The sequence below is a fragment of the Leucopleurus acutus genome, assembly GCF_964270905.1.
Source record: "Leucopleurus acutus genome assembly, chromosome: 5".
NCBI lineage: Eukaryota > Metazoa > Chordata > Mammalia > Artiodactyla > Delphinidae > Leucopleurus > Leucopleurus acutus.
In genome coordinates, this window is record NC_139147.1 from 117,951,920 (window position 1) to 118,024,008 (window position 72,089).

At 36.8% G+C, this 72,089-nt stretch overlaps 1 protein-coding gene across 1 annotated transcript; it reads left to right on the plus strand.

Annotated features, from left to right (window-relative positions):
* The first annotated feature begins 15,605 nt into the window (after window positions 1–15,605).
* On the plus strand, window positions 15,606–46,465 carry LOC309962063 (phospholipid scramblase 2). Its single transcript, XM_082839617.1, has 9 exons — window positions 15,606–16,080; window positions 22,226–22,251; window positions 24,742–24,822; window positions 29,451–29,653; window positions 31,639–31,681; window positions 34,419–34,639; window positions 36,164–36,325; window positions 42,981–43,142; window positions 45,484–46,465. Exons 2-9 carry the CDS (start codon window positions 22,239–22,241, stop codon window positions 45,517–45,519), a joined length of 921 nt encoding a protein of 306 aa, XP_082695743.1. The 5' UTR covers window positions 15,606–16,080; window positions 22,226–22,238; the 3' UTR covers window positions 45,520–46,465.
* The last annotated feature ends 25,624 nt before the right edge of the window (window positions 46,466–72,089 follow it).

Here is a 72,089-nt window from a genome sequence, read left to right on the forward strand (position 1 = left end):
TTTGAGAATGAGAAGCGCTGATGATTCCATCTAGTTGCTGGGACCATAGCAGTGATTAAGGCTGACTGATCTGCCCTCATCCTTTCTTTTCCTTTCCTGTGTGACGTGCCCCATGTGGCTAAGGAAAAGGTAAAGCAGTTGTGCTGAGATGGCGGACATTTATCTCATGTAGAAATTATTTTCCCTGAGTGGCACCGTGAAAGAGGACTTCTTATATTTTGTTTCAGAATGAGCCTTTCAAAGGAACACATCCTGAAACTCAATTAAGTCAAGAAATTTATAGATTGGAATCATGGTTACATACCTCAGTAAAACAAGGGGAAAGTTCAACTGCTAAGTCTCATAAATGAATATATTTGATGTCATTTAAACCAAGAAGCAACATATAATGTTTAAGAATACTGACCCTGGAGGTAGAGTGCCTGGCTTCAATTCTACCAGCTGTGGTCACATTCCTTAACTCTCTACAAACATCCACCATCTGTAAAACTGGGGAAAAGTTAACCTTAAATACAGAGAATCAAATAAGTGTGTGTATATGTATGCGTGTGTGTGTATATATATATATTTTAAATTTATTCCCAATATAGTGTTCAAATCAAGGCCTGGTATATATTAAGTGCTCAACTGCTATTTTATTTATAAAAATATGCAGATTTGTTCATTTATGGCATTTTTAATCTCTTAAGCCTTGTAAGGGCTCTGACCGTTCTGGATCCAATCACCTACTATATCTGGAGACTTATAAGAGTAAAGCATTAGTAGAAAAATATGAAGTGGCATATTATTTCTATTGTGTCTGTTATTAACATTCCAAGTACATCCTGAGGTAATTAAAGTTTAGTCTTAAAAGAGAATCTATGAATTCATATAGTTTGATATCTAGTTGATACCTAAGATTGAATATCATAATTTACAATTTAATTTTTACTAAAATGATATAATTGCATGGCATTTTTTTCCATTTGGGGGCTTATAGAAAGGACATCTTCATATATGAATTTTAAATAATATTTCCATCAAGGAGCTCCTCAGAAATACTGCCTAGGAAACCTGAAGTTTACTGGGAAACAAATTTGAAATATTTTAAAATTAATCCAATAGGTTCCCTGTATCCCTTCTCTCTTTGTATGCAATTTGCATACCAAAAATGATTATCAAATTGCCTACAAATGTCAAATATTTAACATAGCTGTAATTAATCCTGATTAAATACCTCACATGATGTACAGTTCATAATGTTCATACATATATGAACATAAATATATACATGATATACAGTATAACACACAAAAAAATAGGAGAATTAAAAATATATCCAACAATTCTAGATCTGGGTAAGATGGAATAAGCACACTACTCCCTGACTCTCCCACTTAACATAGCTACAAACCTGGACTGCACATAGACCTGCTATTTAAGGACTCCAAAAATTTAATAGTAAAATGCAGATTAAGTGAGCTTTTCTTTATGTGGGTTTTATCTACTGATACTTACTATATTAGAAATTTAAACTAAGAAACTGTTAAAACACAAGCTCATCTTCCATTAGCTAACAGAGTGGTGATGTCATCACCACATAACACAAGCCTCTGGAAATTTTCACTGTGCATTCATATGAGAAAGAGTGAAAAGTACAAATAACATCTTAGTGATATAGGAAATACTTTTGACCACACTTTGAGAACTCTGTCTTGTGTGCAATGAATAAAGAATAAATATTGTTTTGATGCATACATGAAGTGTTCACCAAATTGTGAAACAAAGATTCACAAATATTTTAAACACTAATTTCATACTGAAAAATTTTTTAAAAAGAATACTCTATCAAAAAGCTAAAAAAATGTTTAGAAAAAAGACATCATTTCTAAATAATACAGACACATGTCATTTGATGTCTTTTCCCCAGCTCTGGTTCCCAGCAGTAACTTCTAAGGCTTTCCATTCACAGAGGATCATGGTAGAGTAAAGAAAGACACCAGGTTCATGCTCCACCACTACCCTTTTACAATTAGGATTACATTGCCATTGAGAAAGAACTCACTTGAATAAGTTAGATGTTTATATATAAAGATTGTTTATATCAAGCTTTCCTAATTTGGGGACCAAATTCAACACTAGCAAGGCCATATCTGGGATAGTAGAGATGACCTGAATCAGTATTCAAATATCTGTGAACGGTCAAAATTTTTCCAGACTTCCAGAGAGGAAACCTGTCTGTTAAATTTCTTATTATCCAAGCATTACTCTGAAAAAGATAAATGGCTCAGCATTCATTAACGAACATGTGTAAGAAATTATCAGATACTATACCTATTAAAAATTATGGACTTAAGATGACCTATCTAGAGTAATATTCTTGAACCTGTAGGAAAAAAATATTATATAGATTACCTTTCATTTTACAAGGTAGCATTAATTTCTAATATTTAAAAGAATTTCCAGTAAAAATAATTTTCCTTACTTGGCTTTAAAAATCTCAGGGGCTGGGAATTTTCAGAACTCAAATAACTTATTTGATTTTTTCAAAAATATTTTAACCTCAGTAGAAAAATATATATAAATTATGTTTTAGAAGTTTAGAAATATAAACAAATATAACACACATAATAGAACATAAAACAGGTTTGAGCAATGTTAAAATATAAATGTTTAATCTGTGACTTTAAAAGGTCTTAATATATTTTAGACCTGGCTATGGACTCTGGCACCAAGGGAAAGGATAGTCTCTTTAATAAATGATGCTAGGAAAACTGGATACCCACATGCAAAAGGATGAAATGGGACCCTTATACTGTACACAAAAATCAATACAAAATGGATCAAAGAGTTGAACAAAAGACCTGTAACCATAAAACTACTAGGAGAAAACATAAGGGAAAGCTTCTTGAGGTTGGTCTTGGCAATAATTTCTTGGATATGTCACCAAAAGCACAGGAAACAGCAGGAAAAATTAAAAAGTGGGACTGTATCACACTGAAAGACTTTTGCAAAGCAAAGAAACAACAGATGAAATGGCAACCTACAGAATGGGAGAAAATATTTGCAAAACATATATCTGATAAAGAAAGGGTTAGTATCCAAAATATATTTTTAAATTACACAACTCAGTTAAAAAACAATCCAATTTAAAAAATGGACAGAGGAAATGAGTTAATATTTCTACAAAGAAAACATACAACAAACAAGCATATGAAAAGATGCTCAACATCACTACTCATCAGGGAAATGCAAATGAAAACCACAATGAGCTATCACCTCACACCTGTTAGAATGGCTAATATGAAAAAACCAGAAGAGAACAAGGTTGGCAGGTTGTAAAGAAAAGGAAACCCTTGTACACTGTCAGTTGGAATGTAAATTAATGCAACCACTATGAAAAACAGTATGAAAACTCCTCAGAAAATTAAAAAAAGAAGTGACGTATGATCCAGCAATTCCACTTCTGGGTATATACCCAAAGGAATGAAATCAGGATCTAAAAAGGTATCTGCACTCCCATGTTCATTGCAGCACTATTCCCAACAGCCAAAAATGGAAGCAGCCTAAATGTCCCTTGATGAACAAACGGATACAGTGGAATATTATTCACCTTTAAGAAGGAGGAATTCCTGCCATTTGCAACAATATGGATGAACCTAGAGAACATTATGGTAAGTGAAATAAGTCAGGTACAGGTGGATAAATACTATGTGATACCACTTATATGAGAAATCTAAATAGTCAAACTGATAAAAGCACAGAGTAGAATGATGGTTGCCAGGTGCTGGGGAGAGGGGAAATGGGGAGGTGTTAGTCAAGGAGCACAAGTTTCAGTTATGAAAGATGACTAAGCCCTAGAGATCTACTGTAAAATATAGTGCTTATAGTAAACAGTACTGTAGTGTATATTAAAAATTCACTGAGAGTAGTACTTATATTAGGTGTTCTTATCAAAAAAATAATAACGATGATAAATAAAGAGGGCAAGAGTGAGATATTGGAGGTGATGGATATGTTTCTGATTGTGGTGGTCTTTTCACAAATGTATACTCATGTCCAAACTTATCCAGTTGTATACATTAAATGGACAGCTTTATGAATGTCGATCATACCTCAATAAAGTGGTTTAAAAAACATATTTTAACTGCCCAATTTTTTTCTACTTGAGCGGATAATATTGGTTCACTGTCATATGGGAGGACTAAATGATATGAACTCACTAATCTGATACTAATTTCAGAGGACAGGAAAAAACAACACTGGTAATATGACCATGGTCCTGTTCTGACAGGTGAGTAGTAGAAAGAGGGAAGAAAGAAATTAAAGCCCAACTACAAATTACATTTCTTATCTTCGCTATCTTTGTTATCCTCAGTAAAGCAAGTCATGTCATTTTTAGCATCTTTTCTCCAATCTGTTATTAACAATTTCCACAAAGCCAAATGCAGACACCCCCAAGATAATCTAGCTTGCTGCAAACACTTTGAAATTGAACAGGGACCAATCTAGCTTGAGGCTGTCGTGGTCAGAAAATTGTTTCCTGGAGAAATTGAATAGTCAAAGGAAAATAAAAAACCTCTAGATTTTTGGGATATCTGAAAGAAGAAAATTCAGTTTCAACCCATTAACCCTACAGTTAGGCACACCAATCAACAAGGTCTGCTGCTGAAATCTTTTACTGAATATTTTACTGCCTCTGGCATATATATAAGTAGGCTATCTAAGGATCACCAGACACCTAAGGCAGGTATCAGACAAGAGAGACAAAAACAAACAAAAGAAAAGCAAAACTTGGGAAAAAAAAGACACATTGCTGAAAAAAATAGGAAAAAAAAATCCAAACCCATAATTAATATCCTCTGAGACATAAAAATCAATTTATAAAACAAGAATACAAAACTACAAGAAAGAGTATTTGGGGTGGTGGGCAGGAGTTGAAAACATAATAGCAAAAGTTTTAAATTAAGTTTGGGTATGAAAGATAAATTGAGAAAAATCCCTCAGAAATTTTAACAAACAAAAAGTACCAAGAAGGAAAATAGGGAAGAAAAGGTATGAGAGGGTAGAGGGGAAGGAAAAGGGAGAGAATTGAAAGAGAAAGGTGAATTGAACACCCTATTAGGAAGGGAATTCTGGTTTACTTTGGATGTTGTCAAAAGTTCAGAAATAACAGAAGTGAAACCAATTAATCACCAAAGTAGTAAAAGTTTTCTGTGCACACACCAGAAAGACAGTTTGAGAATTGGGAACACTCAAATTAAATATTGAATGAGCCTCTGGGTAAATTATTAAAAGTAATGACTATTTTTTCTTCACAGTGATTGGTTATAACCTTAGAATTTTCTTAAATAATAGAGAATTGGTTAGTGGCTACCTCATATCCATTTTGGGAACCAGTTTAAGTTGTGCTTATGATTTCCAGACACATAAGCAAGAAACGACCCAAGTCAATATCATGAACAAGCTAAATTAAGCTTTGTTTGTATGACTAAACTGATTTTTGTCGCTCAGGGAATTTTCAAGGCTGCTTGTCAATTTGTGTTTGATTTTAACACCAATTTTAACACCAAATGAGAAGTTAGGGCTTCCCTGGTGGCGCAGTGGTTGAGAATCTGCCTGCTAATGCAGGGAACACGGGTTCGAGCCCTGGTCTGGGAGGATCCCACATGCCGCGGAGCAACTAGGCCCGTGAGCCACAACTACTGAGCCTGCGCGTCTGGAGCCTGTGCTCCGCAACAAGAGGGGCTGTGATAGTAAGAGGCCCGCACACCGCGATGAAGAGTGGCCCCCGCTTGCCACAACTAGAGAAAGCCCTCGCACAGAAACGAAGACCCAACACAGCAAAAATTAATTAATTAATTAATAAACTCCTACCCCCAACATCTTCTTAAAAAATAATAATAATAAATAAATTAAATAAAATAAAATGAGAAGTTATATGTGCAATCAGTGTTGGACTCACTGAAACACCAGGCTTCTCTGGTCCAGAGGAAACTAACCTAGGAGGTCGTTTTTTATTTTCCAAGAATGGAGGAAGGATAGAGGGAAGGGGATAATTGAAGCACGTCTACTGAATCTCTATGTTCAGTTTCACAGCTCCTGAGTACTCTTCTGTTAAAAAAAAATGGTCCATCTCTGCTATGAAGAATTACAGACAATTTGTGAGACAGTCCTGTAAGTATTATTTGCAAAGCATGGCTCAGCACTAATTATAAATGGAGATAACACTCTTATTTTGAGAGATCTCTCTGTATCCCAAAGTAACTGAACCAACTCTGTGGTTATTCCAGGCCTCCAAACTTCTCTAAAGAATGCATTCTGAATTTTCACAAACTCTAATCCAAAACAGGTCTCTTCATAACACACCATACTGAGACCTATTCATATCATTTGTAGCTAGAGCAGACCTGTATTTTTTAATTTTCTATGATCCCAAGGATAATACCAAATAAACAAGCATCTTTCTTCCAAATCTCAAAGCTTAAAGTATTTTTTTACAGGCACAACAGATGATAACGTTTAATTTGATTGATCTCTGAGAATCTGGCCTGTCAGTGAGGGAGTTAGCCTTGCAGAACTCCTGAGATAGTGCTGAGGTGGGGATCAAGACCAGTCCACATGATACATCAGCGGCAGCTACTTGATTTGGACTCCCTTATGACACCCAGCCACGGCAGAGGAATAAGTGGTGCTTCCTCAGCCAAGATGAGTGAGAAAAGGAATAGGGCTGACTGCCAAGGCTATGACACATCTCACTGCCACCGGCATTAGATTTTATTCAGGAATGACAATCAAACGTGTAACTGGGATGGCACGAGACCAACGTAATAGAATAGTAGCTGGGATAGATTGTAAGGATTTCTCCCCCAGTTTTCCATTCCCTGGTTAGTTGATCAAACACTTATCTAGGTACTGCTGTGAAAGTTATTAAGTTTGCTAATCAGCTGACCTTAAGATAGGGATAGTCTCTTGGATTATCCAGGTGGGCCCAATGCCATCACACGAGCATAAAAAGCAAAACAGGAAGATAGAAGACGCAGTATGAAAGATGCAGCAGAGATGGAGGTCAGACAGATTTCAAGCATGAGGAAGGTTCAACACACAATTGCTAGTTCTGTGATGTATGGACCCTTGTGGAGCTAAGGGTAGGCCCTAAGCTGACAGCCAACAAGGAAATGAGGACCACGCTCTATAACCACAATGAAAGGGATTCTGCCAACAACCCGAATGAGTTTGGAAGTGGGTTCGCTCCAGAGCTTCCAGTTAAGAGCCCTTGATTCAGCCTTTGAGACCCAGATCAGAGAACCCGGTGAAGCCAACACAGACTTCTGACCTACAGAACTGTGAAATGACAAAATTGTGTTATTTTAAGCTATTAAATTTGTGGTAATTTGTTACAGCAGCAATAAAAATCTAATATAAATGCCCAACCTATCAGTAGAGCTTGCACACAGGCTACACACAGTAACTGCTAACTACCACCCCTGGCTATGCCATGTAATGTTTTACCTGAAACTAGTGTTGCTGCCTATCTAACTACTGAAGTACAAAATGTTTGTTGCTGCATATTTTCTCCTACATTCTATTTACAGTCAAATAATGCATAAATTAAATACCTGAATATTCATTATCCACGTACACTAGTCCCATTTGTACAGGTATTTAGTGGCAAGGGCAATAGTACTGATACCTGTAATAGTAATGATTTCATACCTAGGATTACCTGTAATAGTAATGATTTCATACCTAGGATTCTAATCCATTTAAAACATTCTAGAGGCTCACAGGTTTCATGTAGGAGACTGCTCACAGCATTTTATATAACAATAAAGAATAAATAAAATACATCATGGCACAATTATTACATGAAATATTATGTAACCCTTGAATAGATTTTTGAAGGAAATGATCTCCAGTTGCTAAATGAAAGCAGGATACTAAATTGTATCAACTATCTGAGTCTAATTTTATTAAAATTACAAATACACTTGCACACACAATGAAGACAGGAAAGAAATACATTGTTATGGTGGTCATTAATGTGTGGTAGGTTATTAGTAATTTTTACATATTTTATCAAATTTTTATATATTATTACTTTGCAATTTGATTTTTTTTAAAAAACACTGAATATTAATCTGTAGAATTAGTTTGCTACTTATACATATGGCACTAATTCTATATACTACTTTGCCAAATTGACCTTTTAGCACATTGGTTCCCTCATCTTCAAAAATAAATTGACCCAAAGAACCTAACATCTCTTTGAACACAAAAATTCTAAGAATATCTAAATATAGAAGTGTCACGAAAACCCTAGGTTTATAATGTATAGCCCTAGAATCATCACTTGGTCTTCGGCACTTTGCTATTTTTCTCCTTCATGTCATCGTTGCCATAGGTCCTTTATGAGCCCTTTTTGAACTCTGAACATGAATCATCTCTTAAACCACAATAAATGATCTTCTTATCATCCTGTCACTACATGAGTTTTGAAGACAATTAAGAAAGTACAAACAAGAGCACAAACTATTGGGAAGTTGCTATCTTAATTTTTCTTTATATTTTTTAAGTAATATTCTTACATAAATGACAACTACATAGAAGTATTTGTGATTTTCCTTTTCAAAATATTTATGCTCTTATCATTGCCTTATATTAACATTATGCATACCAAAATGAGGTTTGCATATGTTTGTTTGTAAGAGTTTTTAATTGAATTCATTATTTTAAAAATTATCAAATCTATTTTGTATCATTAAAATTATATTTCAGCCATCTAGTTTAAAACTTAATAAACTCTATGCATATCTGTTTTCATTTTTTTTAAATCCTGTCTTTCATATATTTCATTCTATATGTAGGAGTATAAATAAAATTTCAGGTGGAAGCAAATTTGGTACAATTCTTTTGGAAAGCATTTTAGCACGATACACAAAGAGAATTAAAATGATTAAGCAATCTGACCTCAAAATCCACCTGGAAATTTATCCTTATGAAATGATTCAAAAGAAATAAAAGATCAATGATGGATATTTACTTCCATTTAAAAAACTTTCATTCAGTTATGAGCTTAAAAAATCTATTAGCATTCATCCTGAATTGTTTGAATTTCTCATCTACACAACCCAGATTAAACCTAATTTCTTAATGTACTAATTTGCATTAACCCTCTAAGCCTAAAGAATGCATTAGAAATTTGGTACTCAGTGAAGGAATGGTTTGGAATCTATTTACCAGACTAATAAGTGCAAATAACATTCCTTGAAATATCACTATATTTAAGTTATTACAAATGGCTATGAAACTTTTTTCTTCACTATTATCTCTTCACAAATGAATATAAAACCATATAAATAAATGCAATTCCTGTTCTGGTATGAATTTAAATGATATTACTTTGCAAACGAATTCAGTTCACCATCTGAGTTTGCAAATATGTGCTGTCAATACCAAGCAGTTTCTTTCTTGTACCACAGAACAAAACAAACAAAAACAAACAAAATAAAACATAACAACATCATTATTGGAAAGATCAAGACTAAAGTTTTCTTTTTTAAAAAATGTAGATAAAATGTTGAATTACTAAACTGGTGAAAGAAGAGCTAATATTTAACAGAACCATGATTAGTTGTTGCCGTATGTTGTGGTTTGTTTTCAATGTTGATTCCACTGGTAATGTGATTGTAGGTGATACAAACAAGCAAAGACGTGATCAGAGGAGAAAGCAAGAAAAGGGCAAACATGATAAAGTGTAATTAAGTAACTGAAATTTTTATCTGTTGACCTTATATAATATACTATCTATACTGAACTCAGATTGACATATGACATTCTTAATATAATGACTTATTGAGGAGATGAAAGCATTATTGACCTGCTATGGGGTTTTGTTTGTAATGAGTTACTTTGTTTTGTTTAAATTAGGCATTCATAAAGGAGTATGACACTCAAACTCACTCTCTGACTCAGTAACCAGATATTTGTACTTCATAAGCAGGAACGCTTATAATCTGAATATGAATTCCTCAGTTAACAGGGTTTCAAATTGTTCTTAGAGTTTTATTAAAGTGTCTCTTCTCTTGTTTTTGCTTGTGATACATCCAAGAAAGTTAATGTTTTCAGTTAACAAAGGGTTAGTCCAATGAACTTGATCCCCTTTAGGGTTTTTCATTACATCTTCATGGTTAGTAATCTTACAATTACTTATAATTACTTTTAAGTAAGCTTAATTAGCAGTCATTTTATTTACTTTAAAAAAAAATCCTAAAGTCGTCTATATTTCATTGCCTTCCTTTTTATTCCGTAAACCATTGAAATATGGTTTCCATTCCCACAATTCCAATAAAATTGTCCTTGCTAAGACTGGTAATGGCCTTTATACTTGTTAGACCATCTGGAAACTGTTAAATCTTTAACTGACAAGCCAGGACAAATGTATATTAAAATATCTCTTGTGCTCAGATTTCTTGGATTTTTTTTTAACCTAATAATTATCTCTTTAGATGGTTATTTGATATTGGCTAAATAAGTAGAAAATTTAGGCCCCAGATCTGACTATTTTGTTTTGCTGGTTTGGATTTGGGGTAAGTGAAAATTGTTTGACTTGTGCAAAGTGAAGAATCAAAACAGAAAAGCTCATCAGATGGTGATTGATAAAGCTATAGCTACAACTTCAAACCTCAGGAAAAGATTCAGCCCTGCACCTCCTTGCAGGACAACCTGGTGCAGCAGCCTGGCCACTCCCACCCTGTTCACTGAAACACAGCTCTCTATCTCTGTCTCTGTCTAAAAAAAATGGGAATTAGTACATTACAGGGACCTGAAACTGTAGAGCGAAATCTTACTTTCTTTCCACTCTGCTCGTATCTACCTACTAGGGTTCCGATTGTGGATAAGATGGTGGGATATATTTTCTGTTTAGTGACTTCCCTTCCCTTCTAGAACTGGGGAAGTGGAGGGCGCAATAAATTAGGCATTGCGTTTAACCAGAAGGTCTCTTTTCCTTGTCATCAGGTGCAAAAACAGGACATGATCTTATGACCTAAGTGCAAGACTCAGCCACCGCAACGACAGCTTCTCTTATTTCTTGCAGTTGTGACACCGTTAAAAGTTTCCCATTAAAATTTAAATTAAAAATTTTTTAAATTTAATAATGACACCATTAAATTTTCCTCATTAAAAGTCTCTTCCTCTGGGCTTCCCTGGTGGCGCAGTGGTTGAGTCTGCCTGCCGATGCAGGGGACACGGGTTCGTGCCCCGGTCCGGGAAGATCCCACATGCCGCGGCACGGCTGGGCTCGTGAGCCATGGCCACTGCGCCTGCGCGTCCGGAGCCTGTGCTCCGCAACGGGAGAGACCACAACAGTGAGAGGCCCGCGTACCGCCAAAAAAAAAAAAAAAAAAGCCTCTTCCTCCTTAGTTTCAGGAACATTACACTTCTGCTTTACATGGCGCTCTTTGTCCTTCCTCCCTTTCAGTTTCTTTAAGGGAAGGATACAGTACCCACACTCATTAAATACCAGTGTCTCTCATTTCCATCCTTGACCCATTCCTCACGCTGCAAATTCAGTGGTGTGGGTGTTTCTATAACATCAATTACTGTGCATATTTCAAGTTCTCTCAACAGGTAGGGAGGAATATCTTAACTATCTACCTTAACTACCTACCCATTGTCTCTACTTTGATGTCCCACAGCCATCTCACACTTAACAACTCTAGCTAAACTCTACTCCTATTCTAATTCTCTGATGTCTATACGTATGCACTAGCATCTATCCAATTGTTCAAAATGGAGACATTCCCCATTCCCCCAAAGGGAACGGGAAATAATCCCCTTCCCTTTCTCTCCTCAAAATCTGTAGTCACCAAGCAGCACCTGTCCTTTTATTTTTTTCCTCATCCTTGGAATTCATCTCCTCCTTTCTCACTTCACTAAACACCATCTCACTATTTTTTTCAGGATAGTATCTTTGTCACTAAGATGATCTCCTTTCTTCTCCTACTCTACAAATCATTCTTCTCCCTGTCACAATTCAGTGTTTCTAAAACAAGAGCCTAATAGTGTCTTTTTCATACTTAAAATTATATCATACTTCAATCCAGTCTCCAAGATCAAACCCAATCTCTTCCGCACAGTGTAGGACCTTTTACATATGCTTCCTGCCCAACCTTTCCAGAATTAATTAGTTTGGCTGATGATAGCTCCTATAACAAATTTTAATGGCTTTTATTAATACAACTTTCTTTTTCTTTCCCATAACTATCAAGGTGAGAGTTTCTAGTCTCTGGGCAGCTTTCGTTCACACAGTGTTTCAGGGCCACGAAAGCCTCTGTTTTGTAGTTCTGTCATCCCTTAGGGTCTCAGCATCTTCTGCAACAAGCCAATGGGAAGGAAACAGTATGGTGAAGGCTCACCTAGAGCTTAAGATTCTTAGTTTGGAAGTAATACCTTGGTTTCTTCTCACACTCTGTTGGCTGAAATTCAGTCATATGGCCAAATAGTAGCTGGCCACTTGTCAGCAGCAGTTCTATACCAAGGAAGAAGGAACACAAATTTTGGCGAACAGTTCATTTTCTCTGCGTCAACATCAAAAGTCTCCTTCCGTTCCCTATCTTGCTCCCTGTTGCATGGCAGCCATACTTAACCCTTGTACTCCTGAAATACACTATGGCACCCCTTGGCATATGTTGCTGCCTTCTGCTCATGGCTATCTTCTATTCACCTTTAAAAATGCAGCTGAGAAATCTTTTTGTGTAGAAAGCCATTACAGAACTCTTATTTCTGGATTAATATCCTCCCTATGTGTTCTATATTTTTTTGTTGCAATAGGTGCTTGGAAAATCTTGATAGACTCAGTTATGTACATTTTAAGTTCAAAAATGTTCATCTCTCTTCTCAGTGGGACCTAAAAAATATGAGTGTTGAAAATGAAACCTGACTCATTTGGAGCGATTCTTATTACAAATTTATGAAAATATTTTTGGTAAAGTAAAAGGATTTATGATTTTATAAATAGCTGTTATCATACAACTGGTAATATACAATTTGTTAAACAGGAGCTTTTTGTGTGTTTTTAATCTTAAGTGAAAAACCTGTAGAAGATGGTATAAAAATCTTTTGCTTAATAACACTCACTTCCTTATTTTTCTGAAGAGACACCAGACATCATCTCTCAGCTTCCTTTGCAGTTAGGTGTGGCCATACATTTGAGTTCTGACCAAGGAAATGTGGACAGAAATGATGTGTCTCAATTTCAGATCTGGCCCATAAAAACCTCTCATATGCAACCAACTTCTTTCCCCTGCAGACTTAGTGTCAAAGCCCAGAAAAATCTCGAAAGCCATATGTTAAAGATGTCAGTGTTTCCATGAGCCTGGGTCCTTGAGTGATGCTGTAAAGCAGAGCCCCCAGCCTACCAAAAGGGAACACTTCCATTTGGCTGTTATGTCGTGAATAAAAAAACAAACAACTTTTATTATGTTATGTCATTGAAGTTTTGAGGTTGATAATGCCACCAGCATTATCCCAAATTATACAGCCCAGTGTTGATGACTAAAGAATTCATGTTTGGTGATCTCCTGGAAAATTAAAAATCTTTGCTAACATTAATATTTCAAAATAGATAAATTTGCCTGACCAATGGTGAGCCTGAGGCACTCAGATGTCAGGACCTTCTGCTGCTTCCCTATTGTACCAATTTCACTGTGGGGCTGCGGGACTCTCTTGGAGCTATCGGCTACAGCAGTTGGCCTAAACAAGAAAACAAAAAGCAAAAAAGAGGATTTTGGAAAGAATATATTAAGATTCTCGGTGGTACAATGTTAAGATTATTTTAAAAATAACTTTAAACAGCTTAAACAAAAAGAAAGAATCATGAAGAGCTATAACCATGGTGTAAAATTATAAAGACATAAACCCCACCATGCAGAAAAGGACAGCAGTACAGAATCCTGTTTATTTTTAGTATGCAATCAGATGAAAAACAAAAATAAATACTCTTGGTGAGTCCATAACCACAGCCAGCTTACACATAACAAGTCATCTGGAACTATGTTAAGTCAGGGTCAGTGCTGTGGCTCAAAGGGGTCATTATGCTCTTGAGATCGTTCCACAATTCCTATATGTATGTGTGTGTGCATGTGTGTGTATGTAAGTGTATATACATGTATGTGTGTAGGTATGTACATTTGTATGTGTGTATATACAGAAATATATATATACACATACATATATAAAATTAGGCAGGAATGCTTTTCTCAAAGTCCTCAAGAAGATTTTTCCTCAGCCAAATCTGAGAAATATGCCCACGTGTGCACCAATCACAGGCAAAGGAGACAGGCCGGTGTCAATACAATTGTCTACCAATGAAAATTCATACTTCGGGTTAGGACACTTGTTCCATGAACACATTGCTCCCCAATACGTAACCAAAATAGGATTCCCTTACCAAGTGGTTCTCAAAGTGAAGTCCATGGACCAACATTATCAGCACCACACATGAACTTATCAGAAAAGCACATTCTCAGGCTCCATCCCAAACCTACTGATTCAGAAAAACTGAAGATAGGGCTTCACAAATTGAGTTTTAACAAGAATTTCTGGTGCTTCTGATGCACATTAAAATTTGAGACCCACTACTCTACCATATAAAAGCAGATACTGAGTTTGGGGTAGGCAACTAATTGTTTATGCTATGCCTAGACATTTTCTAATTAAAGATATTTTCTAATTAAAAGTACTTTTCTTTAGAGATCATAACAAAATGAAAGCAAATACAGTTAAAACAAAACGAACAAAAAACCAAACATATAAAAAGCACAAGAAGAACAAGAAAATGTTAATGTACAGAGGGGAATAAAATCTTAACATGTTTGAGAAAATGGAAAGAGGCAGATGTGGTAACTATTTTATAACAGGAAGTTACAACGTGTGTATAGACAGATGTAAGAATAAAGAGATCCAACTTACTACCACAGAATCCCAGAGAGACTGAGGACTTAGTGACTTCAAGTAAAAGGGAGAATAAAGTTGAAAATTAAAGATCAAAATGAGAAATGCTTGAAAGTCTATATTCACAGGTCTATTCACCAACCCTCATTCACTATCGCCACGGAGAGAATGTGGCAATGGTATATACCACCCTAAGCAAGGTGTAAGAGCTTTCTTCTGTTTAAAAGATAACAGAAACTTCTAGAGATTCAAAAACAATATTCATGGAGGAGGAGAGGTTGAAAAAAAAACACTGAAAATGGAAGGTACTGGATCTCTACAGTTTTCCTATTCCTTCTGCAGCAGATATCAGCAGTCAGAAAGCTAAACGGCAAGGTACATATCACTTCTTTTCTCCATATCCAGCTTTGTTTGGAAGATCGTGTGTTACTTTGGTAAATAAAAATTTTACTAGAAAAACAACAACAATGAATCCTTCAGGTCAACAAATATTTTCTTACGGCGCCAGTTTGCCAGTAGAGGCGCTGGAAATAGTAAACATTCTAAACACATCTGGTTGATTGGACTCTCCAAAGGAGTTAACATCATTTAGCGGAAAGAGAGAGACAGAGAGCGAGCGAGAGAGAAACAGAAAAGACACCATAAAGAAAAACAAGTTTGACTCGCCCTCATTTGTACTCTGTACCGCTTCCTGCTCCCTGGCGAGGCCACGCCGGGGGCGGCCACTCCCCTGTTAATGACCAAGTTCCAGCTGGTTTCGACCTCCCAGTTCCTCGCGGCCCTGAACCTCAGAACCAACGTTTTTGGAGCCTCCCAGGGATCAGAAAGGGAGCTGACAATCTCTCCGCGCTGCACTGGGGCGGCGGTCCCGCCTCGGGGTCTCAAGCCTCCCGCAGCTACGCGGAAGCGCCAGTCCGGGGACGAGGGCGGGAAGCCCGTTTGGAACTCAGGATCTAGGTAAACGAAACCAGAGGCCACGGGTTTCGTCACCACGGTCTTTCGGATGTCTCTTTCCTGGTAACTTCAGGGAAGGTTGTGTAAGGAGCACTCTTGACTGCCAAGGGTCGGAAGCCGAGCATCGGCTCCGCGCCCGGGTTCCCCGAGCTCGTCTCACCGCAGGCAGCGCCGGAGCTGCGGCGGCCACAGGTTGGTGGGCGGCGTGCCCGGTCTCCTCCCGCGGGTGCCGGGCGCGGGGCTGGCGCGGGTTCCCAGGCCGGGCGGGGGGCACTGGGGGCTGCTTGGGAGCGAGGGGCGCGAGGGCCGGCGGGTTGCGTTTGCGCTGAGGTTGGGGGCGGGGGGCTCGGGCCCCAGCGGCCTCGGGAAGCGACCGCAGAAGCCGACCAGGGACTCAGCAGGGAGCCCGGCTGACCTAGTCCTATCCCGGCCCGTCCCAGGACCTTTCCAAGGCCAAGGTGTTTTCTGCCTGAAACCGCCTCGTAGGTTCGAATGCGCTTAGTCCATCTCTTAATAGCGCGGAAGTGCGCTGGATCATGGCCAGAACCTGGGCTCAGCGGTATCTGCGAGCATTTAGGGGTATTCAGGGGGACGATTAATAGATCCTGCTAGCTGTCGTTGAACAGTCATTATTAATGAGGAGTGTGGCTGCAGCCAAAACTATACTAGGCACCCTGGGACACCAGACGAATTGGGAAGACAGGCGGTTTATCACATAGAGGCTAAAGCCAGTAGCTCAGGAGCCCACCTGCCTGACTTGAACCTGCCTCTACTACTTAATATCTGTGGACTCCCAGGCAGTTTCTTCCTACATGTTCCTTCCTTGGCTCATCTCTGAAACTGGGTAACGATCAAAAGTTACAAGAGTTAGAGTGTGACGTATAACTTTGGCACTGCAGAGTGTACTCAGTAAACATTAGATTTATTACTTTAAATATTTGAGCAAGTCCCTGATCCTCCAAGCTCACTGTCTGGTTCCCATGTGGTTTTATTTAGACAGCTATTCCAGCAAATGCTGGAATGGCCATTTCCCAGTTCCGGGAACAGGCAGTCAGTGTTTCTCCTAGTTGAGCAGTTTGAGATACATGGTTAGTGCAAGTGTCACTTGCTTAGTGTGAAGTATCAGGAGATTCAGGGTCCCCTTGTTCTTCCTGGAGCTTTCTTCACAATGGAACTTTCTCTTAATACCACCCTGGCAAGTATGACAATTGTAGGGCTTTGAACACTGAACAAACACAAGGAAATGAAAAATAAATGAAAAGGGAAGTGAGTGGGTTTCTGCAGTTGGATAGAAGTGTCACATGAAACAGCTGAGTCACAGATTAGCCAGCCTTCACATCTGTAAGGTAACTGTCCTTTCTGACTGAAGGGAGTGAAATAATACTGTACACAACTATTGAATCAGCAAGCACCAATTAAGCGTCTTGTCCTGACAGGCCATGCTCTGGCCTTTGAGAGCTTAGACAGGAAACCTGTAAGAAGTGTTCACTGTTCACCTCTCCATCCTCTGGTCCAGTGATCTCTCTCCTATGCTCTGTGACCCACAGATCTTTATTCCCTTGAATGAGCCAAGCTCCCTCCCTCCAGCCTCAGGACTGCTACCTATGCAGTTCCCCCTGCCTCTAATGCCTCACCCCATCCAAATACACACCTCCATAGCCTAGTCGATTTTAAACTGCCTTTGGCTCTCAGATGTGACTTTCTGACAACCCCACTACACTATCTAAATTAGTGCCTCCATAACTCTTTTTATAGAACCATTATTTTTATTCATAGTGCTAGTATTTGTAATAATATATTGTTAATTGTCTGCCATTTTGTTCTAGTGATTGTTATAGTGCCTTACGTGCTCTGTGCCTTCAAGCAATATTCCTTGGAAAGAGGCACAAACTTTATAGTGAGTGACTGTTTACAGACATATTTATTTGTGTATATGTGCATTTATATATGTGTACGTGAGTGTGTATACTCTACTGCATTTTCTTTAATAGTGCTAAATTTTAAAAAACCAAAGCATTGTAGTTAAGCAGTGCTAACTATTGTGCTTTACATTTTTCAAATGTTTCAAATACTAAGTACTTACAAAAAACTCTTGCCTGGCCTAGTAAAAAAAACAAATAGGCAGCAGTAAATCTGAAATTCCTGCTCTCTGCCTTACATAAGAAAAACACCATAAAGATAGTCTCTTAACAAATTTCACTGAAAATTGGCAATTTGGGATAATGTCTTTTTTTTTTTTTCCCCAGTGAATCAAGGACATGACTGCAAAGGAAATGAATCGTGAATCATTCATATGAGCTAGTTACTGAGCTGTATGACATTAAGTAACCATTAACCTCTCTGGCCTTAGTTTCCTCATTTTTAAGGAGGAAAGGAAACAACACAAATTTGTGAGGGAGCTCTCAGTTGTCAGGAAAGGCTCTTCAGGAGTAATAAAGCAACCAAACTAGGATAGCTGACATAAAGATTAGTTTATGTGTCTTTGGTCTCTTTGGTTTAGTTGCTAGGTTTGTACAACACTTGACCACCTCTCTCTCAGTTGGTCCCAGCTGATGAAATGTCTACATTGTTCTTCAAGGTTTACTATGAAATGCTATCCCAATGTGGTTCTGAGCATATTTGTTTTGATTTCTTGAATCTAAAATACAGAAGTGGTATTTTATAGGCAGAGTCTCTCTTATCAGGTTCCTTGCACTGATGATGGCCTCAGCCACCCCACTTCCGTCCCCTGTCTTGGACATACGTGTACTGGTATACTCAAATCCTCACCAACATCTTGGCCACCTGTTTGTGTGAACCCATCTGTTTTTGCTCTGCTTGTGTTTTACCAAAACCACAGTTCAACAGATGAAGTGCTTTTGACCTTAGGTGTTAACCTTTCTAAATGCATAAAATTTACCTACAAACATAAGCTGAACAACATGGAAATTGCTTGATTTGTGACTTACCTCAGCAAGGGTTGGGTTCTCCGCTAGCTCTGTATAATTCCTCCTCTCCCCCTAGTCTAGTATCTCATTTTCATTTATTCATAGGAAGTTAGGGATATAGAATTCTGGGATTGTGTTTAGAGCAGTAAAGTTTTGTTAAAATAATTAAGGACACATATCTCCATTTTGGGACTCTGAGAAAAATGTCAACTGGCTTGGTTTTTGGCAGTTAAGTAAAATTGGATAAGTAACCCAAATCTAGTTTATGCCTAGTTCATAGGCTTAGTAGTTTCAGGATCTTTCAGAATTAGGGATGTTTCCCCTTTGGGTTGCAGGTTATACTTTAATATTTTTGACGAAATAAGATAGAAATTTCAGGACCCCAAGAGATGGGTCAAAGGGTTTCCTGTAATATGAATTGTGGAACCACAACTGGACATCACGTGCACTATTTCCCCTTCTCCCGGGTGGTAGAGGTTTATGATTATCTAGTATCCCATAGCACCAACAGAATATGTCTTAATGGTGTCTGATAGAATAAATTTAACAGATACATGCTTATATGTATAGTATATGATGCCTTAATTTCCTCAGAAGCTCTCATTTAACAAGTTAGGATAAGTGTGTAGTAATCAGATTATAATTTGGAATTCTGTATTTGTCCTGAAGTAATTATGATTCCAGTGGTACAATGTATAATATGACTTCATTAGAGTTCTTTTTCTTTTAATACAGGATAAATATGATTTTCTTGCAAGTCTTGCTGTGATTTGTTTCTTACTAGGAGTAGTGGAAGACATTATTTAAAAGTTATAATATTAAATTAATTAACTAATAAATTAATTCATCCAGGACACACAGCCCGATCATTCCCAAAACTGAGTGATGTTATGTCTTGTAATAGAACCATTAAGTTTGAGAAAACCAGAACATCCTTAAAACAGCAAAGGAGAGCAGACAGGGATGAACATGGGGGATGTCTTTAGTCCACAAGTGCGTTATTCTGCCTGTGGCACACATACAGGTTCAACTGTCACTTCACATTTTGCACCAGAGCTTATGATGTAACATTTTTCATGCTTGAGATATTAGGAACTTGTGAAAATTCTAAAAACTACAGGAAAATGAGGACCCAGATTATACTGCAGTAGTTTTGCCAACAGGTACTCATCCTCACAAAACTATAGTTTAAGACTTAAGATATTGTGACCAAGTAGGAAGGAAAGAGTAAATATGAACAAATGAGCTCTGTTTGGGTCTGTTTCACTTCCTTTTCTTTGATTTCTGTGCAAGGAGAGAATTATCTCTGGCTTCATGAAAAGTAAATACTCATATTCATAGTTGGTCCTCATTCTGCAAGGACTCGGGTACTTATTGCTCCATTGCTTAAGAGCCTCCACCTGTTCCTAATGTGATGCATAGCACTCGTGTATGAATTCCCTCTCTTTCTAGCACATTCTTTATTTCTGACTGGCACTGAATTTCCCAGGCTCAAACAACTAAATGCTAAGAAGAAATATATTTTAAATTAAAACTAATTATTTTTCCTCTCAGATGTATAGACTTGCCCTTCAGAAACTATGGAATTTTTTTGCCAATTCAGTGATTTGTTCACAAAACTAAATTGTTTAATTCTAAAAATTAGACCTCAGGTATTATTTAGGATTTTTCCTTGAACTGAGCGCCCTTCTGACATTTTAGGCAAGGCAGGAATGACTGAAACAGTAGTCCCTGAAAATTGCTAAGTTGATTGAAGGGCCATATAACATTTTTTAAAAAAACTAATCATATTATGAAGTGGTCCTATGAGAAACAGTAGTTAAGTAAAATCTTGAGCTGTTTAGTCCAGTTTGTTAACTAAGGGATACTACGCATTTCTACTCCAGAAATGGAGTAGTTTTTAAATGTTTTATGTTTGTTAGGGTATTGAAGATAATGGGTATGAATTTTAATATACAGTCTTTGATCACAGAACTGCATGTTGACAAAAGTAATCATGGTCTATTGTATATAAGAATTTAGTCTCCTTTCTTAGTTGTCCTTCATATGATAGAACATAAAACACAATAATGGCCTTTGAAAACTTTTGGTATGCTTTTGTTACATGTGTTTATTAGCTTATTGTTCACCTTCTTGAATAACTGCAGAAAAACATAAATCTTAATCTTTTTGTTCTTTTGTCCTGAGGAGGTCCATAGCACATTAACTGGTTTCTGACCAGTTAATGCTAACAGGGTAGTATTGTTCTAAGAAAATCCAGGAAGTCAAATCTGTAACAAAAAACATATTTTTAAATTTATTCCAGGGCCAAGAAAACCCATTACTGAACTCCTTGAGTATATATAATTAAGAGGTGACTGTAATTGGAATATTCTTAAAAGTTTTACTATATTATTAAATTTTATGCTTATAACAGGCAATGATAAATCGATAACTTAGAAAAGGAGAAAAGGGATATGGTTTCCTCTTGGGAACATTGGATTTTAGTTAAGGATATGGAAGGATCAGTTGACTTTTATTTACCATTTAGGATAACACAGTAGAAGGAGCTAGTAAAGGGGCAGCAAAAACTGGAGAAGGCCTGGGAAGGGTAGAGCCAATTCATATTAGTGTGTGGGTCCCAGATAAAACAACTGAGTAGCAAGTTTTTGCCTAATGTGTTAATTGTAATTAACAGGCAGATAGGGGTTGGGATTTAAAGTGGAGAGATAGGAAAAGTAGTGACTGGATAATTGTGGGAAAGACTAGGATGGGATCAAGGCAGTAGAAGGCAGAAGTATTGAGTATAATGTTTTTTATCATTATTTTTCTGTAGAAATAAGCAAGACAAAGTTTCAGTTGGATTATCATGGTGTTACAGCTACTATAACCCCTGAGTATATGTTTTTAGGCTAAAATCATGTATTGATACACAAACAGGGGGTCAGGCCTTCTCAAATTTGTTGCTGAAGCTGGGCAGAACATGTCCTCAGGACCTGGAATTTCCAGAGGTATTTACAGCAGTGTGACCTGATAGCTAACCTTTTTCCTTCTCCTGCTGGACCACGCCTGCAGCCCAGCCCTACAGCTGGATGCTGGATTGCATGCTCCCTGTAGATTGTGTAGGTTGGAAACCTCCAGTTTTTAACTGGAGGGCCTTGGGTTCACAGTGTTTCTGTCTTTCTGCCTCATTGAACCCTCTCTTCCCAAGATTTTTAGAAATTGTTCACCATCCTGGACTGACCTACAACTTGTAAAATCCTACTCAGAAACATAGCAGCAGGGAATACAGTCAAGACTGAAGGGTTTAAATGACCAGATTCTGGAAGACTAGATGAATAGAGGAATATCTCATGTGTATATAGTTTCAGAGTATCTTGTTTCAACTGTCATATTTGAATTATATATTTATATCAGGTCTTCTTTTTCAGAACTGTTTAAATCATGGACAAACAAAGTAAGTAATTTAAGTGTTTACTTTCCACCTATAATGTTAAATCTCTTGTTAATGTGTTATTTGTCATAATGTTCTAGTCAGTTTCTGAAAAGATATAATTTGCTTTGTGTTGTTTATGTTCCAGAATCCTAAGTCTGGGCCAGTGTTTTGGCTATAGAGAAGATGTACACAAATATCCATGACCACTAATTTTTCCTTTAAAAATAAAAAAGCCTTAGATAAACCTAAGAAATTTTAGGCTTACTGGGAAATATGTTGTATAATTTATATTACATTTCATCTGAATCAAGTTTCCCTTTTCTTTGTGCATTTTATATACAAAAAGACTGTTCCCATCATATTGTTTAACAAACAATGACTTTAATATGCCAGGACATTGTAATAAAATGCTCAGATACATCCCCAATATATATCTCATAAAATACACATGTGAATAGGTTTAAATAAATACAACTTTATTTTATGGCTTTTTTTCCCAAGAAAATTCTAAATAAGATGAGTATTAACCAAACATGTAAAAAAAGACTTTGTCTTTTAAAAAATTCAAGTTTCTGAAGAAAAAAAAAATCCTATGGGAAAAATAGGGAAAACAAAATCCTGTTTTCTGAAGGATCTCTATTCTCTGTGTTTGTTTAGATAGCTAAAGAGATGTTTATCTCTACCACAATGCCAGCCTTGCTACATATACTAGATACTCTTTAGGACCAGAAACCTTGACTTTCCTTCACAAAGTTTCATGATTTTTCTTAATGCTTGCTATACTAATTTAATTGTATTAACAATACTTACTTTACTTTTTAAACGTAAATTTATATAGTATTAAGCTATTTTCTTTGCTACAAAAATAGGATGCTTCAAATCACTTAAAAAAAATCATTGGGTCATAGTGACAATTACCTTTTAACTCTTCAGCTTCCTATATACAAATGCATGTGTTTGTATGTATATGTGTGCATAAATTGAAATAGAATGTATGTATGTATATAAATATAGAGAGAAATAACAATAACTTGTTGACAGTATGAAAGTCCTGTGATTTTTGTAAGTTATTCTAAGTTGCATTTCACAAATGCAGAAATCCATCCATAATTCATATGCTCTCTGATCTACTTGAGCACTCGCCCATGCATTTATTTTCTCTTTGTATAAATTCCCCTGGAATTCCTGAAACCAGGATCATTGCTCTAGTACCAAAACCCCAGGGATTATGAGCTCCTAATTTCTTGAATATGTCAACTCCTTGATATGTGTGTATATTTACTCTTGTTTAAACAGTGGTACCTGTTAAGAGGTGCCAAAATGTGACATATCATTTAAGGATGGGTCTTTAAGTCTTTCAAGACCCATGATACATACAGGAAATGTGTCAGATTGAAAGTTTGGTCAACTTTTTCTTCTGCACCGTTGCCATGTCCCCATTATTCAAAAATAAACTATTTTCAATTTACAGTTAATAAGCCATAGGGAAGAGACGAGAATATGGTGTAAGTGTAGTGTCCACTAGACCATAAATTCCATGAAGGCAGAGCCAGTGTAGCCGGAGAGCCTAACTGAGGGTGACACAGGAGATGCTAGTACGAAATATTTATTTTCTGGCCAGGGTGCTTGCTAAAGGAATGATTAGGTAAACACAAATATGAAGAACTAGGAAACTGAACCATTTGTACATACATATTAAAGATTATTCAAACTACATTGATTAGCAGATAACAAAAGTTAGTATGTTTATTTATTGTAACTAAGTCAGTTATGATTTTTGTAGTTCAAAATCAGTCAAATACTGGGAATTTCCTATAGTTCAAACTTAATGGGGTAGTTTCAGAGTAAGCATAAAAAGGATATTTAAATACTGAATTGCATGTATTATTTTAAATATTTAAAACATAATTCTTATAGCAACAATTATAGATATCTTTAAAATCACCTATTATCCTTCTATTACCAAACCCACATCCAACTAGGTTCATTTATCTCCTTCTCACAGTCTATGTAGTTGTTTTTTTTTAACATTTTTATTGGAGTATAATTGCTTTACAATGTGTGTTAGTTTCTGCTTTATAACAAATTGAATCAGTTATACATATACATATGTCCCCATATCTCTTCCCTCTTATGTCTCCCTCCCTCCCACCCTCCCTATCCCTGAGAAAACCATAATTCAAAAAGAGTCTATGTAGTTTTGAAACAATCTACTTTTCCTAGTAACAACAAAATCAGTGTATGGGAGAGAACACTCATCAGGCATATTTGAAAACTAGAAATTCAGCCCCAGTAATTAGCTGCCTATTTTATCAGAAGGGAATTTGTTTGAAACAAGATTCTACTGCAGACTAACTCTGATAACAGGCATAGCTTTTGTTAAGTGAAGAATTCACTTTGTTTCAATACAACACAGGAGCATATAAATGAAATTATCTAAGAACAATGCATTTTTTTTTCTGATATGTATTTTTTTAAGAAGATATATGTTTACCTCTCCTTGAATTGCAGATGTGCAAATGAATGATCCTCACCCAGGAACACAGTTGCCAGGCGGGTATCCCCCTGAACATCCTCCGGCAGCTTTCCCAGGTAAAACACTGGCTTAAAGAATAAAAAAACAAAATTTATGAGTTATTGATATTCCCCAAAGGGTGTGTGTGTGTGTGTCTGTCTGTCTGTCTGTCTCTGTATTTTAGTAGTGTCTTTTACTAAAAGTTCAATAATGAAATTTGTAGCCTAGTTCTGGATATTTTTCTTTGACTATACGTTATCATAAATATCATTAAAATATTTTTTATTTATACAGAATAGTAAAAGTGTTGTGTTAATAAAAACAGTAATGAATTGACATTTAGCAAATAAGATATAAGGTTGCACATAAATTAAACCCCAAAATACACATATTAAGTAACAGATTTTATCGATTCTCCATTCGTTCTGAAAATTATGGTCATGCAGTCACATTTAGGAGATTTATCTCTGGGTGTTTTTGAGTCATTTATTATCTAGGGTTAATTATGTTAAGTGATTGTCATGCAAAAGAGATGACTGCTTAAGCCTGGAAGCTTCAAGCAATAGAAACATAGCTACCTGGGATAATTCTCATTTTTATTTTGTAACATACAAAAATGTGAAACCTTTGCTTTTATATACATGCCTTGCCTTTCTAAGAAAAGTAACTGAGTCATATCACTACAAACCAAGTAATATATTATTTCTTTTGAACCACTGCATAGAAGACTTCAGAGATTTTCATTTAGACAAATGCAGTTATCAACATTATCAGAACTTGGGCTTCCCTGGTGGCTCAGTGGTTAAGAATCCTCCTGCCAATGCAGGGGACATGGGTTCAGGCCCTGGTCCAGGAAGATCCCACATGCCACGGAGCAACTAAGCCCGTCACACCCACTGAGCCTGCACTCTAGAGCCCGCGAGCCACAACTGCTGAGCCCGTGTGCCACAACTACTGAAGCCCATGCGCCTAGAGCCCATGCTTCGTAACAAGAGAAGCCACCACAGTGAGAAACCCGCACACCGCAACGGAGAGTAGCCCCCGCTCTCCGCAACTAGAGAAAAGCCCGCGCGCAGCAGCAAAGACCTCAACGCAGCCAGAAATAAAATAAAATAAAATAAAAAACGTTACCAGAACTTTACCAAATGGCAGAGTTCAAGGTGCACCTACATTTGCAAGTAGGCCGGCTACCCACATCTTGAGAGACCATCCTGAGGACTTAGGATCAAAAGGAGTCTTGTTTGGCCAGAAGGGTGTATGCATTTTTTATTCTACTCTGAGCAAACAAATCTGTTTAGGAGCTGAATGGCTTGTTGAGTTGTCTAGCCAGAAACCTCAGTGGAGCCTGGATCTCATCCAGATGTTTGCATTTAAACGAATGCGAGGTAGAAAGACTCCCAAGGCTCTAAGATGATAGTTCTCAAAGGTGCTTATACTTAAGTATTACTTGTAAACTGCTGAAAACACTGGTACCAGGGCACTATCCCAGGAAAACTGAAACAGAAGCTCTGGTTGTGGGACCCCAGGATTGGTAATTTTTTAATTTCGCAGGTGATTCTAATGTGCAGCCAGGGCTGACAACTGCTGCTCTCAATTTTTAAATGGTGTTTGAAGAATTATTAGCAAGTCTATAGTATGCACCCAAGGCACTTGGAGGATATTTTAATCCACCCATGGCTAAATAATAGTAGGCGATACATAATTAAGTTATAATGAGACTTGAGAGTTTGTGAGAAAAATAGCTCAAATTTATTTCTCAAGTCGAAGGCCAGTATAGCACAGGTCTTTTAAGACAGTGACGCTAACAATAGTAACAGATTAAAACTGAGAGTTTATTGTGCCTAATGTGAATTAACTCATTTAATTCTGAGACAATATTATGGGGTAAATACTATTAATTATCACCATTATGCAAGTGGGAAAACTGGCATAGAGAGGCTGGATCAGGCTTCAAGTTCTGGCTTCTGTACTTAATAGTTGTGTTGTGGTTTTAAGCAAGTTGCTGTACCTCCAAGCCTCAGTTCTTATCTATAAAATGGGCATAATATTTTCTAATTCAGGCGTTTTGGAGATTAACTGAGAGTATGTGTAAAGCAACTAGCACAATGCTTTACAATTAATAAATGACAAATATTTGCTAACTATTATATTAATAATATATTAAATCAATTGGGCTTTAGGTAAATGAAATATTACCTAAATTTCAGGTAATTCTATATGCTTAATCCATTGATTTGGGAAATAATTATCCTCTAAGAATCTCGTGAAGGTTTAATAATGCTAATAATGTAACCAATTAATTCACATCTCCCCCTCACTGGCTTGCCTGTGGTTTCATCTTTGCACTGTAGTCAGTGATGTTTAAAAATAGTTATCTGTTAATATTACAGACAGTACCCAATGGGTACATCATTGGCTTCCTTTTGCTTTCAGGATAAAGACCAAAATGCTTAGTTTGGTCCACCAAACCCAAGGGGCTCCCCTGCCTTCTCCTTATCTGTCTCTTAAGACTGTCTCTCCTGTTCAGGTAGACTGGCCTTTTTGCAGATTTTTAAATGCACTGTGTTTGTTACTATCCCAGGGCTTCTTTCTGAAATATTCATTCCCTGCTGCCCACCTACTCAACTCCTTTGTATCCCTCAGATCTCAGCTGAGGGTGGTCCTCAGGGAGGCTGTCCCAACTCCCTCCCTCTGTCTCTCCCCATCTAAACGCCTTCCTTTGGCACATAAAACCCTGGTCCCTCCCTTCAAAGTGCTTGTCTCTGATTTTAGTTAATCACTTACTGACACTGGCGTTGTAGATCCCTAGAGTAAGGTGAGTGTAAAATTCTCTCTCCCATTAGGCAATGAGGGCAGGGGTTGCATTTGCATTTCCCATTTTAAATCCCAGTGCTTGGTACTCCTAAAAACTTTGCAAGATATCACACAGATCATGGAACTCAGTCTTCTGTTTAAAATCCCTAAAGCCTGTCAATCACACTTGGAATAAAATCCACACTCCTTATTAAGGGCTTCTCAAGATGAATTGATCCTGTTTCTTTACTGACAGCTGTTTCTGTTCTTCTTCTCCCTTATAACGTCCCTCTCTTTCTCAAACATGTCAGATTTATTCCTAAAGTCAGAGATTTTGTATTTGGTATTCCTGCCTCCTGGAATATTTCTTACCATATCTTCACACACACTTTTTCCCTTCTCAACTTTTAGGTGTCAACCATAAATTTTATCTGTCTAAAGTAATTGGTTGATACCTTGCCCTTTTCCCCATGTATTTTCTCCATCAGGTCAATCTGAAATCTTCTTTTAAAATTTATTTTCTGTCTCCTAGAAGTTGCCTCTAAGCTCCCTGAGAGCAGGTTGCCTTGTTGATAGCTGTATCCTCTGATTCTAGACCCAATCACATTATAGATCATCTGTACATATTTATTCATTTAAGAGGGAATAAGTTATAAAACTATACTTAAAAGACATTGCTATGAGGTTTAGTCTGTCTTCTGAGTCTTACTTTTTATTGGTGTATGTATTTTGTCGTCAGTATTCCACTTAAAAGTATTTACAATTTTCCTGCTCTAAGTGTTAAATTTTGCATAGCCTTAACTGTTAAAATATTGTGGGACACAGTTCTTTGCAACTACATCCTCCATTCCTATGGAATAGCTACTCTGCAGACTATGCATTTAAGTTATAAAGTTATGAACCTTCATATTTGTAATCACACATTCATGTGGAATAGAGTATATACTCATTTCTTCCTCTACTGTGCTTAATAAGTACTTGAGACAATTTTGCCTACTATAAGGTTTTACCTTCCTTGGTTCTCAAACTGTATTTTCCAGAGAGCTTAGGGTGCCAAACTGTGAAATTTACATTTGTAACCTAATATCATAACTTAACTTTTTTTTTTTTTTTCACGTGGAGGGTTTTAGGAATGGGATACACCATGGGTTAAAACTTCAGGCAAATTGTTAACCCAGAGGAGTATCTGGGCAGTACTGGAAGGAATGACATACCCTTACCGCTATACTAGGGTTTCTCAACAAAGATACTACAGTATTTCAGGATGGATAATTCTTTTTTTTTTTTCAAGGCACCGTTCTGGTCCTTGTAGGATATTTAACAGCATCCCTGGCTTCTACCCACCAGATGCCAGTATCCCCTTCCCTTCAATTATGACAGCCAGAAGGGTCTCCAGACCTTGCCAAATATGCCATGAGGGGACAAAACCACTATCAGTTCTATACAGATAAGAAATGTCACATGTTGGAATTCTAGAATTATCATTTTTTACAGGGTGGTTTGGTCCTAGAAATGCTGACTCAAAGCCTTTATTCTGGGCTTTCTACTCAATGCCATCCCTCTTTTCCTGGAAGCCATTCCGGAATTTTTATGTACCTGACTCTAGATCGTTGTTGACTTTCTTTCACTTTATTAGATTTCAAGCATATTTTCACCTGAGTTTTGAATGATAAGGGTAAGGCTGTGGGGCAACTCTAAACACAACCTAAAACCGTCAGAATAGGAGTGGACCTGAAACCACAGGTATTTCATTGAAAAGTCACTGAGAGAGAAAAACACAAACCTTAAGCTTCATAGAAACAGGATTTCTAAGTAGAAATTGTAGTTTGTAGATAGCTGGGGTGATCCTAAAAGAGTTGAAGTTTGCATTTTTCTCTGCAGTTACAAATAATTTCACATGTTCATATTTTAGGACCTCCAGGATATACTGGCTATCCTGGCACCCAGGCTGGCTATCCAGTCCCGCCAGCTGGCTATTCAGGTGCTGGCCCAGTCGGCTTTCCTGTCCCATACCAACCAGTGACTAGTCAGCCAGGCGCACCTGCAGGGGTACCATGGATGCCAGCACCATCACCTCCATTAAACTGTCCACCCGGATTGGAATATTTGACTCAGGTAATTCAATGCATAAAAGACTCATGAAAAACAAAACTGTGCTTCCAGTTTACTTAATGAGATTAACAACTGGCTAATTCACAAAAGTCTGAAATGGTAAAACAACATGTTTTGCTTACAGATTACTCTAATTCTTCTAGGTCAGGTTTACTTTTAAAGCAAAATGAAAATGTCTTAGGAAATTGTATTTTCTATGATCTTGAATATAATCTGCAATAATAGCTAATAGCAAACCTTTATTAAGCTTCCAGGCTTTGTTCCTAAGTATAATTCATGTATTTACTCATTTAAATTCTTTTCTAAAAATTCTGTGATATACAAGTGCTCTAATTATCACCATTTTACAGAAGAAGAAACTGAGGTCCAGAGAAGTTACATAATTTGCTTAACATCAAAATGCAGAGGAATTGGGAATGGCTTTTTACTTCTGGAACCTTAGTTCTGGATCCTGCCCTTTAATCCCAATACTGAATAATTTCCTAGGAGTTGGAAAGAACCATCAAACTCGATTTAGTGTTGATTTTCCGTAAGTGGTACCAAGAAAGGAGTTATTGATTTGTGTATAATATGACCTACCTTTCATTATAATTAAGAAAATTACATTTTTATGTTCCTTTTGTTCTTTGGAAGACCCAATTTTATTAATGCTACCAATAAGAAAAAAAAAATTCCTGGATTTTAATGTACTACGTGATAGCTTATCTCAGCAATGTGAGATTTAGTATTTGTCTGCCATTAGAAATCTGGTAGGGTAGTTTTCAGTAAATGAATTGTCTCTCTTGCACTCTCTGCACTAATTTAATTTACCACAATGCACTTGGGCAGCCTATAATATAAGAATTTTGCACGGTTGGTGGGAATGTAAATTGATACAGCCACTATGGAGAACAGTATGGAGGTTCCTTAAAAAACTACAAATAGAACTACCATATAACCCACCAATCCCACTACTGGGCATATACCCTGAGAAAACCATAATTCGAAAAGAGTCATGTACCACAATGTTCATTGCAGAACTATTTATAATAGCCAGGATTTGAAAGCAACCTAAGTGTCCATCAACAGATGAATGGATAAAGAAGATGTGGCACATACATACAATGGAATATTACTCAGCCATGAAAAGAAATGAAATTGAGTTATTTGTAGTGAGGTGGATGGACCTATAGTCTGTCATACAGAGTGAAGTAAGTCAGAAAGAGAAAAACAAATACCGTATGCTAACACATATATATGGAATCTAAAAAAAAAAAAAATATGGTTCTGACGAACCTAGGGGCAGGACAGGATAAAGACGCAGACGTAGAGAATGGACTTGAGGACACGGGGAGTGGGAAGGTTAAGCTGGGACAAAGTGAGAGAGTGGCATTGACATATACACACTACCAAATGTAAAATAGCTAGCTAGTGGGAAGCAGCTGCATAGCACAGGGAGATCATCTCGGTGCTTTGTGTCTACCTAGAGGGGTGGGATAGGGAGGATGGGAGGGAGACGCAAGAGGGAGCAGATATGGGGATATATGTATACATATGGCTGCTTCACTTTGTTATATAGCAGAAACTAACACACCATTGTAAAGCAATTATACTCCAATAAAGATGTTTAAAAAAAAAAAGAATTTTGGTAGCTCCTAAGTTCTCTAAGAAATACCCTAAGCAGATTTTTTTTTTAAATTAGGCCCTTACAAAATATTTGGGGAAGTTATCACCTACTACAAATGATGATATCAAAAGAAAGAAAAAATGTTTAGATTTGTAGAAAAAAGCTCTTTAAATGGATGAAAAGTTCTTAGTATTTCTTAGGCCCTTCTGGAAGGAACATATTAACTTTAATTTTATATCTAGAAGTAATATAAACAATTATTAAATATTGATAAATGTTGATAATTGATTACATACATTCTTCTAAAATATAAGAACACTAATGTTAATTTGTTTGGCTTAATAACATATGGTTACAGCTTAATTTTTTTTTATTATAATAGATAGATCAACTATTGATTCATCAGCAAATTGAACTTCTGGAAGGTATGTATTCATTGTATTTATCATATTTCTAGGAAGAGAGGACATTTATGCAGATAAAGGCATATCACCAACCACAGATATAACACCTTCAGTGATGCTGGATATTAAAACTGGTTATTTACAAATGTCTCTCTTAGTGATAATGAATTGATAAGGATTATCAGCAGCTCATTTCTTGAATTAGGAGCCAAGTGGTAAAATACTATTATGCTGGACATCTCTGCTCATGATACAGACCCTAACTTAGAAGGAAACCAGTCAAAACTTACTGTTGTTCCCCCTTCTCTCTAGAAATCATTTCAGTGATTCTATCACTTTGCCTAACCTCTGTCCCTTCAACCGTTTTTTCCCCAGTTTGTGATGTCCTTGCAGTTGTCACAGAGCCACATGCAATAGTTCAGTTACCTTAGTAAATATATTTCCAGAGCAAGTGAACTCTGAATTTGGATGGATGGGGATGTTTTGGAAAACTGCATTACTGCCCACAGTTTCTCTTGGGAGTTCAGAGGAACCCTATAAAACCCTTTTTTCCACGGGCTGTGGATATCACCTTGGGCACAGGGACACTGCACTGGAGGGTGTTGACCAGCCGGCCAAGAGGCCTGACTTCCTAGAATGCCACTGGTGCTCCTTTGAACAGGGCCTGACTCCTACAGCTGTTTCCTTAGGTCCAGTGCTCATCAGGTGCAAAGTAAACTTAAGAAGCCACTAGATGTTTCAGGACTGCTGCCGGGGGAAAGGGAATCTGGGTAGATTCATGCACTACAGTATCCTCCTTATAGGTATAAAGAGGTCAGTGAAAACTCTAATAGATTTTAGAATATATCTATTAACTCTTTCTTCACATCTTTGCAAAGTTCTTTTCCACTGATAGAAATTATAATGTGAACTGTACTACTGTAGAAATACGGTTGATATTTGGTTAGAATATATAATTGTTGCTTATTACACTTAAATTACTTGTAATGTACACTTAGATATTTAGAATGTTCTCATTTTTATTTGTTTGTTTATATTACATTTTCTCTGGAAAGGAACTCTTCATAGTATGATAATTTATATTCTTAACTTTTTTAATGATTCATTTTAGGGAATTTATTCTTGATATTATAAAAAACAAAAAACAGACACTATACATTATATAGCACTCCATTTATAGTTTTAAGATTTATAAGTTTTATGTATATATTTGGAAATATATATGTATTAATCATGAAATATAAATTTCAAATTTAGTAGTTATAAATCCTTCAGTTTTTAAAAGAAGGATGTCTAATTTTCTTTTCTTTTTGTCTCCAACTGAAAGTTTATATTTTAACATTATGAGCAGTATAAAGAAATAAAGATTACTCAGTTCATTTTTAGCACCTGAGACTATGATAGGCACTTATACATTTCCCAATTCAAAACTTAATAGACAATAAAGACATAACCATAGAATTCTCTTGTTTTATTTGTTTTCATTTTTTAAGTAACTAGAAGGAAGCTTAGATTGTGTAAGCCCACTGATCTCATTACACAGATAAACAAGCTGAAGAATTTTCAGATTAAGCTACTTAATGAAACAGTTAGGTAATAGATCCCATTTCATGAATCAGTTTAATTTTTTCACATGAAATATTTGACTGGCCGATATTGAGGTAAAGGGTGGTTCTATTAAAGGCAGGGTCAGGGCCTGTCTGAGTCAGAGCAGAGATACTTAAGGGAGGTCATGGTGATAAAATTTGTGAAGAACATCTCTATCTGACTAAAAGTCCATCCACACCAATATTAGAGAGTGATTTTTGTCTCTATATTTCTTTTAATTGCTCATTATGTTGGTGGCTTCTAATACCCTATGACCCATGTTAATCAGGGCTATGGACAAGTGGCACCATGAATTGCTCCCTCCTGGCTTTAAGCAAGGAGAGGTTTCCAAAGTGTGGTTCAATGTGGGAAGCCCTTTGGTAAGATACCATGTGGGTGTCAGATGTCAGCCCATCTGTTTCCCCTGTGAAGAGATTAGCCCCTGCTAAGGTACAGAGTTCACTTAGGATGCCAGTGGCCTGGAATCCTCCGACTTGCAGCCTTGGTTGCCAAGGGCCTTTCCCCTTGTCTAACACCCATTTGCCACTTCTGAACAACCACTGCTGAGCTAAACAAGGGTGCCCTGGGCTGAGGGTGACGTTCTACCTCACCTTGCATTTTCACTCTCTCCCTCTTCACATGTGTGCATTGAGAGAAAGCCCTCTCACACCTTCCTCACACAGTGCAGAAAGAGAAGCCATGACTGTGGTTTATAAAACTAAATCTCAAGCCAATTTACTTAATATAATACTATACGGTGCATAAACATAGCAGTCTTCCTATATTCCCCTCCATAGCTGAATACATGAACAAGTAGACATTTTCTGCATTCACTTAAAAGGACTGTGGCCATCGGCAGCACTGCACCATCCCTCACAGCAAAGTCTCCCTTTCTGACATGGGTCTATGGAATTAGGAAGATACGAGTTGTTTTCTCTTTCATGTCTCATACAAGAATTCCTAATTTCTTTGTACTTTAATACCCTCTCATCCATTCCCTTTGCCTTTTTTTCTCTGTTTAGATCATCTCTAAACAGCCTTCCTTTTCTTCCTCCTGTATTATATGAAGTATCATCTTAAAATGGTATAACTAGATATTGTAGTATCTTAGGATAGATTGATTATTCTTTTAACACAATAGTCATAGTGAATCCCTCTTTTATGTTTTTAGTCTTAACAGGTTTTGAAACTTGTAACAAGTATGACATTAAGAACAGCCTTGGACAGAGAATTTACTTTGCAGCAGAGGATACTGATTGCTGTACCCGAAATTGCTGTGGGCCTTCTAGGCCTTTTACAATGAGGATTCTTGATAATATGGGTCGAGAAGTCATAACTCTGGACAGACCACTAAGGTGTACCAGCTGTTGTTTTCCCTGCTGCCTGCAGGAGGTCAGTGAGCAATTACCAGGGTAATTTTTACAAATACTTTGCAAAGTAGTTCTGCAAGAATTTTCACCTTATTGGTGAATTTATATAATCAAATGAGATTTAAAGGAAAAGTGGTCCACCAGCTATTGGTTTATGCTTGAGGGTAAATGGTAGGAAGGAAGGCAGGTGGAAAAGAGTGAGCAGTTAGCCCCATGTCCCTGAGCAGTGTGCCCCCCGGGGGTGAGATCAGGGATCTCAGAGACCAGACTTCTTGATCTTCAGGGAGAGCTGAGAACGTAGGTCACCTTGGTCAAGTCCCTCACCTGAAATGACCATGAGGGCCTGGCCAAAGCCAGAGGAGGGCCCAATAGAGAATATCCTCGAATGCCATCCCAGAGGCAAGTGGACAGAAGAGTGAGGGAAAGAACACATATGTTCAGTTCATCTCATTATTTTAGCCAACCTACAAGGAGCAAACCTACGAGAGGCCCCCTCTGAGAAATCTCAACTCCTGTGTTTTTCAGTTCTCCATTTGAAAAAAACAAGTAATATATTTGAGTCCCTGTAATAGGGGTATGCGAATTGTGAACACCTTCAGCTCCATAATGACCAGGTGTCTCTTTCATAGTACTTGACAGCCCTCTGATAAAGAACATGGATCTCAGGGGAGACGCCAGGGCACTGAGTGTTTATAGGAAGTTGGCCTTTGCCTGTATCTCCACTGGCCTGAGACCAGAGCTGCCTGGGTCACTCAGTCATCCTTACTGGTAGCTGTGAGAGCAGGGTACACAAAGATACAAGCACATAGAGATGTGATGTCTAATACTGCTCTTATTTTGAAAGGATAACTGAAGTTGTTCATACGGAATTATTTTGTTTTCCATGTCAATTAGTTTAGATGTAATAATATTCATTGGAATAGCTGAGGGAAAACTGAGTGTGATGGAATATGCTCTATAATTTATAGAGCACCTTAGCATACATTATACAATTGGTCTTAATAAAGAGATCTAGGAAGTCCTCAGTTACAGATAAACATGTTGAGATGCTGTCAAGGTCACCCAGCTAATGTTCAGAGCCAAGATTCCAGGCCCCATTTTCTTTCCATGCTAGCACTATTGCCACTCATATTTGAAAACTGCCCCAGTGATCAGGGCTCTGTCCATACACTTAAGCCACTGTTTTTAAAGGAATTTGAGGAAATAGCTATTAATAATTTAGACATTTTTTGTAAGTATGGAAATTTTAAAATATACAAGACCAGTAGAGCAGTGCTTCAGAATGGAGACAGTGCATGCAGCCTCCCCGAGTCTGTGTCTCATCTCTTCCACTTTGCAGCTGGGGAATCTGATACAAGTTAATTAACCTCTCTGTTCCTCAGTTACTTCCTGTATAAACAGGGATAATAGTACCAACTTGGTAAGGATGTGGAGTGAGTTAAGTGGTGCTTAGAACAGTGTCTGACACTTAGAAAGTATTCAGTAAATGAGAGTTCTTATTAGACATTGTTATGATTACAGTTTATATATTCTTTTGCTTTTGTAGATAGAAATCCAAGCTCCTCCTGGTGTACCAGTAGGTTATGTTACTCAGACCTGGCACCCATGCCTGCCAAAGTTTACACTTCAAAATGAGAGGAGAGAGGATGTACTAAGACTTACTGGTCCATGTATTGTCTGCAGCTGTTGTGCAGATGTTGATTTTGAGGTAAGAGGTGTGATAACGTTTATGGGTTTTGCTTTCCTAGTATAAGAATAACATAAGCTGGGAGGATGTTACAAATATAGTAAATGAATATATCCTGATATCTCAAGAGGGTCTCAGTGTCCTTCATATTTATCTTTTGTCAGAGAGATGGTTATTGCTCTGATTAAGCATCAGTGTTGATTGTGTTAAATGGAAAAAAGAGAAGCAGAGATTTGTAGTCAAATAAATATAAACAAAGCATCTAACATTGGTGGTTTTTGTATAGAGGTACTGTATGTTATCCATTTTAAGTGGAACATTAACCTTGTCATCAAAGTCTGATTGCCAAAGCATATGGTTCTTCCTTAGCATGAAACACAGGCTGCCAGTGCTCTAGGCCCTCTTCAAAATCTCCGACATCTTTGAGTTCCTACAAAAAGCCCAATTATGCAAAGAGAATTTTAACAAATATATGATGTACTACCCAATCATGCTTCTCTATGATCTCTCCTTTATCTTTGTATTAAATTCATTCATTAGAAATCACAATATACCTGTGTATTTACTACCTGGAGGAATTGCATCACAGCAGTTTTTCAACAAATGGGGCCCAGACTTATGGCCCAAATTATTTAGTTGCAAATGCTTAAAAGTTGAGAGATTATAAAACTTAATCTTGATACCATGATTCTCTTGTATAAGCATAAAATCTGGTAAACTGGACAATTTCCACAGAAGGGACAAAAATCTAAAACTGAGCAGGACTGCCCCCTTATGATAAATAAGTGGGAACTCTGCCACTGCCCCTGACTTGACAAGGTTTTCCACTATCCAGCTTCATTCTTTTATCTTATCTGCCTGTCTTTGCTAGTCATATGATTTTTAATTCCTCTGTTATATAAAGATGGATCACTCCTCTCGTTGACTTCAGTGTCTAATGAGGCAGACAGGCAATTCTAAGAAAAGTACATATGATGTAATTAGAGACTATAAAGACTCTTACAAAGAATGCATAGTGTGTGGGGGGGATATAAACTATGTATGTTTAAAGATTTTATAGGTTTGTGTATAATAATAGTTCTCTATGTAGGGGTTATCATTCCCATAAAAGATTCAGAAGACTGAAAGGTAATTGTTGTTTCAGGGAATATTAATGGAAGTTTTGCTGACATATATTTTATCTATGTAAAATAAGTAAAAATACTAGTGAAGTAAGTCATACTGGAGTGTGAAGCTCTTATATTTAATGATAAGAAAGTTGGAAATCATTCAGCAACCCTTCTCAGTGGATACCTTAAAGCATCTATTATAGGCAATGAATTAACTTCTCTCCTATGCATCTAGAATGGTGCTAACTAGATAACATCTTTGAGGGAATTGAGAAAATAGTACCTTGAATCACTTTCTATATACTAGATAATAGAAATTTTGAAAGCAGGAATTATCAGTATGAGGGACCACTATGGAACATGGAAAAGAGTCATTCTAAAGGAAAAAAATAATTCAGAGACATTTATAAGTGTACCCAGTGGTACTGATTCATAGATTTGATGTCAGTGGAGGAAGAAAGAAAATTTAGACATGATTCTAAAGTCTTATTGGTCTGATGTCTGATGTCTGATGTTTAAGAAGCTGAATGTTTAAGAAGCTGAATGATGATGCCATTGACCAGGGTAAGAATCCTGAAGGAGAAACAGTTAATTTGTGGGAAGCTCATGATTTGTTTTTGAGTCATGTTGGTTTTTAGGTGTGTAAGGGAAGATTTTAGAGTTTTTGGCATACTGGCATGGCAACTGGCATGGCAGTTGAAGCCATGAGATTATCCCACGGGTGAGTAGAAGAAGGACAAGTAGACTTTGTAACCCTTAGAGATAATGAGGGAATCTGTCTTATTCCAGGACTATTAGGAGTAGGAAAAAAATATGCCTACATGAAACTGATATCCCAATCTAGCCCCCTCTATGATTTTGAGGTCTGAATTTATAACACCAGTATGGGGCTTCCCTGGTGGCGCAGTGGTTGAGAGTCTGCCTGCCGATGCAGGGGACACAGGTTCGTGCCCCGGCCCGGGAGGATCCCGCGTACCGCAGAGCGGCTGGGCCCGTGAGCCATGGCCGCTGGGCCTGCGCGTCTGGAGCCTGTGTTCTGCAGCGGGAGAGGCCACAGCAGTGAGAGGCCCACGTACCGCCAAAAAAAACCAAAAACCAAAACAAAACAAAACAAAAATTTATAACACCAGTATGATTCATGAATCTTAAGACATAGAAACTGATCTTGAGTGGTGATACACATGGGGGAATTGAATGCAAAAACATACTAGATGGAGATTGATCACCAAGGTCACCCTCTATCCCTACAGAACAAACCTATCTCCACATGAGCAGATTCAAAAATTAACATACTGTTCTAGGAACTAATCTACCAAAACCAAACCGCATATAATAGAACAGTCTGTTATCAGTCATACAAGAAATACCTAAATAGACATTAAAGAGCCTAACAAAGAAACAAAAAGGGTCATAAGGGGAGGATGAAACAAATAATAAAGGCCAGGAGGATATAAAAACAAGCCAAATAGAACCTCCAGAAATGAGGAACAGTCATTGATAAAACCTCATCTGAAAGGATGAGCTACAGATTAGACACAGGTGAAGAGAGAGTTAGTGAACTGGATCACCCATATTAGGAATATAAAGAGGAGGTTGGTGGGCAAAAGATACAAACTTGAAGGGACATGGAAGCTAGAATAAACTACTGCATATGCCAAAGAGGAGTTACAAAAAAAGAGGAGACAGAATGTTTTGATATAATATTCAAAGAGATACATAGCTAAGAATCTTGCAGACTTGATGCCATTGGTTCTCAGATTCAGAAATTGCAAGGAGTTCTGGTAAGAAAAAGAAATAACACCCAGATACAGCTTAGATAAACTGCAAACTAAAATAGGAAATCTAAAATCATCAAATGGGAGTGGGGAAGATTATTTCTAATATGTAATTCTCTGACCATTAGGGATTATGAACATTTCTCTAAGTTTACTAGCTACTTGTATTTGCTCTTTGAATTATCTTTTAATATCGGGTGCCTGTATTTTCTATTGGGTTATTTTTTTCTTGTCAATTCATAAATGTAGTTTGTGTGTTGCAGACATTGACCCTGCATCTGTATTTCTGTCCTCTGATCTGCAAATATTTTCCACAAATCTACCCCTTTTGTACTTTGTTTTATAAATATATCTCAGTTGGCTGGACAACTGTGTCATCACAATTTATTAAGTAAACTATTCATTTCTTGCTAAGCTGAAATGACATACATTAAATTTCCACAGGCAATTTCTAGATTCATTCTTCTATTGCATTGTTACCACTTTTCTTACAGTAGTGCCTTATAGTTCAATTATGGTAACAGTGATGTATCCTATATTTAGTCATAGCCACACAGTCACTAATCATTCTGTTTTATCATATTTTCTTGCTATTGTCAGATGTTTCCTTTCATGTGAACCTTAAGATCATTTCATTAAATTTTTCAGAAGTTAGAATCCAATTAGTATTGTATTGTCTATGATTTTTTTAAAATTAATATATTTATGATGCTAAACATGTCTCATCCCAAAAGTGTAATATATTTTAATTCATTTATATCTAATTTTGTACTCTTCATAAGACCATATAGAACTTCTATCTCTTTTTTAAAATTTTTGTAAGTAATTTATAGGCATTATCACTACTAATCAGGAATATTTCTATTTGTAGGTACTTATTGTTAATATTGAGAAAAGCTATTTATTTTTGTTTACCTCTTATTCAGCCTTGTGACTATATTCTAGTATTTAATTTGGAAGGCATTTTTGCTATATTTACTTGGTTTATCTAGGTATAAAATCATATAGCAAATGAAATCATGGAAGCTCTTCTAATTTGCCAATTAACTTATTTTCTTTTCCAGCATACTTCTTACAGCAAAACTGAATAATATTTGCCAATTTTGTGTATACCTACTAAGTTGATGATTTCAATTGAAATAGCAGCAAATGTTTCATAATTTAGAAAGATACTGGCTATTTTTCATAGTATTTTTCTATTCCTGTTTTACCTAGAGCAAGAATCAACATACTTTTTTTTTTTTTTTTTTGGTAAAGGAAGAGATAGAAAACATTTCAGAGTTTTGGGCCATATGGTCATTGTTACAACTACTCAGGTCTGCCATTTTAGCATGAAAGTATTCATACACAATACACAAATATTGGGTGTAACTGTGTCCGAATAAAACTTACAAAAACAGGGTGCAGACTAAATTTGGCTCATTGACCCTTGCCTGCTGACCCTGACCTAGATTTTTATTAAGAATTGATACTTAACTTTCTAAACAGCAGAGCATCATAACAGTCATGAATACAGACTCTGGAGAAGAACACCTGGGTTTGAAATCCATTTCCATGACTTCTTATTTGTGTGAACTTGGACAAGTGACTCACCTCTCTTTGCTTTGGTTTATTCATATGAAAATTGTGTGTAATAATACTATATATCCTATAGAGAAATTATGAGGAAAAAATTACCTAAGACTTGTAAAGCATTTATGTGCCTAGCATATACTAAATGTTATATAAATGCTTAATTAGTAAGTAAATAAAATACCTTTTCAGGACCTATGGATACACTCATATTTTTGAATTATATGATTTTTTTTTTAGTATTTTGTACTTTATTATAGTATTTTTTATACTGGGCTCTATGTGCTAATGTACTATTTGGATTTTTGTATTTATATTTATGTTGTGAGATGAACCTATAGATTTCTTTTTAGAATACCTTTATCAATTATTTGTATTAAATATATAGGTTTATAAATTTAATAGTAATATAATACCAGTTTATTACTTCCAGAAGTTGCAATCATTTTATTATGTAGATTTTCTGTTTTTAAAATATTTTCTAGAATTTAGCTAAAAATTATCTAGTCCTGTTGACTTTTCAGGTGTAGATCCTTATTCACTTTTCTGTTCCTTTCCTTTAAAACATTATATGTCTACCTCTTACATAAATTTTTGGTGAATTTTTAAATTTCTTGCTATAGTAATCAAAATGGGGAAGTGTTAATATCTGGTAAGAGTAGTAGTAGGATTATGATGGCTGATTATCTTTTGTATATTTTGTTTAAAATTATTTTTCAAAAATTAAAAATAATTGAATTAAAAAATAAAATGTAAGGTTTTATTACTAGCTTCAAATCCTTACATGACAGCTATGAGCAGACAAAACATGAAGGTGTGCAATAGGGAATTTGTATTAGTTTGTTTTGCCACAAGAGCGTAACAAATAATCCCTAAAGCTCAGTGGCTTAAGAAAACATGCTTATGGGTCTGAAGGTCAAATGATATACCTAGGCTCAGACAGATGGCTCTGATTTAGGCTGCCAGTTGGTTGGTCTCAGGTCTGCTCCAGGTATGTTCATCCTGGAGCTTCAGCAACAGCAGCTGCCTGGATCATGCTTTCTAGTGGCTGATCACTGGAGAGCAAGACCAAGGCAAAACCACTCAGCCATGTTTAAGGTCTCTGCTGGTGTCACATCCACTAACACTCCACTGGTCAAACAAGGCACAAGGCCAAGCCTAATTTCAATGTGCAGGAAAGTATACTGGGCTTACAGAGGGAGGGGACTGAAATGACTATTTGATGAACAGTAATCCATGCTATCACAGTCTTTTTCATATTAGAGGTTTCAAGTTTTTAAAGAACTTAACCACCCACATCCAAATAAAATGAGTCAACTGTTTCTAATTTGCCCACATTTATGTAGCTGTCCCAACCTAAGCTAGGTCTTCAAAGGTTGTTGCCAGCACGTGTGGTACCTTGTGCATATTTGAAAAGGACACTTCTCTTACCGGTTTGACACAACTCTGCCTATATATACCCTGGCAAGTGTGGACTACATTCAGCCTCCACATGCCCACTTGGTGGGGTGCATTTCTCTGGCTATAAGCTGTTCAACTCTTTATCATGGCCCTGAGCTTTCCTCAGGCAGAACTGTAAAATTAGAAGAACTTTACTTTGGAGCTTTTTTTGTTCCATACACATTTCCTCTTTTGTTGTTCATCCTCCTCCTGTTGTCGAGTCGTACCCCAACCTTTGACCTGAGGCATCTCATCAAGTTACTATTGGTTACTTAACCTTCACTCAAAACTGCCAGTCCTCTTTACCAGGCTCTTGGCATTTCATGTTTTCCTACTGACAGTGGGTGATAATGGGGCCTCCCATCACCTTTAAAACTCTGCCTATATCAACTCTCTGTGCTTGTGTTAAAGCAGAAGTCAGATAGGAGTTTCACTTACTACCTTCCTGATGGCTTCTAGAAATTTCATCAAAGAAATATTTCCTGCTTAAATTTTATTTTGGCTCAATTCAACTAACTTATTACTGTATGTCTTAATGGAGAATAGAAAATGTTAAATATTTCAGCTAAACTACTTTCATATTCTCTGTACCAAAGAAACAGTTTTTTTAAATGAATCTATAAATGGATATAGGAATCTACATGCATATAATGAGTGATATAATGTTCATAGTTATGAATGGCGTATAATTTTAATATAATATTTGTTTTATTTTACTCCTACTTGGAAAGCAGCTTTATTATTAGTTTTCTAGAATTCTTTGTCTTTTTTTAAAATTAGATTAAATCTCTTGACGATAAATATGTGGTTGGCAAGATTTCCAAGCAGTGGACTGGCCTTGTGAGAGAGTTATTTACAGATGTCGATAACTTTGGCATCCAGTTCCCTTTAGACCTTGATGTGAAAATGAAAGCTGTGATGCTCGGCGCATGTTTCCTCATTGTAAGTTTATTCTTGCTAATCTGGGGTATAGATGGTTTCTCTAGGATCATTCTGAAATAATTTGGTAAATTTTACATTTTTAAATGACCTTAAATTTGTAGGTTTTATTGAAAGTGGTCCTATTTAATTTTAGCTCTGAAATTCCATTTTCTTCTGCTACTCTGGGTTCACAAATGACTAGCTTCTCTCTGGAGGGTCTATGCAGTTTCACATTGTAACAAGAGGATCTTATATATTAAGGAGAGGCTCTGGTTTTAGTAAAAAAAAAAAAAAAATTGGTGATTTGGAAAAGAGTCTGAATCTTCCAGTGTATTTAAATGGAATAAGTCTCAGTGAAACAAAGAGATTTCTGCCTGATTCATTATTAAATTAAACCATCTAATACAGAAATACAAATTGTAGTAAGAATCTACATTCAATCAAGCCTTAGACAGAACTACCAATTAAGAGGAAATATATGAGATACAGCAATGACTTTGAACTTGTCTTCACATTAAATTACCTAGGGAGCTTTTAGTAGTAGGCCATATTCCAGTTTAACTAAATCAGAAGCTCAGAATTAAAAGTTTGTGTAGCTCCTCAGATGATTCCATATACAGCTGATGTCAAGGGCTCCTGGGACAGAGCAGTGGTTTTCAACCTTAGCTGCACAGTAGAAACACCTGGGTAGCTTTCACACTCCCTGTGTCAAGACTATGTACCCAGATCTAGTAAACCAAATCCTGAGGTGGATCCAAGCCTTCAAGCTGTTCGAGCTATCATATGATTCCAAAGCAAGCAAGGTTTGGAGTCACTAGATTAATACCTTAAATATTGGCATATGGATGCAATCAGAAAAAAAATAAAAAGTAAAAGAACATACAGAAAAAGGATCCAGTTACTTCAACAAATACATATCAGGAAAATAAAATAAAAATAAAATAAAAAGAGAGAAACATCAGCTTAATGTAGTTTGTAGACCATGTTTGGAAACTGATTTAAACAAACCAATATAAAAAGACATTTACAAGACACTCAGGGAAATGTGAACATTGGCAATTTGATGATATTAATGAATTATTAAGGTTTTTTTAAAAAAATATGTTATTGTGGTTATACAAAAACAGTCCATTTTCTTCAAGGGCACATACTGAAGTATTTCGGTATAAAATGATATGATATCACAGATTTGCTTTTAAATAATGGGGGTGAGGGAAAAGGGACACAGCGGATGGAGTAACTGGTGAACCAAGCTGGGTGAGTGGTCATTGGGACTTTATTTATACTATTCTATCTACTTTGGGACAGGCTTAGTATTTTCTATATAAACTTTTAAATATAACCACAGTTCTATCTAAAAACTATGTTTTCAGTAAGTGTTTATTTCACATGAGAAGAAAATTTTAACCTTAACTTGGGGAACTGTTTAACCAAAGGTTTACACACCATAACCAAAGATACGGTGTGTACAGGGTGGAGAGAGTCGTCTGGGGTGTTTGGATAGGTGAGAAATGGGATTGGGGTGGTGGTGGTGCGGTTATTAGGAAGTGAATATGGGGTAGATTGGGCAGTCTTCCCAATCTTATAGACCTTGGGAAGATACTGAAAATTGTTTAGTTAACTGGTTAATTTTAAGCTATGCATAAATAAAAGAGTTATAAACCCAAATTTTAGAAAGATAAATCCTGGTGACTGTGTACCAAATGGATTGAAGAGAGGTAAAATTGGAATAGTGCAATTGCAAGTGAATGGTGATAAAGATTCAATTATTTCTTTGTAAAGAGAAAAAGGAAAATGATAGATGTGAGAGAGGTACAATCCACAGGTCCTGACAGAAGTTGTAGGGGAGAGGGTCTGGTTAGAAATTGATGGAGTAAGACAAGCTGAGGAACACAGTGGACAAGAAGTTTGGAAGAGAAATCATAAAACTGGGCCAAAAAATTCTAAGATGTTATTCTAACTCTAAGATGGCTGTCATTCTCCAGAAACAATCTAAAAATTGTACATGGAACTCCAGTCACAACACAAGTTATATTACTAGAGAAGGAGTACAAAAAGTTGAGGAACAAAGATTGAAAGAGGAACATTCTAAGAGGCATGAAAAAAGTGGAGTTTAGAGAAATTACCAGAGGATTAATTAAGTTCATACAGGTATCAATAAGTGAATAGAATTACAGGATTTAATTGCCATTAAAATGGAAAGCTGAAGCTATCAACCTTTCCCAGATCTACCTATTAGTTGATTTTTCTTGTTTAGTAGATACGTTATTGTGTTTCATCAGATCCCTTAGCATTTATGCATCTGAGAGCTGATCTCTGTTTTGTTGCTGAAAACCCATTTCCGTATTTTGTTTTTATCTAGGACTTCATGTTTTTTGAAATGACTAGAAATGAATAGAGAGCAGGAGTGTGGTAATGCATTCATTGACATCTCCTCAGAAAATCTGAAGTCCCTATATCGATTGGGACTATGTAAAAGAAGAACTGGTGGATTTTTCTCTTTATGTAAATGACTTCTTATAGCATATGTGAATTACACTGTGATGCCTGAAGCTCCAGATATATGATTTTACTTTTCAAATTAAAGAGTTTATTTTTAATATCACTTACTTATAAATGTTTTTATACATTTTCTTTTATACATTTTCTGTTTCATTGTGTATTTTGGAGAAAGGATATAGAAATTTTTACATTTAAACATAACTTCCTATGATTAATTACTTTGAACTACAGTCTCTGCTTTATTTTCAATTTGTATTGCAAAATTAATTAAAGACTTTTTAAAGTAATTTTAATATAAACTTACACATTATTTTATTAAATCTAGTTACAATTTATTTCATATGTAACAACTGTTATTTTGCAAATACCGTATATTCAAAAGAATTCAAAATGAACATAATTTCAGTGTTTTTTTAAAATTATATTCAAATAATACTCAATATTCTTATGTCAAGGGAAAGTAAAATCATTGTTTTGATCAGAAAATCACACTACATTTAACTTCTCCTGTAAGCTAATCTGCAACTATAAATAACATTTTCATTTTGACAAGACTATAAATTACCAATTTTTGATAATGATTTTTCGTGAAAAAAGAATGATTCTGTCCGACACATTTAAAGACTCACTCACTCTAAAACTGGGATATTGTTATAAGTTTTGAAGTAATTATTTATATATGGAATGGTTAGCTCCTGTTCTGTATTCTGTCATTCATGGAACATAATAGTTTTCAGATCACTCAGGTGTTAATTAAATAGAACATATATATTCTGAGTATAAATGCCTACAATGGTCTATTAGATTATTTTTACCAACAATCAAATAACTAAAATAAAAAATTGCTGATATATTTCTTTGCATATTTGATTTTTGTTTTTAAACAAACTGTGAACAGTCAACTCACATGATATTCTGAACTTTACACATTTACCTTCCCTTTCGAATCTCCTTTAAAAGAGCAAAAGCATAGGATAATCTTTAGCAAAATATATACCTGTGCTGGAAATTTAAGTTTTCTTCCTGTCAGAAAGTTAAAGGAATTTTTATACCCTGTTTTGTAGGGAAAACTGAATCAAGTGAGAGGAGATGTCCAACCCACAGTTTACCTCATGGAAAGGAAAAGTGTGTTTAGGAAATAAGAACTTAGGGGAGAGATTCCCTTTCATCCTCAGCAGAACTCCAACACCATCAGCTCCTAATGTTGAGAACACTGGGATGGCAGGAAGCTGCAGAAAAGGTGATGTCCAGACCGCCTTTCATTAGCCTAAATAATGCACCAGATGCCAGATTCCTATGATGACGTGTAACCGAGGCATTCACATTCAGTTTATAGTTGGTACAGACAGCATGCCAGGTAAGGCGAGGTACTTGCACAGCTGGACCTAGTGGCATTAGCTATGCCAGTTAGAGAAGGGAGGGTTTTCCAAGCCCGCTGTCAGGTACCACAACCAACCCAAAATGAGGCTAAGAGACTGACATTATCCCTGTGACAGCTACATCTTGCTTTCACTTCCCCCTCCTCCTCCCAATCTCCCCTACTCCTACTCCTTCTTTGCATAGGACTCAAGATCTCTGGTTAAGCAAAGTAAAACTGCAACTTATCTGAACAGCTCCTTCCTTCTTCAACTATGCAAGGAAGGTCTGAGCAGAAACCCACACGCTATCAGCAGAATCTATTTAAGTTCAAATACTAGAAAAATGTGCTCTCATTAAATATTTACAAAGAAAAGACTCATCATACATGGAAAATTAGAAATTTAAGTGAGAAAAATATCAGGACTTGAAACAAATGTCTTCATTTGTAATCTCAATGAGATTTGAGGAAATGTTGCATATATATTTCTGGAACAGGCAGTAGAGAAAAAGGAACATTCTGGGCTTTCCTGGTGGCGCAGTGGCTGAGAGTCCGCCTGCCGATGCAGGGGACACGGGTTTGTGCCCCGGTCCGGGAAGATCCCACATGCCACGCAGCGGCTGGGCCCGTGAGCCATGACCGCTGAGCCTGCACGTCCGGAGCCTGTGCTCCGCAACGGGAGAGGCCACAACGGTGAGAGGCCCGCGAAAGAAAAAAAAAAAAAGGAACATTCTGATGATGCAAAATTTTAATAAAGTCGAAAAGTATGATAACCACACTTTAAAGTATGATGGTGGCACTGGAATAGTCGATTGATTTAGGTAGAAAAATAACACAATAAGATAAAAGAGATATTTAAAAATTCTCCCAGAAGTCAGATAAACACAAAGTATAGAGAGGAAAAGGTGATTCCTGAGGAACAGATACATTCACTTCATGTTATGCACAACAGAAATTCCACAAGCAGAAATTAGATGAGGTCAAGAGAATATTTCCAAACAGGCTGTCATCGCTAGGTGAATGGATTTATCACATACCAGACAAAATTAATGAAAATGACCCACTTCTTTGTTACTTTTGAAGAATAATTTCACCATATACAGAATTCTGGGTGGTTGCGTTTTTTCTCTCACTCTAAATATTTCACTCCACTCTCCTCTTGCTTGCGTGGTTTCCAAACAGAAGTCGGGTATTATCTTTGTTCTTCTATAGGTATGGTGCTTTTTCCTCTGCCTCCTTTCACAATTTTTTTTTATCTTTGATTTTATGTAGCTTGAAAATAATATGCTAGTGTAGGGTTTTTCACTTTTTTCCTGCCTCATGTTTGCTAAGCTTTCTGAACCTGTGGGTAGGTGCCTGACCATACGAGGAAATTCTCAGTCATTATTGTTTCAAACATTTCTTCTGTTTGTTCCTCTCTTTCTCTTCCTTCTGGTATTCACATTACATTTATGTTGCACGTTTGTATTTGTCCCATAGTCCCTGAATATTCTGTTCTGTTTTTTTCAGTTTTTGTTCTATTTGCTTTTCAGTTTTGGAGGTTTCTATTGAGACATCCTCCGCAGAGATTCTTTCTTCAGTTGTGTCTAGCCTACTAATAAGCTCATCAAAGGCATTCTCCATTTCTGTCACAATGTTTTTTATCTATAGCATTTCCTTTTGGTTCCTTCTTAGGATTTCCATCACTTTCTTAAATTGCCCATCTATTTTTGCATGCTATTTTATCCCTTAGAGACCTTAGCATATTAATCACGGTTGTTTTAAATTCCCAGTCTGGTAATTCCAACACCCCTTCCATGTCTATTTCTGATGCCTGCCTCTTCAAATTGTGTGGGTTTGGGGGGGGGGGGGTGTTTGTTTTTTATTTATTTATTTATTTATTTTGCGGTACGCGGGCCTCTCACTGCTGTGGCCTCTCCCGTTGCGGAGCACAGGCTCCGGACGCGCAGGCTCAGCGGCCATGGCTCACGGGCCTAGCCGCTCCGCCGCATGTGGGATTTCCCGGACCAGGGCACGAACCCATGTCCCCTGCATCGGCAGGCAGACTCTCAACCACTGCACCACTAGGGAAGCCCTCAAACTGTGTTTTTTGACTTTTGGTATTCCCTGTAATTTTTTCCTGATAGCTGGGCATGATATATGGAATAAAAGGAATGCTGTAAATAGGGCTTTTCATAATGTAGTGGTGAGATGCAGGGGAGTGGGAAGTGTTCTGTACTCTGATGATTACATCTCAGTCTTTTACTGAGCTTTCCCTTCTGGACTGGGAACTACACAGGTGTTTTTTCAGTATTTTTTTCTCCCCTCTTTGATGGAACAGAATGGCTATAGTGGGCTGGAGTTGGGTATTTCCCTTCTATCACATGTAAGGCTAGAGCTGACCGGAGTTGGGTTATTTCCTTTCCACCAGGTCATTTAGGCTGTGGGTAAGTACTTTTTCCTGAGGGCAGACCTTGTTAAGAACAGAGTGCTCTGGTGTGTTTCAAAATGATACCTTTTCTCCTCCCACGCAGGAAGCACAATGGGATTTTATCTTTTTAATTTACTGTGAGAACTTGATTGAGCTTCTGAGGGAGAATCTCACAAAATTGTGTCCCCCATCTCCCCACACCCACCAATGACAGGGTCCTTGTAGAGTTTCTAACTCACTGACTTGTGCACACTGAGTGTCAGTACATTAATACATTTTCCTTTTCTGGCACTGGTTCTGCGGTGGTTTCCGCTCCTGAGCCTTAGCTCCAGTAAGCCGTGACTCCCTGTGTTCACCTGTCTCTCCAACCTTGGGGACAGCAGTTGGCCTTGTATCCTCACTTCTGTTACAGATCCTAGAAGAGCTGTTAACTTTTCAGTCAGTTCAGCTTTTTACTTGTTAGGATGGAGAGGCGACTTCCAAGCTCCTTACCTGTGGAACTAGAGTCAGAAGTGGCTCTTCATTTTTTTAATGTCAAAATTGTTGCTACATCAGAATTCTTCTCTGATTTTCGTTCAGTCTGTATTTCTTCTTTTCATGCCATAAATAAAATGGTAATTTTATTATGAATATGAGCACATTTTACCCTATATTATGGCTATGTATCTTCTGTTTATGATTTATTTTCTTTACTACAGTGTGTACTCCTTCTGGGCAGACTCTGCCTCAAAATCATTTTTGTACCTATCCCCAGTGATGCCAAAACACTGTGACTTGCATATAGTTAATTTCAATAAATATTTCTCTTCTTGTTGTGGAACAAATGAAAATTTTAAACAGATACATGTAACATCTCAGACTTGACTGAAAATCATGAAAAATTTTGAAATTGAGAGATATCAACATTTCATGTAAAAGGAGAACAGGAGTTTATTTAATGACAAACCCAAGAAACCTCCAAAAAAACTACAGTTTTTAAGGATGAACTGACATAAATATAATGTGCACAACAAGATTGGTAGCTATGGCACTGGATGTGTCTATAATCCTCATCCTGGGTGTTATAAATACTATAATAATACTATAATAAGAGTATCCAAACTCTTAGAACTCTGGCACCTGAAAAAATATGATTAAAAGGATGAAGAGTGTGGAAACCATGTTCTTTGAAGAATGACTAATGGTATACAGCCTCAAGAAGGGAAAATGTGGGTGCTGAACTATGGAAGTGGGATAAGTTTATTCTTAACTGCTCTGTAATGCCCCAGATTTCTCAGCTATAAAACTGATACAATAATTGTATAACCCTCATAGAGTTGTTGTGAGAGTTAAGTCACTACGTGTTAAGCTCTTAAAATAGTTCCTGGCACACTGTAAACACTATAAAAATGTTAGCTACTATTACCATTATTATTCCTCCAAAGCATTGAACAAGGACCAATGATATACATAGACAGATTTTTCTTTGTATAAGAAAGTGCTTCATCATAATTAGAATTTTCCAACCTCTCAAAATAGTGAAACAGTTCAACTTTCAACTTAAATGCTTCTAGGTCAGAAACTTAGAGTGTTTTAGTCTTGGGAAGAAGTCAGACTACACAACCTCCCAGACTCTATGTAGGGACTACTGATGACCTGAATGCAGCTGTAACCATAAGTGACAAGTGCCTTGGAAAGTCACTAGTGAGCACTCTGCATGTGTTTGCAAGATGGTCTGGAGCATTCCACGTTCCCCTCCCGGCACTGAGCTGCAATTACTTACGCTTTCAGTCAGCAATGTCTTCATACTGGTATGTTTTCATGGTGAGATTTATGACCATATGAACAGAACACTAAAATGAGGATTCTTTAGACATAACGAACAATGAGGGTATGGGTTTAAGAGAAAGCTAGAAGGAAAAAATAAGGCATTGACAAGGTGTCTACTTCATGACTCTAAAATACACTCTAAAGTACACCTTTTTTATAGAGGCTAAGCAAAGGCATTAGTTGGAGAATATGCCATTGAAAGCATAATGTCCCTAATCTGCCTGGAGTGCTCTGATCATCCAGGAGATAGCCAACTAGAGTACCTAACAGTGTTTTATTTCTACCTAGAAAATCCACAGTCATGTAGAGGAGAGGCTATGTGCTGGTGTGTGTGTGTGTGTGTGCATGCGTGTGCGTATTGGGGTTACTAGAAAGAACTATGAACAGAATATGTTCTTTTTCCATATTACTCATTCTGTTGTTAAAAAGGATAACACGAGAGACTCCAGGATTCAATTCAGCACTAAAAAAGTGAGCCCTAATTCTTCATAAAGGAAATAGTTCATGTCATAAGCTCAGTAATTACACTGAAGTCATTAATTCCACTTACGTTACCCTAAAGTCTGCTGTCTCAAACCATTCAGTTATTTGCACATGGAAAGATGTCAAATAAGTTCTCTCCCATCCTACACTTGGCAAACACCATAATGAAAATAATAATCAAGTCATATTTAATACGGGCATTACACATATGATAAAAATGCCATCTTAAAGCAGTGGTAAGAAGTCAACTACTTTTAAGATGACATTAGGATAATCAGAAAATATTTGAAAAAAGAAAGAAAAAGTTAAAATCCTTGTATGTGTCACATAGAAAAGTAAATATCAGATGAAAAACAAAATACAAAAAACAAAACTTTATAAAAAGAGTAGAAAAACCAAAAGAGTTTACTTTTTTATAATCACTCTTTTGATGAAGGTGTCCCAACAAAAAACTCAGGAAAATACTGAAAATTTTTAATTTTATATTTAGAATCTTATATTGTTGACACAAAATGCCCTAAATTAAAAGCAAAAAGTTTAAAGATAATATTGGTATCAATGAGCTATTTAAATTTCCCAGAAATCTATAAAAGTTAAATACAAGTCAAAATAAATAAAAAAGTTAAATACAAGGAAATATATGATAACAATCATTAAGTATCCAGTGTATTTACAAATAAACATTCAATCTCACTAGCAATCAGAATCATAAAGACTGAATTTTGGTTCTTGAAAGAAAATCCTGTACATATTATTTCAAGCAGAAGTTGTAAAAGAAGTTGTCTTCTTTTCCATATGTCAGCAATGGTTGTTTTATATACTTTTAAAGTATCTTAACTGTCTGCTTTTCCAAAATTATAATGACTTTTGAAAACTTGAAATTTTCAAACAACATTAAAAGCCTTATTAAATTACAATACATTTAAAACTTCAAACCTCTAAAGATGTAGCTATTTTAGAAGGCTAAACTTCTCATATTGAAAAAGAAACAAAAATACTAACTTGCACACATTTTTTAAATTACCGAGTTTAAAATGGTAATATACGTTACATATAGTCATTATAGACATACAACTTATGCGTCCCTGCCACTAGACTGCACTATTTTCAGTCAAGAACAGAGTCCCTTTCAATTTTTATTCTCTAGTGCAAAGCACGGTACCTGATATGATAGAAGAAGCCTGATAAATATCAGTATTTGCCAAATGAAAGTCAATCTGACTCAGAATGAAAGCCTCTGACTCAGAATATATGTGCCAAATTTCCATTATACTTATTCCCTATAAATATAAATGGAATAAATAGCACAGATAGATTTCTTTGGATTATGTAATAGTGGATATATATATTTTGTAATCCTCATCTGATTGTGAATATCTATGAATAAATTCTGGTATTATGATAGAGCTACATCTATTAGTAGTTATATATGTATTATCTCAAGTTAAGTCTTCAGAACTCAATTTAATACAGAAAGGCAATCTGGAAAATTTCTAGACTGTTATCCCAGTTTAACTATAGTTAGTATGTTTGCTATCAACTGATTTCTAAAGCACAGTAACAACAAAATATAAATTAACAAGTAAATAAATGTAAGAAATGTGTTCATGTTTGTTTTCTACAATGGCCAGTTTTAATGAACTCAATAAACAAATTAAGAAAACCCAGAGGGTACTAAACAGAAACAGATTACAATTAAAAAGCAAGCCGATTTCACACATAAATTTCCCAAATCTTTTAGGTTTCTAACTGGTGGAAATGAAAAGCATCTCCCAGTTGTAAATATGATATTTTCAACCATAAACAAAGATTGCAAATAGTATAATTCAAATTATAGATAAGGAATGTGGCTGCTTAGTGCATTGTGTTCATCTTTCCAAGGTGAAAATTCACCTCCTACTTTGTCTAGTCAGCTGTACTTCTTCTCACTAATATAAACTGTTCATTTAATTTGGCAAACTTTATTCTACAAACATGGCATTGAGAAATGAAAAAGGGTGAGAAAGAAAGAACCTATCAGCAATAAATCCAAGCACATTTTCTACCCCTGGTAGATAATAATGATGATAATACTTAACAGATACTGAGCATTTAGTATGTATTAGACATGTACTAAGACAATATATTAACTTATTTGACTCTAATATTTTTATAATATTATCTCCACTTTAGAGATGAGAGAGCAGATGAGGAAAATGTGCAGAGTGGTGGAGCTACCACACAGCATCTTTGTAGACTTTACAATTGAGACAGCACTGAGTCAGTTAAGCTCACACCTCATACTACTTGTACATGAACAACCAGTGAATGTTAAGAAGTTTGATATGTCATGGCCCACTGACCAAGTGGTTCAGTAAACGTAGCTTGCAGTACATACATCTATACATATATGTGCATGAGTGTGTACTCATGTATGTATGGGATCTTCAACTTAGAAATGTTTTTTTTTTTTTTGAGAATGAGGGTGGAGAAGCACTGATGATGCCATCTAGTTGCTGGGGCAATTACAGAGATTAAGACATCCACTGAATAATCTGCTCTTATCCTTTCTTCTCCTTTCCTGTGTGACGTGCCCCATGTGACTAAAGAAAAGGCAAAGCAGCTGTGCTGAGATGGTAGACGTTTATCTTATATTGAAATTATTTTCCCTGACTGATTTTATGAAAGGGGGTTTCTTATATATTTTGTTGCACATGAGCTTATCAAATAAACACATCCCAAAACCCAATTAAATCAAGAATTTTATATGTTGGAATCATGGCTACTTTCCTCAGTAAAACAAGGGAAAAGTTGAACTGGTAAGTCTCATAAATGGATATATTTGAGCCAAGAAGGAACATACAATGTTTAAGAATATTGGCCCTGGAAGGTATACTGCCTGGCTTCAATTCTATCAGCTGTGGTCACATTCCTTAACTCTCTATAAACATCCATTACCTGTCAAATCGTGATAAAATTCAACTAAAACAGGGCTACCCTGGTGGTGCAGTGGTTAAGAATCTGCCTGCCAATGCAGGGGACACAGGTTTGATCCCTGGTCCGGGAAGATCCCATGTGCCGCAGAGCAACTAAGCCCGTGCACCACAACTACTGACCCTGTGCTCTAGAGCCCACAAGCCACAACTACTGAAGCCCACGTGCCTAGAGCCCGTGCTCCGCAACAAGAGAAGCCACCGCAATGAGAAGCCTGCACACCACAATGAAGAGTAGCCCCCGTTCACCGCAACTAGAGAAAGCCCACGTGCAGCAACAAAGACCCAACACAGCCAAGAATAAATAAAATTAAATTTAAAAAAATTTTAAAAAACATTTAACTAAAACACAGAGAATTAAATTTTTATAATCAATATAGCATTCAAATCAAGTTCTGGCATGCAGTAAGTGCTTAACTGCTATTTTACTTACAAAAATATGCAAACTCTTTCCTTTACAGCATTTCTAATCTCTTAACCTTTGTAAGGGCTCTGACTGTTCACTAAGCTGGATCCAAGAACCTACTACGTCTGGGGACTTATAAGAGTGAGACATAGGTAGAAAACTATGAAGTTCATATTATTTCTATTTGTGTCTGCTATTAGCATTCCACAGTTATCCTGAAATAATTAAAGTCTAAACCCTGAAAGAGAATCTGTGAATTTACTTTGCTATCTAGTTGATACCTAAGATTCAATATCATATATTTACAACTCACTTTTTTAATAAAATAACTGCACTGCATTTTTTTCATTTTGGAGCTCATAGATGACATCTTTCATATATGGATTTAAATTAACATTTACATCAAAGAACTCTTTAGAAATACTGCCAATGAAATATGAGGTTTATTGGGAAACCAATTTTAAATACTTTTTCAACAGTCCACTAGTTTCCCTGTATCCTGTCTTTGTATGTAGTCTGCATACCAAAAAACGATTATCAAAGTACAACTGCCTACAAATTTCAAATATTTAACATATCTGTAATTGTAATTAATCCTGATTAAATACATCACATGATGCACATATCAATGTTCATACAAATATGAACATACATCCACAATATTCAGTATAATCAAAAAAGAATAAGAGAATTCAAATTAAAAAACCCAGCAGGAGCTTCAAGATGGCAGAAGAGTAAGACGTGGAAATCACCTTCCTCCCCACAGATACATCAGAAATACATCTCCATGTGGAACTGCTCCTATACAACACCTACTGAACGCTGGCAGAAGACCTCAGACCTCCCAAAAGGCAGGAAACTCCCCACGTACCTGGGTAGGGCAAAAGAAAAAGGAAAAAACAGAGACAAAGAATAGGGATGGGACCTGCACCAGTGGGAAGGAGCTGTGAAGGAGGAAAAGTTTCCACACACTAGGAAGACCCTTCCCGGGCGGAGATAGGGGGGTGGCGGAGGGGGGAAGCTTCCGAGCCATGAAGGAGAGCGCAGCAACAGGGTTGCGGAGGGCAAAGCGGAGACATTCCCGCACAGAGGATCGGCACCGACCAGCACTCACCTGCCCGAGAGGCTTGTCTGCTCACCCGCCGGGGCGGGCGGGGCTGGGAGCAGAGGCTCCGGCTTCGGAGGTCGGATCTCAGGGAGAGGACTGGGGTTGGCTGTGTGAACACAGCCTGAAGGGGCTAGTGTGCCACGGCTAGCCGGGAGGGAGTCCGGGAAAAAGTCTGGAACTGCTGAAGAGGCAAGAGACTTTTTCTTCCCTCTTTGTGTCCTGGTGCACGAGGAGAGGGGATTAAGAGCCCCGCTTAAAGGAGCTCCAGAGACGGGCGCGAGCCACGGCTAACAGCGCGGACCCCAGAGACGGGCATAAGACGCTAAGGCTGCTGCTGCCGCCACCAAGAAGCCTGTGTGCAAGCACAGGTCACTATCCACACCTCCCCTCCCGGGAGCCTGTGCAGCCCACCACTGCCAGGGTCCCGTGATCCAGGGACAACTTCCCCGGGAGAACACACAGCGCGCCTTAGGCTGGTGCAACGTCATGCTGGCCTCTGCCGCCGCAGGCTCACCCTGCACTGCGTACCCCTCCCTCCCCGCGGCCTGAGTGAGCCAGAGCCCCCGAAATAACTGCTGCTCCTTTAACCCCGTCCTGTCTGACCGAAGAACAGACGCCCTCAGGCGACCTACACGCAGAGGCGGGGCCAAATCCAAAGCTGAATCCCAGGAGCTGTGCGAACAAAGAAAAGAAAGGGAAATCTCTCCCAGCAGCCTCAGGAGCAGCGGATTAAATCTCCACAGCCAACTGGATGTAGCCTGGATCTGTGGAACACCTGAATAGACAACGAATCATCCCAGATTGAGGAGGTGGACTTCGGGAGCAATGATATATATATGTATTTTTTTCCCTTTTTCTCTTTTTGTGCATGTATATTTGTATGATTCTGTGTGTGATTTTGTCTGTATAGCTTTGTTTTTACCCTAGAGTTCTGTCTGTCCGTCTTTTTTTTCTTTTTTCCTTTTTTTTCTTAATATAGTTTTCAGCACTTGTTATCATTGGTGGATTTGTTTTTTGTTTTGGTTGTTCTTTCTTTCATTCTTTTTTATTACTTTAAAAATATTTTAATTATTATTTTTGTTTTTTATTTTAATAACGTTTTTATTTCATTTTATTTTATTTTACCTTTTTCCTTCTTTCTTTCTTTTTTTCTTCCTTTTATTCTGAGCCGTGTGGATGAAAGGCTCTTGGTGCTCCAGCCAGGCATAGGGCTGTGTCTCTGAGGTGGGAGAGCCAAGTTCAGGATATTGGTCCACCAGAGACCTCCCAGCTCCATGTAATACCAAACGCCGAAAACCTACCAGAGATCTCCATCTCAACGCCAAGACCCAGCTCCACTCAACGACCAGCAAGCTACAGTGCTGGACACCCTATGCCAAACAACTAGCAAGACAGGAACACACCTGTTAGGAGAGACGCTGCCTAAAATCATAATAAGGTCACAGACAACTCAAAACACACCACCAGATGTGTATCTGCCCACCAGAAAGACAATATCCCGCCTCATCCACCAAAAGACAGACAATAGTTGCCTCCACCAGGAAGCCTACACAACCCCCTGAACCAAACTTAGCCACTGGGGGCAGACACCAAAAACAATGGGAACTGCGAACCTGCAGCCTGAGAAAAGGAAACATCAAACACAGTAAGTTAAGCAAAATGAGAAGACAAAGAAAAACACAGCAGATGAAGGAAGAAGGTAAAAACGCACCAGACCTAACAAATGAAGAGGAAATAGGCAGTCTACCTGAAAAAGAATTCAGAATAATGATAATAAAGACAATCGAAAATCTTGGAAATAGAATGGAGAAAATACAAGAAACGTTTAACAAGGACCTAGAAGAACTAAAGAGCAAACAAACAATCATGAATAACATGATAAATGAATTCAAAAATTCTCTAGAAGGGATCAATAGCAGAATAACTGAGGCAGAAGAACAGATAAGTGACCTGGAAAATAAAATACTGGAAATAACTACTGCAGAGCAGAATAAAGAAAAAAGAATGAAAAGAATTGAGGACAGTCTCAGAGACCTCTGTGACCATATCAAATGCACCAACATTTGAATTGTAGGGGTCCCAGAAGAAGAAGAGAAAAAGAAAGGAACTGAGAAAATATTTGAAGAAATTATAGTTGAAAACTTCCCTAACATGGGAAAGGAAATAGTTAATCAAGTCCAGGAAGCACAGAGAGTCCCATACAGGATAAATCTAAGGAGAAACACGCCAAGACACATATTAATCAAACTATCAAAAATTAAATATAAAGAAAAAATATTAAAAGCAGCAAGGGAAAAACAACAAAACACATACAAGGGAATCCCCATAAGGTTAACAGCTTATCTTTCAACAGAAACTCTGCAAGCCAGAAGGGAGTGGCAGGACATATTTAAAGTGATGAAAGTGAAAAAACTACAACAAGATTACTCTACCCAGCAAGGATCTCATTCAGCTTTGATGGAGAAATTAAAACTTTTACAGACATGCAAAAGCTAAGAGAATTCAGCACAACAAAACCGGCTTTACAACAAATGATAAAGGAACTTCTCTAGGCAGGAAACACAAGAGAAGGAAAAGACCTACGATAACAAACCAAAAACAATTAAGAAAATGATAATAGGAACATACATATCGATAATTACCTTAAATGTAAATGGATTAAATGCTCCCACCAAAAGACACAGACTGGCTGAATGGATACAAAAACAAGACCTGTATATATGCTGTCTACAAGAGATCCACTTCAGACCTAGGGACACATACAGACTGAAAGTGAGGGGATGGAAAAAGATATTCCATGAAAATGGAAATCAAAAGAATGCTGGAGTAGCAGTTCTCATATCAGACAAAATAGACTTTAAAACAAAGACTATTACAAGAGACAAAGAAGGACACTACATAATGATCAAGGGATCAATCCAAGAAGATATAACAATTGTAAATATTTATGCACCCAACATAGGAGCACCTCAATACATAAGGCAAATACTAACAGCCATAAAAGGGGAAATCAACAGTAACACCATCATAGTAGGGGACTTTAACACCCCACTTTCACCAATGGACAAATCATCCAAAATGAAAATAAATAAGGAAACACAAGCTTTAAATGATACATTAAACAACATGGACTTAATTGATATTTATAGGACATTCCATCCAAATACAACAGAATACACTTTCTTCTCAAGTGCTCATGGAACATTCTCCAGGATAGATGATATCTTGGGTCACACATCAAGCTTTGGTAAATTTAAGAAAATCAAAATCATATCAACTATCTTTTCTGACCACAACACTATGAGACTAGATATCAATTACAGGAAAAAATATGTAAAAAATACAAACACATGGAGGCTAAACAATACACTACTAAATAACCAAGAGACCACTGAAGAAGTCAAAGAGGAAATCAAGAAATGCCTAGTAACAAATGACAATGAAAACACGATGACCCAAAACCTGTGGGATGCAGGAAAAGCAGTTCTAAGAGGGAAGTTTATAGCAATACAATCCTACCTTAAGAAAAAAGAAACATCTCAAATAAACAACCTAACCTTACACCTAAAGCAATTTGAGAAAGAAGAACAAAAAAGCCCCAAAGTTAGCAGAAGGAAAGAAATCATAAAGATCAGACCAGAAATAATGAAAAAGAAATGAAGGAAACAATAGAAAAGATCAATAAAACTAAAAGCTGGTTCTTTGAGAAAATAAACAAAATTGATAAACCATTAGCCAGACTCATCAAGAAAAAAAGGGAGAAGACTCAAATCAACAGACTTAGAAATGATAAAGGAGAAGTAACAACTGACACTGCAGAAATACAAAGGACCAGGAGAGCCTACTATAAGCAACTCTATGCCAATAAAATGGACAACATGGAACAATGGACAAATTCTTAGAGAAGCACAAACTTCCAAGACCGAACCAGGAAGAAACAGAAAGTATGAACAGACCAATCACAAGCATTGAAGTTGAAAGTGTGATTAAATATCTTCCAACAAACAAAAAAGCTCAGAACCAGATGGCTTCACAGGCGAGTTCTATCAAACATTTAGAGAAGAGCTAAAACCTATACTTCTCAAACTCTTCCAAAATATAGCAGAGGGAGGAATGCTCCCAAACTCATTCTATGAGGCCACCATCACCCTGATACCAAAACCAGACAAAGATGTCACAAAAAAAAGAAAACTACAGACCAATATCACTGATAAACATATATGCAAAAATCCTCAACAAAATACTAGCAAACAGAATCCAACAGCACATTAAAAGGATCGTACACCATGATCAATTGGGGCTTATTCCAGGAATGCAAGGATTCTTCAATATCAATCAATCAATGTGATACACCATATTAACAAATTGAAGGATAAAAACCATATGATCATCTCAATAGATGCAGAGAAAGCTTTTGACAAAATTCAACACCAATTTATGATAAAAACCCTCAAGAAAGTAAGCATGGAAGGAACTTACCTCAACATAAGAAAGGCCATATATGACAAACCCACAGTCAACATCATCCTCAATGGTGAAAAACTGAAACCATTTCCACTAAGATCTGGAACAGGATAAGGTTGCCCACTCTCACCACTATTATTCAACATACTTTTGGAAGTTTTAGCCACAGCAATCAGAGAAGAAAAAGAAATAAAAGACATCCAAATCGGAAAAGAAGAAGTAAAGCTGTCACTGTTTGCAGATGACATGATACTATACATAGAGAATCCTAAAGATGCTACCAGAAAACTACTAGAGCTAATCAATGAATCTGGTAAAGTAGTAGGATACAAAATTAATGCACAGAAATCTCTGGCATTCCTATATACTAATGATGAAAAATCTGAAAGTGAAATTAAGAAAAAACTCCCATTTACCATTGCAACAAAAAGAATAAAATACCTAGGTATAAACTTACCTAAGGAGACAAAAGACCTGTATGCAGAAAATTATAAGACACTGATAAAAGAAATAAATGATACAAACAAATGGAGAGATATACCATGTTCTTGGATTGGAAGAATCAACATTGTGAAAATGACTGTGCTGCCCAAAGCAATCTACAGATTCAATGCAATCCCTATCAAACTACCACTGGCATTTTTCACAGAACTAGAACAAAAAATTTCACAATTTGTATGGAAACACAAAAGACCCTGCATAGAAAAAGCAATCTTGAGAAAGAAACACGGAGCTGGAGGAAGTCAGGGTCCCTGACTTCAGACTATACTACAAAGCTACAGTAATCAAGACAGTATGGTACTGGCACAGAAACAGAAATATTGAATCAATGGAACAGGATAGAAAGCCCAGAGATAAATCCACGCACTTATGGTCACCTTATCTTTGATAAAGGAGGCAAGAATATACAGTGGAGAAAAGACAGCCTCTTCAATAAGTGGTGCTGGGAAGACTGGACAGCTACATGTAAAAGAATGAAAGTAGAACACTCCCTAACACCATACACAAAAATAAACTCAAAATGGATTAAAGACCTAAATGTAAGGCCAGACACCATCAAACTCTTAGAGGAAAACATAGGCAGAACACTCTATGACATAAATCACAGCAAGATCTTTTTTGATCCGCCTCCTAGAGAAATGGAAATAAAAACAAAAATAAACAAATGGGACCTAATGAAACTTAAAAGCTTTTGCATAGCAAAGGAAACCATGAACAAGACCAAAAGACAGCCTTCAGAATGGGAGAAAATATTTTCAAATGAAGCAACTGACAAAGGATTAATTTCCAAAATTTACAGGCAGCTCATGCAGCTCAATATCAAAAAAACAAACAACCCAATCCAAACACGGGCAGAAGACCTAAATAAAAATTTCTCTAAAGAAGATATACAGATTACCAACAAACACATGAAAGAATGCTCAACATCATTAATCATTAGAGAAATGCAAATCAAAACTACAATGAGATATCATCTCACGCCAGTCAGAATGGCCATCATCAAAAAATCTACAAACAATAAATGCTGGAGAGGGTGTGGAGAAAAGGGAACCCTTTTGCACTGTTGGTGGGAATATAAATTGATATAGCCTCTATGGAGAACAGTATGGAGTTTCCTTAAAAAACTAAAAATAGAACTACCATATGACCCAGCAATCCCACTACTCGGCATATACCCTGGGAAAACCCTAATTCAAAAAGAGTCATGTACCACAATGTTCACTGCAGCACTATTTACAATAGCCAGGACATGGAAGCAAACTAAGTGTCCATCAACAGATGAATGGATAAAGAAGATGTGGCACATAAATACAATGGAATATTTCTCAGCCATAAAAAGAAACGAAATTGAGTTATTTGTAGTGAGGTGGATGGACATAGATTCTGTCATACAGAGTGAAGTAAGTCAGAAAGAGAAACACAAATACCATATGCTAACACATATATGTGGAATCTAAAAAAAAAAAAAAATGGTCATGAAGAACCCAGTGGCAAGACGGGAATAAAGACGCAGACCTACTAGAGAACAGAGTTGAGGACACGGGGAGGGGGAAGGGTAAGCTGGGACAAAGTGAGAGAGTGGTAGTGTATAAAGGGACGTATATACACTACCAAATGTAAAATAGATAGCTAGTGGGAAGCAGTCGCATAGCACAGGGAGATCAGCTCGGTGCTTTGTGACCAGCTAGAAGGGTGAGAGGGAGACGAACGAGGGAGGAGATATGGGGATATATGTAAATGTGTAACTGATTCACTTTGTTATAAAACATAAACTAACACACTATTGTAAAGCAATTACACTCCAATAAAAATGTTAAAAAACAAAACAAAACAAAGATTCCAGATCCAAGTGAGATGGTGTAAGCCCACTGCTCTCTGTCTCTCCCACTTAGTGTAGCTATAAAGCCTAGATTGGACATAGAGCTGCTATTAAAGAAATCTGAAAATGTAATAGTAGCAGGCAGATTATGTTAAGACCTCCAAAAAGCTTTTGTTTATATGCATTGTATCTAGTGATATTTACAAGAATTAGAAATTTAAACTGAGATATTGTTAAAACACAGACTCACACTCCAATAGCTGTCAGAGCAGTGATGTCATCACCAAATATCACAAACCTCTGGAAACTCCCACTGTACACTCATAGGAGAAAGAGTGAAAAAAGCAAATAACATCTTAGTGATATAGTAAATAGTTCTGACCACATTTTGAGAACGCCTCCTCTATGTGCAATGAATGAAGAATATTGTTTTGAGGCACATATGAAATATTCACCAAAATCTACAACAAAGGATCTTTTGACAAATATTTTTTAAACTAATTTCACATTAAAAAAATAATGAAAAAGAACAAAGCAGAACAAAACCAAGAACACACAACAGAATACATTAACAAAGAGCTATAAAAATGTTTGGAAAATAAAAGATGTTTCTAAGAAATAAGGACACATGTCTATTTTGTGTTTTCTTTTGCCTTGGTTCTTAGCACTTTACTTTCTTAAGTCTCTCCATTCACATAGGGTTAAAAGAATACCAGATTCGTGCTTTGTCAATACCTTTTAACACATGTGCTTACATTGCTACTGAGGAAGACCTCACTGTAAAAATTTAGGTACTTATATTTAAGGAACTCTTTATATCAAGCTTACCCATTTTTTTTAACAAATTCAACACTTACAAGGCCATATCTTGGGTAATGAAGGTGACCCACATAAGCACTCAAATGCCCTTGCACAGTCTCAGCATTCCAGAAAGAAAGCCTATTTGTTCAATTTCTTGTTATCCAAGGAAGACTCTGAAAAAGACAAATGGTTCAACAGTTACCAAGGTACATCTATGAGAAGTTATCAGATATTACACCTATTAAAAATGATCAACTTATCATGACCCATCTAGAGTAATATTTTTGAAACCTGTAGGAAAAATATTATGTAGATTACCTTTGATTTTACATGGCAGCACTAATTTCTAATGTTTAAAAGACTTCTCAGCAAAAATAATTTTCCTTACCTGGCTTAAAATATGTCAGGGGTAGAGAAGTTTCAATACTCAAATGACATGTTATATATTTTCAAAGAAATTTTTAGTTCAATAGAAAATATATAAACTTTAGTTTTAGAACATATAAACAAGTATAACATATGGTAGAACACAAAATGGGTTTGAGCAATATTAAAATGTGATGTTAATTTTCAACTTTAAAATATCTTATGATATTTTAGGTCTGGCCATGATCTGAACCCAGGGGAAAGGACAGTCTCTTCAGTAAGTGATGTTAGGAAAACTGGATATCCATATGCAAAAGGATGAAACTGGACTCTATTATACCATACACAAAATTCAATTCAAAATGGATTAAAGACTTAAACACAAAATCTGAAACCATAAAACTCCTAAAGAAAATATAGGGGAAAAGCTTCTTGAGGTTGGCCTGGCAAAGACCTCTTGGCTGTGACACCAAAAGAACAGGCAACGAAAGCAAAAATACACAAGTGGGACTATGTCAAACTAAAAAGCTACCGCACAGCAAAGGAAACCATTAAAAACATGAAAAAACCTAGAGAATAGGGAAAAAATATTTGTAAGCTGTGTAGCTGAAAGGGTTGATATCCAAAATATACAAAGTGCACCTCAATAGCACCAAAAAAAAAAAAAAGAAGAAGAATGTGCAAATGGACTGAATAGACACCTTTCTAAAAAAGACATACAAATGGCCAAAAAACACATGAAAAGTTGCTCAACATCACTATTAACAGGGAGACACAAGTCAAAACCGCAATGAGCTATCATCTCACACAAGTTAGGATGTTCATAATCAAAAAAAGCAAAAGATAACAAGTGTTGGTAAGGATGTGGAGAAAAGGGAACATCTGTACACTGTTCATGGAATGTAACCTGGTGCAGCCACTATAAACAACAGTATGGAGGTTCCTCAAAATACTAAAAATAGAACTACCATATGATCCAGCAATTCCACTCCTGGCTGTATATCCATAGAAAACAAAATCAGGATCTTGAAAAGTATATGCACTCACATGTTTACTGTAACACTATTCACAATAGTCAAGACATGTAAGCACCTAAATGTCCATCAATTGACATATTGATAAAGAAAAACTTACTGAATTGTTACTTTTAAGTGGCATAAGTTGGAATATGAGTAGTCAGATGACAGACTATGTTCATCTAAACTACAGATATATAGATATTAATTATAATAAGTGAGATAACACGAGGAATCCAAATGTAAAATCAAACTCACACAAACAAGAGATCTTATCCAGTATCAAGCTTTACTAGAATTTTTCAAGATATAAGTAGTCTGGGCTTCCCTGGTGACGCAGTGGTTGAGAGTCCGCCTGCCGATGCAGGGGACACGGATTCGTGCCGCGGTCCGGGAAGATCCCACATGCCGCGGAGCAGCTGGGCCCGTGAGCCATGGCCGCTGAGCCTGCGCGTCCAGAGCCTGTGCTCCGCAATGGGAGAGGCCACAAGGGTGAGAGGTCCGCGTACCGCAAAAAAAAAAAAAAAAAAAAAAAAAAAAAAAAAAGATATAAATAGTCTATTTGCCACACAGAGGTGAAGCTTCAGGAGGAGGCCCAGGAACACTGACAGAACTCCTTGGGTCCTATCTTTCCATTTCAGGACATACTCTGGCCAAAATTAATGTAACAGATTGCTAAATAATTTATGTACCTACATTACTTAACAGAAGGGAGTTATTTTGGTCTGAAACATCTCCATTTTATACCCAGACAGTTAAACAGCTCATTTGACATTTTCCAGGGAGAAGTGCTCCCTAAATCCACAGATTCTAGATTTGCTCACAGTATAAACCCTAGACAAGACAGTTCCATCCTATTATAAGCATAAACGGATAAAATCTTTCCTACTAGCAAATACTTTTAGTTCCTTAGCCAGGAGATCGGTCATTAGTATTTTTACATGAAGATTTGACCAGGTCACATTTTTTCTTGAGGGCCAAGATGGTAAATTGAAAGACTAAATCACAGAATTGCTACTTACATTTTTCCATCCCAGACTTATTATGAAGCAGTCAAAGATAAATAGTAGCACCTTTGATCTTGCTGAATTATAAAAAACTTTTAGACATACTCCCAAAATAGTGGTTTGGGGATTTTTTAAATTATTGACTTTTATTAAAACATTTTATTTTTTATTACTTTGTCATTAAGTTTATAAAGAACAAAGAGTGATCTATATTTTAATCAAACAATCCTCAAATAATTATTCAAGCACCCCAGCATTTATTTTGTAGAGACTGAAAAATCTTTTTATATGTTGGAGACCAACTGAAGAAGCTTTGCTCTTACTTACTGAAGTCTGATCTAAATAATATGTGAACCAAAGCACCTCACAAATTATCCATTTTTCAGTTTCTAATTTTTCAAAAAGGTTCATTTTAATTTCATTAGAGTTCTTCTCTAGATTAAGAATCCAAAATTTTTTTGTTACAATAGTGTAAGAAAAATGATAACATTTCTAATTTCATTGTATACAGTTAAGATAGGCCCTCTGAACTTCTACCAAACTGGGTTGTTAGTAGGAGAAGTCGTCATAATAATAATAGTAGTCAAAAGGACACATATACCCCAATGTTCACTGCAGCACTATCACAATAGCCAGGACACGGAAGCTACCTAAATGTCTAATGACAGATGAATGGATAAAGAAGATGTGGTACATACACACAATGGAATATTACTCAGCCATAAAGAGGAATGAAATTGGGTTATTTGTAGAGATGTGGATGGACTCAGAGTCTGTCATACAGAGTGAAGTAAGCCAGAAAGAGAAAAACAAATATCATGTATTAACAGATATATGTGGAATCTAGAAAAATGTTACAGGCGAACCTACACCTACAGAAATAGAGACTTAGATGTAGAGAACAGACATGTGGACACAGTGGGGGAATGGGAGTGTGGAACGAATTGGGAGATTAGGATTAACATATATACACTACCATGCATAAAATAGATAGCTAGTGGGAACATGCTATAAAACACAGGAAGTTCAGCTCGGTGCCTAGATGAGTGGGATGGCAGGTGGGGTGGGAGGGAGGTCCAAGAGGGAGGGGATACAGGTATACATATGGCTGATTCACTTCATTGTACAGCAGAAACTAATACAACATTGTAAAACAATTACACTCCAATAAAAAAAAAATAGTAGTCATGGAAACTGTAGCCATAACAGAAGAAGTAATTTGTTGCCATTTCCAAATCTACAAATGTGGATTATCATCTCTTTTACTCTCCAGTTAGCTGTGTCAAACACTGGAGTCTGAGGTGAGCCTTTGAAAATGGGTGAGAAGGGATAACTGAAGCGTGTCTCCTAAATCTGTGTGTTCTGTGTTACAGTTCATGAGAACACTTTTTTAAATGAAATGGTCCATCTCTTCTGTGAAGACTTGTAGACAATTTGTGAGAAAGCACTCACTATTATTTTGCAAAGAATGGATCAACTCATTATTATATTAGGACACAATGCTCTTATTTTGAGAGATTGTTCCATATCCCAATTCACTAAGCCAAATTCTATGGTTATCCAAGTTCTCAATTCTTCTCCAAAGAATGGATTCTAAATTTTCACAAACTCTAATTCAAAATAGGACTCTCCACAACACACCACACAGAAAACTTCTGGTATCATTTGGAGTTACAGCAGATTTGTATCTATTTATTATCTATGATGCCAAAGTTAAGCCCTGAAAAAAGCAGCAGCACTTTTTCAAATCTGAAAGCTTAAAGTAAATATGTCTTATAGGCACAACAAATGGTAAAGTTTAACTTGAATGACCCTGAGAGGCTGGCCTCCCAGGGAGGGAGTGAGCCTTGCAGAACTTCCAGTAGAGGACTGAGAGGGAATCAGGACTGGTCCACATGACAAAACAGGTGTAAATGCAACGATGCACCTCACCCAGTCATGCCAGGGCAATAACTGGTGCTACCTCAACCAGGAGTAGTGAATAGAGTAATGGGGTGGAGAATCAAGGGTATGACACATTTCACTGCTTATCAGCATCAGATTATATTCAGGAATGACAATGAAAAGCACAACTGGTATGTCATGGGACCAAAGTGATCATAATAAATGCTGAGGTAGCTAGAATTCTAAAGAGTGAAATCCTACTTTCTTCACACTGATACCATCTACCTACCATGCTTCAGATTGTAGATAAGACTGTAAATAATGTCTTCTGACTGGTGATCTCCCTTCCCTTCTGGAACTGGGGAAGAGAAGGGCACAATGAATTAGACATTGTTGTTAACCAGAAGGTATGTGTGAGCACTGTTTCCTTGTCATTAGGTACAAACAAAAGGACATGACCCTGTGACCTGAGCAGCAGGACTAGACCACCACAGCCACAACTTCTTTTACTTCCTGTATCTTGTGCCTCGTTTGACCACCTCTCATTCAAATTCTCTCCCATCTGAGTTTCAGAAGCATCACACTTCTGTTTTACAAATTTCTTCTTGCCCTCCCTTTCAATCTTCTTTAGGCAATAGATGAAGAACCAGTGCTCTTTACCTACCAGTTGTCTCTACTTTGATGTCCCATAGGCATCTTAAATTCATTAATTTAACTGGACTTTACCCCGAATCTCATCCTGTGATCCCTCTCTACATGTGTGCATTGCCACCCATGCAACTGCTCAGCTGGAAACCTTCTTAAAATAATCGTCTTCCCTTCCCCTCTCCCAAATCTGTTTACTCACCAAACACCATGTTTCTTCTACTCCAATTTCTTTCCCTCTTCATCCTCCTCCTTCTTCATCTCTGAACGCCCCTCCCCCCTTCTAAATTTACTAAACAATACCTAGCTTTTTAGGATTACATTATTTTGTGTCTGGAATTGTCACTGAATGATTTCCCAGCTGCTGTTTTACAAATCATCCTGCACCCCGTCACTAATTTAGTTTTTCTAAAGCAAGAGTCTAATAGTGTCTTTCTCACACCAGGAAGTATATCATTCTTCAATCCATCCTCCAAAATAAAATCCAATCTCTCCAGCGTAGTGTATGGCCTTTTATAAATGTTGCCTGCCCAACTTTTCCAAGAGTGATTATGTCGGATAGTGGTAGCTACGATTAGAAAATTTCAATGGTTTTTCCCAATAGCATTGTATTTCTCTACTAAAAACTATCAAAGTGAGTTTCTGATCTGTAGGCAGTTTTTATCCACATGGTTTCAGGACCACAATAACCTTCTGTTTTGTAGTTCTTTTCTTCTTCACATCTCACCTGCATCAAGCCAACTGCAATGGGGGGGTGGGGGGAACAGCATGATGAAGGCTCATCTACTTCTGAGAACCTTGGCCTGGAGGTAACATATTTGATTCATCTCACGTCTGTTGCCAGAAATTCACTCACATGGTCTCATCTAGATACAAGGAACTGTAGTTCTAAGCTAGACCTCCAATTCTCAACAAGAATTCTATACCATGGAAGAAGGAACACAGCTGATGTTAGTTACCATACAATTTAGATTTGGCCAACAGAATATGAAAAGTGAAATAAGTGAAATAGTTAGAGTGAAAGTGAAATAAGTTAGAGAAGGCAAATACTGTATGATCTCACTTATCTGTGGAATCTGAAAGAAACTAAACTCAGAGAATAGATTGGTGGTTGCCATACGTACGGGGGTAGTGGGTTGGAGAAGGTGGTGAAAAGGTACAAACTTTCAGTTATAAGATAAAGAAATATCCTAGGGACATAATGTACAGCATGGTGACCATAATTAACAGTACTATATAGTGTATTTGAAAGTTACTAAGAGAGTAGATCTTAAAATTTCTCACACAAGAAAAAAATTTTTGAATGTATGTATGGTAAGGATATTAACTAAACTTGTGGTATTCATTTCACATATACACAGATATCAAATCATAATGTTGTACACCTAAAATCAATACAATGGTCTATGCCAATTACATCTCAATAAAAATAATTCAAAGTATCATCTTAAAAATTACTTATATATACATTATTAGATATTTATAAAATTATTGAGTTCGTTTAGTTTTTTGAATCTAAGTTTTCTCTGGAAAGGAGCTCTTTAATGTTTGATAGTTTGTATTCTGAATTTTTTTAACATTTTATTCTAAGGTATATTTCATTGAGATTATAAAACTCAAAAGACCAGATATGACACATTTTACAGAATTCTTAGATTAAAAAGTTTATATTGATGTGTGAAAACACATATCTTTGGCATGAAATATAAAGTAACAAATTTACTAGTTGTTAAGTTTCAGTTTTTAAAATAGATGTCTTTAATTTTCTTTTTTTCTCAAATAGAAAGTCTATATCATATTTTAACATTGAGTAGTATAAAGTGATAAAGTTTACTCAGTTTACTTTTAGCATCTGAGACTAAGACAGGCACTTATTTATAGCTGTCCCCAGTTCAAAATTTAATACACCAGAAAGATATAACTATAGAATTCTTATATTTGTTTTCATTTTTTTCAGTAATTAGAAGGAAACTTAGAGATTGTGTAAAAACATTGATCTCATTTTAGAGATGAACAAACTAAAGACTTTTGAGATTAAGGTACTTAATGAAATCAGCTAGATAATAGATTCTATCTCATGAATCAGTTTAATTTTTTTTCTCATTAGACATTTGACTGGGAGATAGAGAGGTCAAGGATGGTTCTTTTAAGGCAAAGCCCAGGGCCTGTCTGAGTAAAAAACATTTAAAGGAGATCACGGTGATAGAACTTGTGAACAATATTCCTATTTGACTAAATCCATCGACACAGATATTTAAAAGTGATTTTTGTCTCCAAGTGTTTCTTTTTGCTCATTATTTTCATGGCTTCTGACATCCTATGACCCATGTTAATGAGGGCTGTGGACTCATGAATTGCTCCCTCCTGGCTTTAAGCAAGGAGAGGTTTCCAAAGTGTGATTCAATATCGGAAGCCCTAAGATACCACGTGGGTGTCAGATGTCAGCACATCTCTGTTTCCCCCGTGAAGAGGTTAGCCCCTGCTAAGGTACAGAGTTCACTTAGGATGCCAGTGGTCTAGATATCCTCTGACCTGCAGCCTTGGTTGCCAAGCGCCTTTCCCCTTGTCTAACACCCATTTCCCACTGCTGAACAACCACTGCTGAGCTAAACAAGGGTGCCCTGGGCTGAGGGTGACGTTCTACCTCACCTTGCATTTTCACTCTCTCCCTCTTCACATGTGTGCATTGAGAGAAAGCCCTCTCACACCTTCCTCACACAGTGCAGAAAGAGAAGCCATGACTGTGATTTATAAAACTAAATCTCAAGCAAATTTACTTAATATAATACTATATGGTGCATAAACATAGCAATCATCTTATATTCCCCTCCATAGTTGAATACATGAACAAGTAGACATTTTCTGCATTCACTTAAAAGGACTGTTGCCATCGGCAGCACTGCACCATCCTTCACAGCAAAGTCTCCCTTTCTGATACGGGTCTATGGAATTAGGAAGATACAAGTTGTTTTCTCTTCCAAGTCTTACATAGATGCTCTTAATTTCTCAGTACCGTAATACCATTTCCTCCTTTTTTTCTTTGCCTATTTTTCTCTGTCAAGATCATCTCTAAACACCTTTCCTTTTCTATCTATTCGGTAAATATAATCTAAAGTAATGTCCAAAATATGTAAGTCTAAAATATTTAGATTCTAGATAGTTTTAACATAATCAACATACTGGTGATTATGGTTTCCTCTTCTATGTTTTTAGTCATAATAAGTTATGAAACCAATAACAAAGATGAAATTAAGAACAGCCTTGGACAGAGGATATGCTATGCAGCAGAGGATACTGCTTTGTGCACCCGACTTTGCTATGGATCTTATAGGCCTTTTATCATGAGGATTCATGATCTTAGGGACAAGAAGTCATAACTCTGAAGAGACCACTAAGGTATACCAGCTGTTGTTTTCCC

What these genes read in the sequence shown, in the direction of transcription:
- LOC309962063 (XM_082839617.1), top strand. An exon ending in GCAAATTGAACTTCTGGAAG is followed by an intron (nt 31,682 to 34,418) that starts GTATGTATTCAT and finishes TTATGTTTTTAG; the next exon opens with TCTTAACAGGTTTTGAAACT. An exon ending in TTCCCTGCTGCCTGCAGGAG is followed by an intron (nt 34,640 to 36,163) that starts GTCAGTGAGCAA and finishes TTGCTTTTGTAG; the next exon opens with ATAGAAATCCAAGCTCCTCC.